We start from the raw sequence: 72,089 nt of genomic DNA, 5'->3' as shown, positions 1-72,089 counted from the left end.
ATGGTATCTACCATACTCAGGGATACCTATCAATTGATAGATATGTTTGAAAATTTTTCTGTTAATTGGAAAATAGACACCTGTCTTTTAGTTACACTAGATGTAAAAAACTTATTCACATCAATCCCTAATGAATATGGCATAGAGGCCATTAGGGACTTATTGAATCACAATGTTAGCTTCAAGCAGGATCAACAGATACTTATATGTGCCTTACTCGACATGGTTTTAGCTAATAATGTCTTTATGTTTAGGGACAAGTTATACTTGCAAAAATGGGGTGTCGCCATGGGCACCCCATGCGCAAATACGTATGCTAACCTGGTAGTTTACTACTGGGAAAAGAACCACCTCTTTAATAGTAAATATTATGATAAAGTCCTGCTTTACAGAAGGTTTGTGGACGATATCCTTATTTTTTGGAAAGGAACTATAGATGAATTAAAGGATTTCATCTTCTATTTAGAGTCCACTACCAGCTTTTTGAGATTCACGATGGATTGTTCTAGTGAAGTCATTAGTTTTCTAGATATCAACATCAGCATAGATAGACATGGTAAGGTTCTAACTTCTTTATACAGGAAACCATGCTGGAAAAACACTCTGCTTCAGTTCAGTAGCATGCATCCCCGCCATATATTCCCTAACATAGTCAGGAGTCAGTTTATGAGACTCACTAGGCTATGTAAAGTGAGCCACGAATTAGAGAAACAGGCTGATATAATGGAATGCCTCTTCGTTGAGAGAGGCTATGATAGAGGCATGGTGAAAAATATTAGAAATTCGATATTAAATAAAAATAAAAATAAAAATAATAATAATAATAACACTAACATAGGTAAAGGGTACATTGGCTCTAATAGTCTTACATCAGCTACAAAGGAGATGAATGATAAGAGATTAACTTTCACCACTAGATTCACTAACGACAATAAAGAAATAAAGATCATAAGAAAAAATTGGCATATTTTAACAATAGATTTATCTATTGCGGATATTGTGGGTATAACACCTCGTTTTACTTATAGAAATAGTAAAAACCTGAAGCGGCTACTTTGTATTGAACATGAGCAGAATTTAGAAAAACAATGTTCAGATAAGTTGAGAATGGGCACATATCCTTGTAAGAAGTGTAATATGTGTGGTTTGATTACTGATACACAAGTATTTATGCATCCGGATATTGATTATGTTTTTGAACCCAGATTTTTTGCTTCTTGTAATAGCATCAATCTCATATATTTAGCTACATGCTTACAATGTGAAGCATTCTGTGTTGGTTTAACAAAGAGAAGGCTTAAGGATAGGATGTATAATCATGCTTATGAAATCAAAAAGTCTAACCAACAGAATGCTTTAGCTAGACATGTTACGTTAAATGAGGGACATAACTTCAGATTTAGAGTGTTGCAACTAGTAACCCCTAGAAGAAGAGGGGATAGTAACATGAACTATTTGGAGACTCTAGAGCTACAATGGATTTTTAAACTGAGAGCACACTTATCATCTGGTCTTAATCAGTCTATAAATATAAAGCCCATACTTGAAGCACGTAGCAATAAATGAAGGTTTTTATACTTCATATAAATATATTTATTTGTAATCATAATAGCATTAGTATTTGTTTTACCAATAAGTACAATGTAGGGTTTCATTGAATATGGGCATTTTGTCACATATTTATTTATTTATTTATTCATTTATTATTGGACATATTTATTTAGTTATATGTATTTATATATTTATATATATTTTTATACATTTCATATGTTTACGTTTATCATTTGTATTTATAGTATAATAGACACTATTTCATGCTAAATTAATCAATAATGAATTTTGTACATGAATTAATATAGTATATAAGGTAGTTTTATTCTTTTCATATTTTTTCTTATGTTATACATATATAGATATATATATTAATTTTTTATTTATATGTATATGTGTTTTTTATATATCATATATTTTTGGAAAATATGTGCTAGAAGTGATGAGCATTTGGTGTTTAAACTTTGTTATTTCATCATTTATCTGCATCATTTATATTATTTAATCCCATTATTCTGTGGAACATGCAGTTACCTGGAGTGACAGGATTTTTAGGCATGTTTTATTCTTTTTGTGCTTTCTGATCGTAGAGTTCACTGAGATATTAGGCAGCTAGTATACTTCCATTGTATTGCACTAATTATTCAATTGTTAAATTGATAGATTGATTAATTGATCATTCTTGAGCATGAGCTTTTGTATAAAAGTGTTTTTTAAAAATCTAGATGTTAAGATCTGAAGAAGCGTACTGGTTGGTACGCGAAAGCGCTCATCTGTTCTTTTCATTTGCATTTGTTTTAATAAATCAGTTGGACTTTTATACAGCAGTATTTTCTCGTGGTGGCTTCACTCGTGTATGATTTTCAGATACATCCAAATCAACAAAAGAATGGCTTCACCAGAAGAAAATTAAAGTTTTGGAATGGCCCAGACAGAGCCCAAAGCTAAATCCAATAGAAAACCTGTGGGGTGACCTGAAGAGGGTTGTGCACAAGAGAAGCCCTCACAATCTGACAGATTTGGAGTGCTTTTGCAAGGAAGAGTGGGCAAATATTGCCAAATGATGCTCTGCCATGCTGATAGACTCCTACCCAAGAAGCCTGAATGCTGTAATTAAATCAAAAGGTGCTTCAGCAAAGTATTAGTTTAAGGATGTGCACACTTATTCAACTAACCAGTCAGGGACTTAGGGACACACATAGATAGTAAGCTAGCCTTTGACCATGACATGTCTACAGTAGTGAGGAAAGCATTCTATGTTGCGCAGTTTACAATCAAAGGTATGGCATCTAAGTCTAAAGAAGTCATTATTCCACTGTATTCGGCATTCATTAGACCTATGCCCCCTTTAGTATGTACCTAACCAGGCATATCGAACAATTGGAATGTCCACAGAGGTCCCTCACTAAAAGAATACAGGGTGTAAATAAAATGTCCTATGCAGACTGCCTCAAGGCCCTATCCCTGTATTCTGTCTCCTATAGGCTTTTGAGGGGAGATCTATGCCTGGCATAAAGAGCATTGTCAGACCACACTCTGATGGACCTCCTGTATATCCACAAAACAAAGAGCACCAGAATTACCCATTCTGAAGACTTAAACCTTGTCTGTGATATAAATAGGTCCTGTTGGAGAGACAGGTATGTATCCCAGAGACTACCCCGTCTATGGAACAGGCTCCCATTCCATGTGAAGCAGAGCTCCTCCCTAACCCAATTCAAGTGCAACTTGGAGAATTGGATAGGGAACTGGAAATTCATCCCTCGTTTGCCACCTATGTCTCTAATGGACACAGGCAATCTGTAAATGGTTCATCTCCCAGGTCCCTGCTTATCAAGGGTATCAAAACTTGTCAGAGATTTGGGATGCATGGCTAGGCTTAAAAAGGCCCTTTTGGTCATTAGCCTAGTAAACACCTATGAACCTGTTAACTTATAAATCAATCAAACCTGTTTAAATCAAAACAAAAATAAAATATTTTTATAAAATTTCTTCAAGACCAAATTCACATGTTTAAAAACATCTTTCCTAAAATGCTAGTGTGCTAGCTATAGTCACCTTGTCATTAATTGCTGGCATTTGGGTGGTGGTTAATAAAAGTTGCTAGCATAATTCGCTGTACTCTAAGGAGGCCAACATCCCCCTTTTTTCATCAGGTACAGTCTTCTCCACTTCATTAAAATATTTTCCAGTTGGCAATTCCTTTGGGTTCACTTTCTTGTTTTCTGGTCATTTTGTGTTGTGGAGAGGAGGTGCAGAGTTCACCTACACCTTTCATATACCTGGAACTGGTTAGCTTAGCTAAATTAACCATCCAGGCAACATAACAGAATAAGGAGAGACTGACAGCTCTGACTTTTATGGCTCTCTAGCCATGCAGCATGCTCATTTTGTTCCAGTAATAAAATGCTGTACAGCAGCGAACTACACAATTAAGTTAAAAAATGAAGAAAAGTTGAAAACATTCATGTCTTTGCTGCATATGATGAGGGTGCTATAACATAAACCAGCAACCCCAAAGCACAGCAATTCCTGGGGTATCAGCTATCTGTTTGGATAATGGCAAGTAAATGCATACCAAATTATTCTAAAGTTTGACAGTTGATGTGTTGACTGAGATCTTTTGGGATTATCAGAAATATGCTAATGTTAACTTCCTATTAAGATGCTTTTAGTTATCAAGTGTATCCAGAGATTGGTAAATATAAATAGTAAAACATTCAAATCGTTATTCATTAATGTCAATTATTATACAAAAAAATCATTCTTGCTGCAATAATTTTTATATGATTTAAAAAGAGATATGTACATAGCATTTGAAATCACACCTTAATCAAAAACTGATATCTGTATTTGTGACATTTAATGGCATATCAGCCAGTGGGAGTTCCTTTCTTCACAGATTAGTCATTTGCAGAGATTGCCATACCTAAGACTGATAAATGATGTTTGGAACAGACTATTTTGAAACGAGACATCTTTAAGGGGAAGGAAGGGTGCAGCTGAGCAGTTAAGGAAGGTGGGGTTAAGAAGGCTGGGTAGGAAAGGCAGGCTTTGTAGGGAGAGTGGGTAAGAAAGGGTTAATCAGTGGACGGAGAAGGGAGAAAGTGAAGTATGGAAAGGGGAGGGTCTTCAGGGCTTTTGAGGTGGAGATTTGCCTGCTGGGATCCACATTTTGGAGTGATTTTGTTGCTGACAGGATCATGTCCAAGATGACCTGAGGTGTGTGGCGATAATGTAGGCCTTGGATGTTTGTTGGAGGACAGAGGTGAGTATTATAATGATGGTGATGCTTTATTTGGGCACCTCTTTTTGCATCCCACTGTCAGCTATGGCTGTTGTGGTACCCTGTTCTGGTAGGTGCCAATCTTGTCAGGGTTTGTCTCCCCTTTGAGTACTTAAAAGTAGGGCATATAATAGTATCGTTGGCATTCCTTGCACCATGTCTCCTTTAGTTTGAGGAACCTGGTGATTCCAAGCTGATGTTAAAATGGTAAGAAAAGGTACTTACAAATAATGAAATGCATGGTGGTGTACAATAGTAGACATTGGACTCTTTGTGCCCATTCATGGGATCTCCGTCCTTGCCATAGTGCAATGGCATTCATTTTGCATTTTCAGCAGCTTGATAAGCTGGTGACAGCAGTCAGTGCTTTCTGGTCCTTTCTGTGCAGCTGAGCTTGCCACGTCACCCTTTCAGATCAGGGAAGGCCGGGGTCCACTGATTCCTCTGGTCCAGTCAACCTGGTGTTAGTGTTTTTCACGGGCAGTGATGCCTGCGTGTACCAGATGTTGCCGCGCAGGCATGGTGTTGTACTTGGGAGAAATAATATAAAAAAAAAACACTCAGCACACATCACTCTTTCTGGAAGGGGAGAGGTATGGGTAAGTATCGAGGGAAGATGGGGATCCCCGGCAGTCCCTTTTGGTCTTGTTTGCCTGGTGGTAGTGGTTTTCATGCACAGCATGACCCTCATGTAGCAGACATTGCCGTGCATGCATGGTGGTTATTTCTTGAATGCAGTGATCAGGAAGTTTGATTCCTTCCTTATGGATTCCCTGCTCTCAGTATCAGCCTCATAGTCTGCAGACGTACCTTCTCTCTTTATTTGCACCAAGAATGTATTACTATGTTGCACACTAAGGCTGTTCAAGCTAAGCAAATAAAAACCATGTGAGTCATCATGTAACTTTTTCCTTAAAAAAAAATTGTATGTAAAGAGTAATCCTTAATCTGTTAACACAGGATTTTGGGACATGTGTCTTCTTCTTCTTCTTTCAGCTGCTCCCGTTAGGGGTCGCCACAGCAGATCAACTGTTTCCATTTCGTCCTGTCCTCTGCATCTTGCATCTGCATCTGTCACACCAACCACATGCATGTCCTCTCTCACCACATCCATAAACCTTATCTTAGGCCTCCCTCTTTTCCTGTTACCTGGCAGCTTCATCCTTAGCATCTTTTTCCCAGTATACTCTGCATCCCTCCTCAGCACATGTCCAAACCAACATAATCTTGCCTCTCTGGCTTTGTCTCCAAACCTTCCAACCTGGGCTGACCCTCTAATATACTTATTCCTAATCCTGTCCATCTTCGTCATACCCAGTGCAAATCTTATCATCTTCACCTCTGCACTTCAAGCTCTGACTCCTGCCTTTTTGTCAATGCCACTGTCTCCAACCCATATAACATAGCTGGTCACACTACCCTCTTGTAGACCTTCCCTTTCACTCTTACTGGTACTCGTCTGTCACAAATCACTCCTGACACTCTTCTCCACCCACTCCATCCTGCCTGTACTCTCTTCTTCACCTCTCTTTCACACTCACCATTACTCTGAACTGTTGATACCAAGTACTTAAACTCATCCACCTTCCCCACCTCTACTCCCTGCATGTGTACTTGTTCTTATTTATTTATGTTCCAAGTCTACCACATGCGATTCCTTGTTCTTGATTATTATTTGCACTTCAGCAGTTTGTTGCCCAGGAAAAAAAAAAAAAAAAAAAGGCCAGTGCCTTTGCATATGAAGGTGAGGGTAGTTCCTATATGTATGTGGTTTTGATGTGTTCATGTCAAATGTTTTTGTTAAAGCAAAGCTATTACAAAAATTATACGTTGAAAGTATACATGAAGTTTAGATTTTAATTCGTAAAGTGATTTATATTTTAGATGTTTTATTATAAGCGATAATATATTGTGTTACATGTCATCTGACCAATTTATTTACATAAAACAGGTCCAGCATCATCTGGGCTAACTCAGAGGGGATTGGGTGGACCAGATACAGGGTTGAAAGGGGACATGGCAGGGGTACTTTTTGTGGCCAGAGAGGGGGGTCCTTTTGTGGGACAAAAGGGCGGCTTGGGGGCACATTCATCTTTTAAGGTGCATGTCCTGTGGGACATGCTGCTGTGGTATCTGCAGCAAGCAGTGGCGTGGGACTTGATTGAGGGTTTTTCGAAGAGGTTTCCAATTAAGTCAAGCTTGGTGGGGAATGGCAAGGTGGGAAAAAATTTGAGGTCAGTGCAAGAGAGGCAGGATATTTTGGAGGCTTTGTTCGAGAAAGAGCATCAGGCAGGAAGGTTGCTGGGTCCGTTTGATAGCCCCTATTTATCCATTTTAAGGTGTTGCCCCTGGGATTGGTCCACAAAAAGAAACCAGATTAATTTCATTTGATCACCATCTATCTTACCCTGAAGGGAAGTCTGTCAATGATTTCATCCCAGTGGAAGAGGCTAAGGTGAGTTATGCATAGTTGGATGAAGCGGTCCGCATCATCACAGGTTTTGAGGAGCCATGGTTAGTGAAAGTGGACATTGAGTCTGCCTTTCATCTTTTGCCGGTACGTGAGGAGGATTGGCCATTGTTGGGCATGGTAGTTGGGGATAAGTTTTATTTTGACACAGCCATACCGATGGGATGTGTAGTGGCTTGCTCCACTTTTGAAAAGTTTAGCATGGCTTTACATTGGATATGGCAACAGTGGGTGAAGAAACAGAGGGCGGTGCATTTTTTGGACATTTTTTTGCTAGTGGGTGAAGGGAAAGAGGGAGTCGTATTGGCTATGCAGGACTTTTTGAGCATGTGCATGGAGTTGGGGGTGCCATTGGCTGCTCACAAGTTGGAGGGCCCAGTGACAGCATTAGATTTTTTGGGGTTGACCATGGATGTGGGGCTAGGATTATTTCACCTACTGGGAGAGAAGGTAGCTAGACTAAATGAGATGATAGCTTGGATGCAGGCTAGCGATAAGGTGTGGGTGAAGGATGTCATGGAACTTTTGGGGTTATTGAATTTCACCTGTCAGGCAGTTCATCTGGGGTGGACATTTTGTAGGTCGGGGCAAGAGTAAGCACCACTGGGTGAGAGTTGGCAAATTAGTGCGTGATTATTTTACTTTGTGGCAGAGTTTTTACAGCAATTTAATGGCGTCCCGTTTTGGCAGTCAGATTGGGTGGATCAAGGGGATTTACAACTGTTCATTGATGCAGCAGGGGGTCTTGGCATGGGGGTGTATTTTGTGGGGCAGTGGTTTTCGGTGCCATGGCCACCTGACTGCCCAGAGGACTGGAAGCAGGATGTTACCTTTTTGGAACTGATGCCAATCTGGGCAGCATCAGTGGTGTGCTAGGAATGTTTGAGAGTCAGGAAGGTTGTCTTTAATTCTGATAATATTGCAGTTCTGTGACTTTTACAGGCTAAGATGGCTAAGTTTGAATGTTTACTGTTGGTATTGTGAAAACTAGTTCTCTAAAGTTTGTTGATTCATTTTTCTTTCACAGGTACATGTGCCAGGGGTGAAGAACAAGATTGCTGACAGCTTGTCTCATTTTTAGTTGTCCAGGTTTCAGCAGGTGGCCCTGATGGCAACAGAGGACCCCATGGTGGTGCCAGACGAGGTATGGCGGATTGGGCAGCAGTGCTCGACAGGTTGGTTCAGCAGTCCTGGGCAGTGTCCACCAAGAAGGTTTACTGTAGAGCATTGCATGATTTTGACAGGTTTGTTAAGGAGCTACCAGAGGAGGCATGTGTGTGGTTGGAAGAGTTGCTGTTGCTATATTTAGCTGGGGCTAAAGCGCAGGATAGGGCAGTGAAATCAGTGAGAATGGATTTGGCGACAACTGTTGTGTTTGCTCAGATAGCAAGACTGAAGGATTTTACTTAATCCTGGACAGTTGGGTGAGTGTTGAAAGGACGGGACAGGGAAGAAGGTTTGAACAGAGATAGGCATTGGTCAGTGATAAAGGGGATTTTAAAGGTGTTGCTATGAGGTTTGGATAGGATATTTGGGGACTTGGAGGATTATGTATTGTGGGGAACACTGAGTGTATGGATGTATTTTGGAGCATTTAGGGTGTCAGAGCTGCTGGGGTCGTTGGTGTGGAATGATGTTATGTTGCTGCCTGGCACAGTTCATATTAGGTTAAGGTCATCTAAGACAGATCCAGCAGGAAAGGGGATGCCAATAGTTTTGGGGGAAGACAGGTTGGAGCAGATGTGCCCGGTAGTTTGGGCAATGAGATTGTTTGCCACCCATAAAGGTAGACCACAGGAGTCAGTTTTTCAGTCAGTAGGTGGTAGGGCATTAACGGGGGGACAGTTGATTTTTGTCATGTGAAGGGCTTTGTGTAGTTGGGCCTAGATGGAGAGAAATTTTCCACTCATTCTTTCAGAATAGGCAGGGCATTGGATTTGTCAATGGGGGGTAGCTTGAACGAAGTCATTAAAAGGGTGGGGCGATGGTCTTCCAAAGCCTTTTGGCTTTTATTAGATAAGTGAGGGTGTTTTGTTATTCTATTAGTAAAACCTTTTCCCTTTCTTTTTTTTTTTTTTTTGGTAAAAGGATTTTCATCATAGGCCATTTGTACGTGTATTGGGCAGCGAGAAGGGCTGCAGTCGGAGTAATGGTTCCGATTTGGGGTTACACCGTTTTGGTTAGAAAGTCAGATGGCATGGCATTAAACAGCTTAAGTGGAGTCAGCTGTTTCAGGTATTTGCAAGGATTCAGACTCAAGTGGAGCTTCCTCAAATTTTGCTGGTAATGATTTGTGTGATGCCAAAGCATCAGTTGTTGTATCAGATAAGGGAGGATCTTTTAGCATTAAGGAAGTTGTATCCAACATTATGTTCAGTATGGTTGGAGATTATTCCTCGTTTGACTTGGAGGGATGCTAGGAAGTATTCTGCAGGTGATAGGACAAGGAAGTTTGTAAATTTTAGGTTGTCAAAGTAGTTGGGGGTGATGGGAGTGAGTACCATACAGTATGATGAGTTTGCTGATAGGGATCCTATGTGGTTCAGGGAAGATGGGGTCCATCTTAGTGATTTTGATCTGGACTTATTTAATTTAAATCTGGGATTGTTTTTGGAAGGATTGATCAGTGATTGGAGGGAGTGAGGGGGAACAGCCTGAGTTAGGCTGGTGGGTAGAGAAAAGGGACAGGCTTGCCCTTCTTCTGTTCCCCCTCTGGTGTACAATTGGAGGAAGGAAGTTTGGAGTGGTGGAAGCGAGTGTGTGGGCACTGCTTGCACCTGGTGGTTTGGATGAAATGAAGGTGAGCAGTTGAACGCTGCCTGAGGGGTGAGAATAAGCAAGCAGATGGAGTATGCAGCTTATTCCGCAAGGGTGAGTAAGCAGATGGAGTATGCAGCTTATTCCGCAAAGCTGAGTAAGCAGATGGAGTATGCAGCTTATTCCGCAAGGGTGAGTAAGCAGATGGAGTATGCAGCTTATTCCGCAAGGCTGAGTAAGCAGATGGAGTATGCAGCTTATTCCGCAAGGGTGAGTAAGCAGATGGAGTATGCAGCTTATTCCGCAAGGGTGAGTAAGCAGATGGAGTATGCAGCTTATTCCGCAAGGGTGAGTAAGCAGATGGAGTATGCAGCTTATTCCAAGGGTGAGTAAGCAGATGGAGTATGCAGCTTATTCCGCAAGGGTGAGTAAGCAGATGGAGTATGCAGCTTATTCCGCAAGGGTGAGTAAGCAGATGGAGTATGCAGCTTATTCCGCAAGGGTGAGTAAGCAGATGGAGTATGCAGCTTATTCCGCAAGGGTGAGTAAGCAGATGGAGTATGCAGCTTATTCCGCAAGGGTGAGTAAGCAGATGGAGTATGCAGCTTATTCCGCAAGGGTGAGTAAGCAGATGGAGTATGCAGCTTATTCCGCAAGGGTGAGTAAGCAGATGGAGTATGCAGCTTATTCCGCAAGGGTGAGTAAGCAGATGGAGTATGCAGCTTATTCCGCAAGGGTGAGTAAGCAGATGGAGTATGCAGCTTATTCCGCAAGGGTGAGTAAGCAGATGGAGTATGCAGCTTATTCCGCAAGGGTCAGTAGTATTATGCTGCCATTATGGATGGTCATTTAATGTTGGTCAATGTGCAATGAAAGAAAGTTATGTTTAATAAAGTGTGCTGCATTTACTTATGTTTAAGCAATAAAGGTTGTCAAAGGTCTTTATTAAAGTGGAACGTGACAACTGAAAAGTTTCATAAGTGAGTTCTAACGGATACAGACAGAGATAAAGAAGAAAAGCTAAAGAAATATCAGATATAACAGCAAAATATTATTCAATATTTATACACTATACATTTCAATAATGAAACTCAGCCAGAAGTAAATTCATGGCTTCATTTATTAGAATTGACCTGAAAATAAATATATAGATTAAGGCTTACCTAGAGAAATTACATTGCAGCTGTTGATATAGTTTCATGGTAAATGTACTTATTTATTTATCATTTGTTAACTGGGAAAATCCGACTTGGAACAAAGCCAATTTTCAGCAGAGGCCCGGGGAGAAATGTTCCAGATGTATGTCTTTGTAATGTGCGAGGAAGCTGGAGCACCCAGAAAAAACCCACATGAACACAGGGAGGACATACAGACTCCACACAGAAGGCACCCCAGCCAAGAATCGAACCAGAGAACCTCTTACTGTGAGGCAACAATGCTACTGCTGCACCATAAATAAATAAATAAAAATAAATAAATATTGAATTTAAATACCATGACGAGAAACAATTTTTATCTCCTCTTGACCATTTTAGCAGTGGCAAGAAAATGTTTATCTAAAAAATGGAAATCATCGGCACCACTGACCTTTGAAGAGTTTCTATTATTATTGGAAGAATCAGCATCCATAGAAATAAAAGTCAAGGAAACAAGAACTTACCCCTGGAAATGGACTGATAATCCTTGGATCAAAGTTCTTGGTTTAATAGGATCTCTTAAAACATCACATTCTCTATAATCTTCACTGAATTTTTTTTAAATACTTTGAATGTATATTGGTAAATGAAAAGTTTTATTATTTCTTTCTTGTGAAATATTTCTCATGTTAGGCCAAGTGTAAATATTGTATATAGTTAACTAATCAAAATTTACATTAGAATGTCTGTAATATTCTCATGTGTTTAAATTTAATAAAAACATTTGAACAAAAAATTTGAGCTTGTCTATTTTAATAATCATGTTTCCATTATTTATCAAGTACATAACAAAGTGAACACAAAAATAAAAGCCCAATGCCTCCGTGTACCCATATAACATATGTATAGCACACATATATTTATAAAAAACACACACGCACACACACATAATATATATATATATATACTGATATAGATTAGATAGCTTTGTGTGTGTGTGTGTGTGTGTGTGTGTGTGTGTGTGTGTGTGTATGTATGTGTGTGTGTGTGTGTGTGTGTGTGTGTGTGTGTGTGTGTGTGTGTGTGTGTGTGTGTGTGTGTGTGGTTTTAGTGTTATTTATTGAAATATCACAATATCGAACAGAAAAACGTCTGTCATAATTCAGAGAAGAATCATACTTTTGAACATTTAAACCATCAAACATAGTACAGATCACACACAAAAGCAATTTCCTTGTACGATCTTTATATTAAAACTCCTCTATAACATTAAGGTGGGCAAGGTGAGCTTATATTATGCTAACACTAACCATGCTCCTAACCTTAATCTTACATCTTACCATAAATAAACTTTCCATAACACTACCACTAAACATGTCAGACACACACACACACACACACACACACACACACACAGACACACACACACACACACACACACACACACACACACACACACACACACACACACACACACACACACACACACACACACACACACCCCTAAGATAAATATAAAACACACTTACCTATTATAAGAAGGAAGACATCCAACAAAACATTCAATAAACCAAATGTTTGAACAAATGACCCTGAGATTCATATACACGTATAGGTGTATATATATATATATATATATATATATATATATATATATGAAAAAAGTATGTATGTATTTTATACATATAAATATGAAACCAAAAAATGTCCAAGGGTAGGTGGGAAGAAAACGTCAGAGGCTAAACCAGTGTTTTTAGCACTCTCATTCTTTAATGGTAGTAGAACTTCATCAGAAATGTAAGAAAATACAACCAGAGTGCAATTTATTACATTAACACAGTCATAAATACCCAGATCTACCTATCACCTGTAGTAACTCAAAAAACAATAAGATAGTAGCCTAGGAGAAACTAACAAAAGGGACTAGGAGGAGTGGTGTCACCTGTACCATCGTAAGGCACACTTGATATTGTAATTTTCATTCATACCTGGGGCAACTTCGGCATTTAAGAGAAGCTGCCACTTAAGCTTTCTGACTTCCAGTAGGGAGTCACTGTCACCATAAAACACATCTAATGATTCCAGTACAATAAATTTAAAACAAGTAAACCCAGTGCATAAAGAGCTGTGTTTCCCCATGTCATTGCTGTAATCATTATGCCATATAGCTGCAATGTGTTCTTTGATGTGGACTGACAATTTCCTGCAGGTTTTACCAATTTAAAAAAAAAACTGCAGTTATCACAGATGCCTGCATAAACAATGTTGACACTATCGCAATCATAATATCTGTTAAAGCGAACTATGTAATTGCAATGCTTGAATACTGTTTCCTGTGCGAATGAACTTACAAACAAAACACCCACCACATGGAAACATCCCTGAAGGTTTATCTGCTCTGTTAAAATTATGAATCAACAGTGGCAGATCAATTTTCTCAAAAACCTCTGTAAAGTTCTTTTATAAGCAAAACACAGACTTTCTCCTAGGGTGGTACCAACTTCTCGATGGCTAGTAATAATTTCCCAGTTTTTATTAATAATAGATCTAATGGCATGCATATCCCTGCTTATTGGTAATGGAAAGATCAAGGAATGGTCAATTTTCAAAGAATTCTTTAACTTAGGTTGAAACCCAAACCTTAGAATAGGTTTGAATTTAGTGTAGTCAGCAGCAGCCACTTCTAAGGAAATAGTTTCGACCAAAGCTTTAGGGTAGTTTCTATGCATGACCAGCTGTTGTAAAAAGGTGGACTCATTCACTTAAGTGTCATCATCACTAACAATACAAGAAAGTCTAATGAACTGCCCATGCGCCACCTTCTTCCTCATAAAAAGTGGGTGTTGACTCATGTAGTCCAAAAAAATTTTCCTATAAGTATCTTTTAAAAACATTAGAGTGCAAAACACCAGTCACACAATCATAAGAAATAATAGTATCCAAAAAAGAAACAGAAGATCCACAATCTGAAATAACAAACTGCAAAAAAAAAAATTACTGTCTGATAGAGACTGTACAAATAGGTCCAAATTTTGCTTGGTACCAACCCGCAATGGATCTATATTACCTTATCGAACAATAAAATGAGTGAATGCTCTTTCATCGATCCGATAAGGTAGAAATTACTATAATGCGAAGACATGGAACAGTGTTTTTTTCCCAGGGAAAAAAAATCGCTACTCCGCAAAAAAAAAAAAAAAAAGTTTAAACACAAAATGAAGTGGGAACTTTGCCCACCACACACCTCCCCTACTTAAATATACCAACTCTGAGATTGCATCATAGTGGAGGAAATGGCAAAGTCCAGAAGACGGCCCACCAATTATTTTCCCTGGGAAAAAAATCGATGGTCTGTGTTTTCACTCTTTAGTGGTTTCGACCTTGTCAGTTCGATGAAAGAGCGTTCACTCTTTTCATCATTCAACAAGGTAATATAGAGCCCCCCCCCCCCAATAAAAACATATTGTCAATATAACGATGGTATAAAATGGTATTCTGGAACCCCGGCAAATGTATGAGAGTTTCCATTTCCCATGTGCTTAGCACCAAGTTAGCTTACCAAGGCCATCTTATAGACCATAGCCACTCCCTTCACCTGCTGGTAAATTTTCCTATTGAAATTAAAGAAATTATTGCACAACACTGCCAAAATCAAGTCACATATGGTGGCCACTTTGGTTTGAGCAAACCCTGCATATTTGGCAAGGAACAGCTGAATATTATTTAGACCCTCTTGTTGAGGAATGTTAGTGTACAAAGAGACTATATCTAAAGTGACCAACATAAAGTCTGAAGCTCTAATATCTGCTAGAAACAGTTCCTTAAGAAAGGCCCATGAATCCCTTAAATAAAATGGAGATGACTGCACTATGGGATTAAGCACAGAATCCACAAATTCAGCTATAGTTTCAGTTTTAGTTCTTCTATTTGAAATAATATCTCTGAAAGGTGGATTTTGAGCATCCTTATGTATTTTTGGGATGCCGGATAATTTGCCGAGACTCGGGTTTGGCACAGACATAAATAAATATTCATCAAGTGACAAACAATGGTTTTGTTCTAGTCTCCGTAGTAAACATCTGTGCCAGCAAACTGTTTATCTAGAAATGTAATATCCACCTGCTTGGAGAATTCATTATCCACCAAAGCAGCTTCAATTTTAGTGACATACTTTCCTTGTTCCATAAGGACAATTCCCATGTCCATGTCAGCCTTCATGATGCGTAACTGCTTATACTGGCAAAGATTTCTTAATGCACAAAACTCCCTTGGGTCAAGGTTAAAGCATTTCGCACAATGTCTTATATTAAGGTGGTCTAAGAAGAAGTAGGATAAGTGACCGGCAGTAAGTAAGGGGATGAGTAAGGACAGGATTTCTGGACAACATGACAATTACAATTAATTGCTTTCAAGGCACATGGAATGCTCAGGCATTAAAATGTCTCAATTTCCTAAGCAAAAGCTGACATCTTGGTGGTGTTTTATTCAAATAATAGGAATTCATCAGTGGAATCAGTGGTCTGTGGTCAGTCTGGAGGTAGAAATTCACTAGAGAACATCTTAGACAGGCACACATTTGTAAGATACCATTTTTCCCTTTATGAATATCTCTGTTCAGCATCAGTTAACATTCTGGAGGGATGGGCAATAGATCTTACAACTTATCAACCCATCAAGAGTAAAGCCCCACCTTGGCCATAACTACTGTTAACAGCAGCCACCAGTGCGGGTTTCATGACATTGTAGTAGGCAAACGCAGAAGCAGCCATCAGCCATTGTTTAAACACAAAATGAAGTGGGAACTTTGCCCACCACACACCTCCCCTACTTAAATATACCAACTCTGAGATCGCATCATAGTGGAGGAAATGGCAAAGTCCAGAAGACGGCCCACCAATTATTTTCCCTGGGAAAAAAATCGATGGTCTGTGTTTTCACTCTTTAGTGGTTTCGACCTTGTCAGTTCGATGAAAGAGCGTTCACTCTTTTCATCATTCAACAAGGTAATATAGAGCCCCCCCCCCCCCAATAAAAACATATTGTCAATATAACGATGGTATAAAATGGTATTCTGGAACCCCGGCAAATGTATGAGAGTTTCCATTTCCCATGTGCTTAGCACCAAGTTAGCTTACCAAGGGGCCATCTTATAGCCCATAGCCACTCCCTTCACCTGCTGGTAAATTTTCCTATTGAAATTAAAGAAATTATTGCACAACACTGCCAAAATCAAGTCACATATGGTGGCCACTTTGGTTTGAGCAAACCCTGCATATTTGGCAAGGAACAGCTGAATATTATTTAGACCCTCTTGTTGAGGAATGTTAGTGTACAAAGAGACTATATCTAAAGTGACCAACATAAAGTCTGAAGCTCGAATATCTGCTAGAAACAGTTCCTTAAGAAAGGCCCATGAATCCCTTAAATAAAATGGAGATGACTGCACTATGGGATTAAGCACAGAATCCACAAATTCAGCTATAGTTTCAGTTTTAGTTCTTCTATTTGAAATAATATCTCTGAAAGGTGGATTTTGAGCATCCTTATGTATTTTTGGGATGCCGGATAATTTGCCGAGACTCGGGTTTGGCACAGACATAAATAAATATTCATCAAGTGACAAACAATGGTTTTGTTCTAGTCTCCGTAGTAAACATCTGTGCCAGCAAACTGTTTATCTAGAAATGTAATATCCACCTGCTTGGAGAATTCATTATCCACCAAAGCAGCTTCAATTTTAGTGACATACTTTCCTTGTTCCATAAGGACAATTCCCATGTCCATGTCAGCCTTCATGATGCAACTGCTTATACTGGCAAAGATTTCTTAATGCACAAAACTCCCTTGGGTCAAGGTTAAAGCATTTCGCACAATGTCTTATATTAAGGTGGTCTAAGAAGAAGTAGGATAAGTGACCGGCAGTAAGTAAGGGGATGAGTAAGGACAGGATTTCTGGACAACATGACAATTACAATTAATTGCTTTCAAGGCACATGGAATGCTCAGGCATTAAAATGTCTCAATTTCCTAAGCAAAAGCTGACATCTTGGTGGTGTTTTATTCAAATAATAGGAATTCATCAGTGGAATCAGTGGTCTGTGGTCAGTCTGGAGGTAGAAATTCACTAGAGAACATCTTAGACAGGCACACATTTGTAAGATACCATTTTTCCCTTTATGAATATCTCTGTTCAGCATCAGTTAACATTCTGGAGGGATGGGCAATAGATCTTACAACTTATCAACCCATCAAGAGTAAAGCCCCACCTTGGCCATAACTACTGTTAACAGCAGCCACCAGTGCGGGTTTCATGACATTGTAGTAGGCAAACGCAGAAGCAGCCATCAGCATTTGTTTACACTGGCTGAAAAGCCTGGACTTACAATTTTTAGTGAATCTGTCAGTGGACATAGACTTATAAACAAAACTGGTTCAAATGTGCACAAGAAATTTATCATACCTAGAGACTGATGTAGATGGCTAGAAAGACTGGAGTTTTTAGCTCTGTTATGGCTTTGACCTTTATTAAATGTGGTCTGATTCCATTTGCACTTACGATATAAGTGAAATAAAAGATTTCAGACTTACTAGAACTCTGTGCTGTATTGTGTATGTTCAATGTTTTGGTTTAGTGATTGTGAAGTGTTGTTGTTGTGATGGTTTCGCTTTATACTGTAAAATGCTGAAATTGATATTTCAGCATTTGGGTAATATGAAGTGAAATATATATATATATATATATATATATATATATATATATATATATATATATATAGTGATATAGATTAGATAGCTTTGTGTGTGGATGTGTGTGTGTGTGTGCGTGTGTGTGTGTGTGTGTGTGTGTGAGTATGTGTATGCGTGGATGTATGTTTGTGTGTGTTGGCTGTGTGTGATTGTTTTTTTCTGAGATCGCACAAATAGTAAAGAAAAAAACAATCACACACAGCCAACACACACAATCATACATCCACCTCCCTACCCTAACCGATTCGTACAAGTTAGTAAAACACTCACGCACACTCACTCACCTTGTGTGTGTGCGTGTGTGCTTGTGTGTGTTGTGTGTGTGTGGTTTTAGTGTTATTTATTGAAATATCACAATATCGAACAGAAAAACGTCTGTGATAATTCAGAGAAGAATCATACTATTGAAGATTTAAACCATCAAACATAGTACAGATCACACACAAAAGCAATTTCCTTGTACGATCTTTATATTAAAACTCCTCTATAACATTAAGGTGGGCAGGGGGAGCTTATATTATGCTAACACCAACCATGTTCCTAACCTTAATCCTACATCTTACCATAAAATAAACTTTCCATAACACTACCATGGCGCACACACAGACACACACACAGACACACACACACACAGACACACAGACACACACACACACACACACACACACACACACACACACACACACACACACACACACACACACACACACACACACACACACCCCTAAGATAAATATAAAACACACTTACCTATTATAAGAAGGAAGACATCCAACAAAACATTCAATAAACCAAATGTTTGAACAAATGACCCTGAGATTCGATTCATATACACATATAGGTGTGTATATATATATATATATATATATATATATATATATATATATATGAAAAAAGTATGTATGTATTTTATACATATAAATATGAAACCAAAAAAGTCGAAGGGTAGGTGGAAAGAAAACGTCAGAGGCTAAACCAGTGTTTTTATCAGTCTCATTCTTTAATGGTAGTAGGACTTCATCAGAAATGTAAGAAAATACAACCAGAGTGCAATTTGTTACATGAACACAGTCATAAATACCCAGATCTACCTATCACCTGTAGTAACTCAACAAACAATAAGACAGTAGCCTCGGAGAAACTAACAAAAGGGACTAGGAGGAGTGGTGTCACCTGTACCATTGTAAGGCACACTTGATATTGTAATTTTCATTGATACCTGGGGCAACTTCGGCATTTAAGAGAAGCTGCCACTTAAGCTTTCTGACTTCCAGTAGGGAGTCACTGTCACCATAAAACACATCTAATGATTCCAGTACAATAAATATAAAGCAAGTAAACCCAGTGCATAAAGAGCTGTGTTTCCCCATGGCATTGCTGTAATCATTATGCCATATAGCTGCAATGTGTTCTTTGATGTGGACTGACAATTTCCTGCAGGTTTTACCAGTTTAAAAAAAAAAATGCAGTTATCACAGATGCCTGCATAAACAATGTTGACACTATCGCAATCATAATATCTGTTAAAGCGAACTATGTAATTGCAATGCTTGAATACTGTTTCCTGTGCGAATGTACTTACAAACAAAACACCCACCACATGGAAACATCCCTGAAGGTTTATCTGCTCTGTTAAAATTATGAATCAACAGTGGCAGATCAATTTTCTCAAAAACCTCTGTAAAGTTCTTTTATAAGCAAAACACAGACTTTCTCCTAGGGTGGAACCAACTTCTCGATGGCTAGTAATAATGTCCCAGTTTTTATTAATAGTAGACCTAATGGCATGCATATCCCTGCTTATCGGTAATAGGAAGCTCAGGGAATGGTCAATTTTCAAAGAATTCTTTAACTTACGTTGAAACCCAAACCTTAGAATAGGTTTGAATTTAGTGTAGTCAGCAGCAGCCACTTCTGAGGAAATAGTTTTGACCAAAGCTTTAGGGTAGTTTCTATGCATGACCAGCTGTTGTAAAAAGGTGGACTCATTCACTTAAGTGTCATCATCACTAACAATACAAGAAAGTCTAATGAATTGCCCATGCGCCACCTTCTTCCTCATAAAAAGTGGGTGTTGGCTCATGTAGTCCAAAAAATGTTTCCTATAAGTATCTTTTAAAACATTAGAGTGCAAAACACCAGTCACACAATCATAAGAAATAATAGTATCCAAAAAAGAAACAGACGATCCACAATCTGAAATAACAAACTGCAAAAGAAACAATACTGTCTGATAGAGACTGTAAAAATAGGTCCAAATTTTGCTTTGTACCAACCCGCAATGGATCTATATTACTTTATCGAACAATAAAATGAGTGAATGTTCTTTCATCGATCCGATAAGGTAGAAATTACTATAATGCGAAGACATGGAACAGTGTTTTTTTCCCAGGGAAAAAAATCGATACTCTGCCAAAAAAAAAAAAAAAAAAAAAAAAAAGAAAGAAAGTTTAAACACAAAATGAAGTGGGGACTTTGCTCACCCCCCCCCCCTACTTAAATATACCAACTCTGAGATCGCATCATAGTGGAAGAAATGTCAAAGTCCAGAAGATGGCCCACCGATTATTTTCCCTGGGAAAAAAATCGATGGTCTGTGTTTTCACTCTTTAGTGGTTTCGACCTTGTCAGTTCGATGAAAGAGCGTTCACTCTTTTCATCATTCAACAAGGTAATATAGAGCCCCCCCCACAATAAAAACATATTGTCAATATAACGATGGTATAAAATGGTATTTTGGAACCCCAGCAAATGTATGAGTTTCCATTTCCCACGTGCTTAACACCAAGTTAGCTTACCAAGGGGCCATCGTATAGCCCAGAGCCACTCCCTTCACCTGCAGGTAAATTTTCCCATTGAAATTAAAGAAATTATTGCACAACACTGCCAAAATCAAGTCACATATTGTGGCCACTTTGGTTTGAGCAAACCCTGCATATTTGGCAAGGAACAGCTGAATATTATTTAGACCCTCTTGTTGAGGAATGTTAGTGTACAAAGAGACTATATCTAAAGTGACCAACATAAAGTCTGAAGCTCGAATATCAGCTAGAAACAGTTTTTTTAAGAAAGGCCCATGAATCCCTTAAATAAAACGGAGATGACTGCACTATGGGATTAAGCACAGAATCCACAAATTCAGCAATAGTTTCAGTTTTAGTTCTTCTATTTGAAATAATATCTCTGAAAGGTGGATTTTGAGCATCCTTATGTATTTTTGGGATGCCGAATAATTTGCCGAGACTCTGTTTTGGCACATACATAAATAAATATTCATCAAGTGACAAACGATGGTTTTGTTCTAGTCTCCATAGTAAACATCTGTGCCAGCAAACTGTTTATCTAGAAATGTAATATTCACCTGTTTGGAGAATTCATTATCCACCAAAGCAGCTTCAATTTTATTGGCATACTTTCCTTGTTCCATAAGGACAATTCCCATGCCCATGTCAGCCTTCATGATGTGCAACTGCTATCCTGGCAAAGATTTCTTAATGCACAAAACTCCCTTGGGTCAAGGTTAAACCATTTTGCACAATGTCTTATATTAAGGTGGTCTCTAAAGAGAAGAAGAAGTAGGATAAGTGACCGGCAGTAAGTAAGGGGATGAGTAAGGACAGGATTTCTGGACAACATGACAATTACAACTAATTGCTTTCAAGGCGCATGGATTGCTCAGGCATTAAAATGTGTCGATTTCCTAAGCAAAAGCTGACATCTTGGTGGTGTTTTATTCAAATAATAGGAATTCATCAGTGGAATCAGTGGTCTGTGGTCAATCTGGAGGTAGAAATTCACTAGAGAACATCTTAGACAGGCACACATTTGTAAGATACCATTTTGCCCTTTATGAATATCTCTGTTCAGCATCAGTTAACATTCTGGAGGGATGGGCAATAGATCTTACAACTTATTAACCCATTAAGAGTAAAGCCCCACCTTGGCCATAACTACTGTTAACAGCAGCCACCAGTGCAGGTTTCATGACATCGTAGTAGGCAAACGCAGAAGCAGCCATCAGCATTTGTTTACATTGGCTGAAAAGCCTGGACTTACAATTTTTAGTGAATCTGTCAGTGGACATAGACTTATAAACAAAACTGGTTCAAATGTGCCCAAGAAATTTATCATACCTAGAGACTGATGTAGATGGCTAGAAAGACTGGAGTTTTTAGCTCTGTTATGGCTTTGACCTTTATTAAATGTGGTCTGATTCCATTTGCACTTACGATATAAGTGAAATAAAAGATTTCAGACTTACTAGAACTCTGTTTGTCTCTCTTCAGCTTTAAACTTGAGTTTTTAATGCTTTGGAGGACTGCCTCCAATTTCAAGTCGTCTGTCTCATTATCAGGGATAGGCAGGAAATGAGCATATCTTCAAAAGAAAAAAAGTTTCCAGCCCTTTCAACAGATTGTATATTTGTATACTGCATATTTATTTTTCTGAAGTTATATCAGATATCAGTCTTTTGAAATAAATCCTTCCAATTGGAGTATTAGATTTTAGCTGTGTTTCTCCAATGGTATCTGCCAAACCCAGCTTGAACCATCTAATATGGAGAATACGTGTTACCAACAAACTTAGGTGCAATATTCTCAAGGATAGGAAGCATGAACCTCTCTCTCATGACTGCATCATTTAACATATATGTTTTTTGATAATAGGAACCATAGTTACACACCATTCGGTAAGTTCGGTTAAACTTTCAGTCACACGATGTGCTTGCATTCATTTGAGTTGTGTGTCTGTTTTAAACAGTACTAGAAATGACACCCTTCTGGGTATGTTCAAGGCATAAGGGACAGTGTCGGGCTTTAAATGTATCTTTAAAGGCTCATATTTAAGCAGAGACACTTCACTACATACATCTATATTCATTTTGTTCATTCTGGCAATCAGTCACAACTCACATGCTACAGTTCTACTGAACAGATTATGTATGAACCTGCAGGCACATAAACTCAGGGTTCATGCTTCCCACCTTCCACTTAATTATTGCAGGAATCTTGTTATGCACATGCATGTGTCTGTAGGGCTATGTATTTCTGTATCTGATTCATGCAACTGCATATGCTTCAAGTTTCTTTTTTAGTTTCTCCAAGTCTTTTGGGCTTCTAATACCATGATGGGAATGGACCCCATTCCTAAGTCAAGGTATGATTAAAGTTCATGAAATTAATATTGTTTCAATCTTTGATGTTAGCCAGAAGTGCTCTTCGCAGCACCCACAATGTACCCAGTAATGACTCCTTTTGTAATTTATATGGAGTTACACTTATCAGTAACATGTTTAAGTACGAATGTAAATTCTTTTTTATAAGACCCATTGTTCCTACTACTACTGGAACTGTTTGGGTATCCTTTTTCCACATTGCCCTTGTTTCTGCCTGCAAATTCTGGTATTTTATAACTTTGTGTCTCTCTGTACGTAAGACACTGTAGTCACTGGCTGTAGCGATTTCAATGATCAATGCTACTTTTGTCTTCTTCTCATGGACTGCTATATCTGTTTTTCTAGCATCTATTATTTGAACTGTTGGTAATGGGTGATCCCATGCGATATATAACTTCATCATTTTCTATAATGCTTTGTGGCTCATGTTTCCAATGTTTTTCAGCTACTTCAATATTATAATGTTTGCACAATTCCCAGTGTAATAGTCTTGCCACATTATTATGCCTCTCAGTATACAGTCCTTCTGTCATTAGTATATCACAACCAGCAATACGATGTGCGACTGTTTCCAATTCAGTTTTACAAAACCTACATTTGTCTGTTTCACCCACATGTTCAGTGGACTTTGTAAATGAATGTGTATGTAGTCCACTGTCTTGGGCTACCAATATTAACCTTTTGTCTTTTGGTTTAAATTCACCTCTCCTTAACCATTCATGCATTCAGTCCTGATCAAAATGAGGTTGTTCCAATAATTTTCTGTACTTTCAACTTTATTTATGGATTTTCCTCATTTCTTGCCTTCTCATCTGATTGTTCACCGTATATTCTTTCTTTTGTTTTTTGGCACATTCAGTTGCCGCCTGATTTTTTATCTACTTCTGGTTTGATTCCCATTCACGCTTAACGCCGATATGCTTCTGCTAAACTAATCAGAGAAGTCATCTTAGATTTATTCTCTTCATGTTTCAAATCTTTCACTATATTTGGATCTTCTGAGGTCAGTAGGTATGTATGCACTCTCACGAGTGCAGCTCTATGCATGCAATCAAATTTGAGGAGGCCTATACCTCCTTCAGAACGAGGAATATATAGTCTTGGATATATAGTGATTTTTTAAATTATTTAATGAGCATGAAGTATCCTTCCTGTTTTCCTATCTAATCTTTCAAACAACTTTTGGGGCAAGTCAATCACTCCAAAACTGTAAGTTATAACAGGAAGAGCAAATTGATTTATAGTTTGGACTTTGCTCCTAGATGTCAATGCTGTTTTCAATATTAATTTTAGTCTTCTAAAATATTTTTTACTAAGTTGTATTCACATTTGTTCATGTTTTATTGCTGACCCTTCATCAATTCCCAAATATTTATATACTCCCTCTTGCTCAAGTTCTTTTGCATCACATTCTTGTCCCAAACTGCTGTTTTCTTGGTTTTGCAGCTTTCCTGCGTTAAAAGTTGCTTTTGCACAGTTATCAAGACCAAATGACATTCTGATATATATTTTGAAAAAGTTTTGACCACTTGCAGTTGTGCTTTCAGTTCCTCATCTGATGAACTATGCAGTTTTAAGTAATCTACGAAAAGAAAATGAGAAGTCCTTACACTTTGTTGTTTTCTGGGAGCCAAATTGTAGCCATGACCTAATCTGTTAAGTAGACAACTTAATGGGTTAAGAGCAAGACAACTCAATTGCAAAGTGGTTTGCCACTGTTTCTTGGTCACTGTAATGTAATCAGTGCAGGGTGTATCTTGTACATTTTTAAGCACTCTTTTATCCATGAATGTGGGATACTGTCAAATTCTTTTTTGTAGTCTATCCATGCCATACTTAAATTCTACCCCTTTTTGCAGTTCATTATGACTTTATTTAACAACAAATGATCCTTTGTTCCACATGACTTTCTTTTATTACCCTTTTGCTCTATTACTACGATTGAGTTTTCTTCTAAATGACTGTAAAATCTGTTGGCATCAATTCCAGTGTATAGTTTACACATCGTCAGAAGGCAAGTTATTGGTCTGCAGTTTTTAGGATAGCTTGCAGGTTCCCTCTTAAGTAGGAGCAAGTTTCTTGTATAAGTAGCGTGTGATATAGTAAGATCAGCTCCTGTATCTGTTTTAAAGCTGTATCTATTTTAAGGGGTGTGGCCAAGATGGCAGAGTGAAAGCAGCAACTAAAAGAAGCTCTGCAAATTAAATCATATATTCTGACTTCTAACTTAAAATGAACAACTATTTTGAAGAATTAAGAACATTAATCAAATTTCGAAAAAATAAGGAGATACTACTTATACTTGCTTTCTTCAAATATATTTTTCCAGTCAGAATTTTATTTTTCATTTCAGAAGTATCTGCCAAAAAAACTGTAAAATGTTCATCCAAAGAACAGCAATCAGGATGCAGTCTCTATAATGTCTATTATACCATGACCCCCCATTAATATTCCAAAACGAGCACGCTGATTGGCCAGCATGCACATTGTAAATCGACTTATACTAATGGAAAAAGGTCCGGTCGCCCGGACTTTTTCCATTAGTATAAGTCTCTTTTAAAACACTGTCTCGCTATGTTAAAAGAGTTTAACATAGCGACACAGGTTTAAAAAAAGCAACGGAGATCTCCGTTGCTTTTTTTAAAGCTGTCTCGCTATGTTAAACTCCTTTAACATAGCGACACAGTAAAAGCAACGGAGATCTTGTTTTCTCCGTTGCTTTTTTTTTAAACCTGTCTTGCTATGTTAAATGGGTTTAACATAGCGAGACAGCTTTAAAATAAGCAACGGACATCTCCGTTGCTTATTTTAAAGCTGTCTCGCTATGTTAAACCCATTTAACATAGCGAAACAGTAAAAAAGCAATGGAGATCTTGCTTTCTCCGTTGCTTTTGGCCACAGCTCTGATGTACTGCGTAGGCATGCGCAGTACATCAGAACTGCCGCGGATACCAGACAGCTGCGGAAGGGCAGCAAAGAGGCATTATACAATGCCATTATTTAAGAAAAGTAATTATTTATTTTCTTAAATCATGTCATCGTATAATAGCAATAACCCACTTCTGGGTGTGGGTAATGCGGGATTTACCCAGGCGTGGGTTATTGCTATGATATGCAATATCTTCTAAGTAAAATCGATAAACCGGATTTAAAAATAAACACTTCTAAAGAAGAAAATAACAGCAGTGACAAGCTGCGTAGCCTTGCAAAGAGGCAGAGTGAACATTTAACAAGTGTAGAAGAAGCCTTGAACGATCACAAAGGAAGAATAGCTGAACATGAAACACAGACTTTCTTTTAAAACAAAATAGCTGGCGTTTTGAAAAAGTGCATGACATGGAAAATCGATCTAGAAGAAACAATTTATGGAATAACTGAGAAATACAAAGGTGATGACATGATTACTTTTTTAACTACATGGCTATACATATCTTCAAACTTACCTGAGGTACTATCTTTTGTGATAGCGAGAGTTCATTGATCCTTAGTATCATAGTCACAAAGAGATAAAGTTCTTCCTTGTTCCATAATAGTGAAGTTTGTCATGAATGGATAAACATCAAATATTAAAAGCAGCTTTGCCCACTCCTCCTATTAGAATTGGAGAAAACATTATTCAGTTTGACAATGCCTACTCAACAAAGGTCATGAGTAAAAGGAAAGTTTGTTTACCACTTATTATAATCTTAAAGAAGAAAGGCATTACATGTAATCTTGTATTTCCAACAGAAATTAAAGTGCACCTACCTGAATGTCCAAAAATCTTTAGTACTTTAGGAGAATCCTCAGGCTTTGTGAAGAGAAATAACATCATTTCTGGTACTGCAGAGATGGAATGGAGTGTAGCATCCCTGAATAGGTAAACTGAAGTAAATTCCTGGAAAATGAAAACAAAGACAAAGTGACTTAAGACTACATTACAGTTTTGTTTATGTACTGAATATAATGCTTTAAGGTTTCTCAGATATATTTGCATTCCCATTTATGAGTTTCATCTTCTAGAGAAAGTAACATTCTTTAACTTACTTAAATAAGAAAATAAAATGTGTAAGTTTTAGCTTCTTCCTTATTAGTAGTTTAATATATATGTGTGTGTGTGTGTGTGTGTGTGTGCGCGCGCGCGTGTGCTAAATTAATCATTGAAAATTTATATTTAGAAGCTAGCAGACAGTTAATAAGATATACACAGAATTTGATAATAAGATTATTAGTTTTGATACTTATGAAAAAAATCGCCATTTTTAAAATAAGAACAAAACAACAGTATATGTTGTTGTATTTCGGCTTTTCCCGGTTAGGGGTTGCCACAGCGGAACTCTGGTCTGCTAATGATTGGCAGTAGATTTTCACGAATGCCGAGGTGCCAGCTTGACATCCAACCTTCAATGAAGGCACGCCCATTTACGCATGTCTTTCAAATGCCCATCTAACCACTGGGATATAACAATGAATAATAATATATAATTTGAATTGTTATATAGGTTTAATTGTAAACTGAAAATAGTTAGTGGGAATTATGGTTCCTTTATTATTTATATCCCCCACCCCCTTCCTTATTCTTGTTCTGGCTCTTAGTCTTCATCTTTTAAATGATTTCTTTGTTATTTGTGTCCACCACCCCCCAAAATATGTTGGCTAGTAATCTTCTGTCTTTTATGATACTTAGAAATGGTATAGGGTTGCTTGGTTTGAGAAAATGGGTTGTATCTTTGGTTAGCTTTGGAGTTAGGGTTGCTTGCACTGCATGATGCTCACTGTGGTTGTTTAGTACAGCATCTTAGAGATTAATAGGGACAGGCATCTCACGTGTTTTCATTGATTCCATGTATATGGTAATGGAATCATTAGAAAATGTGCTTGTGACTTTAACAGTGACTGAATTGAATTCCAATTACTACTTACATTACAATGTCCTTCTCTTCATTCTCTTCACTTGTAATATGTTCCAGCTTTTGTCATGTGCAGATTTAGTGAAAGAGTAAGCTTCTTTCTTGAAGCAATGACATCATCCTAAAGAGGAAGAAAAGGAGAGGAAGAAATACATGAATATAAAAAGGTTTTACATCTCTAATAAGTCGGGCCCCTTAGTACAGCTAGATAAAACTAATTGTAGCAGTGTTTGTTCTAAATACAGACAAGAATGCATGAGTAGGAAACGTGTTTTCCTCAGTATAGGACGTTATGTCAAAGGCAAGATAAAGGAAAGTAATATAAGTTCAGAGAAATTCTGACCGCCTAAGAAGTTCTGCTTTGTCTTCATATGCTGTCTTCCATTGCATTTGGGGCTGTCTGACCTTTCTTTTACATGCATATAATTTGCATTTCCTTGTGGATGTTTTGCATGCATGAGCTATGAGTAAGTTATTTGTCTCCTAGTTGAGAGATACACAGAGGATGAATGCATTACAATAATGGAAGTGTGCAGCATCCATTTTCTGAACACACACACAGACACACACAGACACACACACACACACACACACACACACACACACACACACACACACACACACACAATATGGCCAGATATGGCAGTTGGGATATGTTATATTGGACCAATGGGATTTTTCTAATAAGTTATAAAAAATTTAAATATGAAATGTGACAAAGAAGCAATAATAGTTATAAATTAAGACAGAGGAGTATGACTTAGGTGGATCCATAGGATATTGACATTATCCTAGCAGAAAAATATACCTGCCTACATTTTCCAAACAGTGGGGACATTTCCCAATTATAATGAACTAAGGACAGAGGTATATAATAACAATATAGCAGTAAGTGGTATAAAGTTACTTAATATTCCCATGTGGATTTCAGAGATTTTAAAAGATATAGAATTCCTCCATAATCAGAAACTCTTCAGACTGAACTGGCTGTCTTCAGAATGATATAAATACATTAAGAAGGGGATAATCAAACTCTGTTTGCATTTTATACAAATTATTTTAGTCAGAAGTACTTTCCTTATAGGCTGGAAAATAGAAAAAAGATTATTAAATAGAATCAAATTAAATAAGTTTATAGTCCAGGAATTAAAAAGAAGTTTACAGATTTAAAAGAAATTTTAGAGACTTTTAGAATTCATTTTTGTTCAATTAATCTGTTTAACCCAGTGGTAGAGTCGCAAGTCATAATACAAGTATTTATTAAAAGATATATCAAAAATAAATTATTAAAAGATTATTTATTTATTAAACATTTGTTTACCGGATAAGTCCGACTTGGAACAAAGCCAATTTTCAGCGGGGGTCTGGGGAGAAATGCTCCAGACGCATGTCTTTGTAACATGGGAGGAAACCAGAGCACAGAGAGGAAGCCAACATGAATGCACGGAGGACATGCAGACTCCACACAGAAGGAACCCCATCCGAGAATCGAACCAGAGAACCTCTTGCTGTGAGTTAACAATGCTACCACTGCACCACTGCACCATCCAGAGGAGTATGATTTATGTGGATCCACAGGGTATTAACATTATCCTAACAGATCAGATAAGATTAATAGATAAACCTATTTCAATGTCAGAACTTACATTTCAAATATATAAAATAAAATTAAATAAGACTCCTGGAAACAATGGCATTATTCCATAGTTATACAAGCTCCTGCCTAAAGAGGCTTTAGTACTATTTTTAAAAGTATATATATTAGTTAATAAATTAGAAAATGTTCCCCCATATTGGAAATATACATTAATTTTACCTATACTAAAATTAGATAAAGATGATAAAGAATGTTCCTCCTATAGACCAATTTCTTTATTAAATATTGATTATAAATGTTTATGGCAATATATTATATGCTAATAGAATTAAACAGTTTTTATCTTTACTGATAAATGAAGATCAAATAGGTTTCATTGTTCCGTCCCCCCTTAAATAACTACACTACACACAAAAAGACATTTGATGACCTTTATTAAAATGTATTATACAATGAACTATGTACACAAAAACCAACATTAATTAACTTCTTCAACAACAATCATCTCCGGGCAGCATCACCACTCACCCTGGATGAACTTTACCTCAAGGCAGCGTACCAACTCACCTTGATACCTTCTCCACCGGGGCAGCGTACCTACTCACCCACATAAAGAGGCAGCGTACCTACTCACCTCACACCACACCAAAACCATAAATCAATACACCTTTAGAGGGGGAACAGAATAGGACAATCCTGTCCCTCTTCTCTGCCTCAAATTGCCCACCTCCACCATTCATATATAAAAGAGGAGGGTGGGAGGGCCACCAACTTATGCCAAATGTGCCTACTTCCTCTAATCCCAAACCATTAGTAGTCAGAAGTCCCACCTACTCCTACCTCACTTCCTTTTACATCTCCCTCTCTCCTTAACCCTTTCACCACCACAAACCCACTATCCTAACTAACTGCAATCCTTACCTTCCTTTCTACCACTATACCCTCCCCACACCCTTTTACTCCCTTACTCGAAGGACCGAGACAATTTGTTCTAAAAATTTGTTTTATGTTTAAAATTATTATATATTTTAAACTTTAATAAAAAAAGATTTGAATCTGAAAATAAGTACTTTCCTTATGGTGATGTGTATGTGGAAGTAAATGCACACATACACTCATGAATACATACACACAAATAACCTAGCAATATAAAAGCACCAAGAATAACTGTGAAATAATAAAATAAACCCTGCAACTCATCAATGAAATGATTTGCTGAGAACCCAACTCCAAGTAAACTTGCAACTTAAATAATGTAATCTGTTTTTTTTGTATCTTATACACCCATCCCATTGAATATTGTACTCATCATGACACAATATTTTCAACAATGCAGTTGTTATACCTAGGTATTCAGAAAAATTCTATGTACTTTCCAAGTCATTGTATTTTGTAAAACTGATGCCAAACTGATCTAATGTTTGGTACTTAAATGTATTTTGTCTAAATTTACTTCCTGTTCGTTATAGATCACTCATTTAATTACAAAATGCCAAAAGTTCAAGAATATTGAAAAGTATCTAACTATGAGACTGTGATATGGAGATGAGGGATAGGAAATGTCCTACTGAAACCAATGGCATGGTTAATTTCATTAATTCATTAGGTACAGATAAAAATTCTTTTGCAATACCTTTCAAGAATTTAGCTTTTCTACTGGCATTTTCTATAAAAGCAATACAAATAGGAATAGGTAATTATATATTATTTTACTTGTTTGCTATGTAGGGTAAGATAGAGATATACATTTTCAGGTTGTGTTCATAATAATAGCAGTTGAAGAAAATAGCTTTTGTTCATGCAGTCATATAAAACATTGTTACAAAGACATTTGAGATAAATACATATCCGTATTAAGTAGTATTTGAGCATGAACATAGGACACAATGGTAGTCAGTGCTGTGATCATATATTTGATATGAAATATAACCTACAAACCAAGAGAAGCTTTTTTTTTACTTTTATATGTGCTCAAATACAGATAAATACACATACACTGCATTTGTAATTTTGTACACTTGCATACATCCTGACATGTGTGTGACTGTTTATGTATACATATAGTGATGCTGATTTATAATATTGGATCCCCCCATCAAATTATTGTATTGACTGGGCTGAAATCTGTTTGCCTTGCATAAGCTAAATACTGAAACAAATGATGAACTTTAAAAGTACTGCATTTAAGTCACCTAATAATATATTGACAATTGTTTAAGTGGTCATTTTTAACAGATGAATAGATTGATAGATAACATACATGTAACAGTGGATGCCAAACTATCTAATGTCAGTAGTATAAATAATATGGACAGTACATTTATCTATTGTCAACAGTACACAGAGCATATTTAATATATCCTTCGAATGTTAATATACACATAACATGGGCAGCACATTTGACTTCTGTCAGTAGCATTTATAACCGGAGAAATACATCTATCTATTGTTATTTTTCTTTTCATTACTAGTTTTGCCTTGTTTATACAAGGAGAAGTAAATCAATTGATGAGGTAAAATATGGTGCGCAAGGTCGTGTACTAAATGATAGGTTATGAACATCAAAATGTATATAGGTTTAAACAGTTACAGGGAAGAAAAGAATCAGAGTTTGGAGATGTTTGTTTTGCTTTTTCAGAGTAAGAAAGTCCATTCTTACCTAACTACAGTATCACTGTAAACATGCTATTCCTATTTTATAATTTAATGTTTTACTTGTTTCAAGTAGGCATATAGAAGTATATAACATTTAATATTAATTGAAACACTTAGCTTTTCATCAATACTGATATATTTAGTTCTTATTGTTTTCTTTCATTACTAAAATTAATTTCAGATAGTCTCCATAATTATAATTAATTTGAGTAATTGAATTTCAGGCATAAGTTACAGAAGTAAATTTTGAAATGAGATCAGAAATGGATTGTGGTCTTTGTTTAGGTAATGTGTCTAATATGTTAGTTGGTAGGGCTGTAAATAAGTTACAGTTAATTACTATTCAATTGTTTGAGTAGTCTTAGATTTTATTTCAATTTATTCTATTAAAATGGAAAGAAGAGACTTTTAAATATTTATAATTCATGATATAGACATACACAGTAGTGTAACATTATTAGCAACAATGGTATTCAAATATGAAATATAGCTTCAATGTATAAGTAGAATTCTAGTAATAAAACAATAGAACAACATTGTTTGTTTAAGAGTAATTTCTATTAGCGTAAATGGACTAAAGAGTAGCAATAAGAAAATAAATAATGAAATATTTTAAGGTCAGTAAAGGTGATATTATATTCCTTCAAGAAACACATTTGTTAGAAGATACCATAAGATTAAGTAATTCAAATTATGAAGTATTTGTTTCATCCTCATTCAACAAAAAAGAGAGAGAGAGAGAGAAGAGACACTGCTACCTTATGGAGAAATGGTTTGCTGATGCCAAAAATAATTAACAAATTTAATGATTCACACAGGAATGTGTTCAATAGTCATTATTCTTTATAATGAAAAAAATGTGCAGTTTAGCAAATTTTTATTAGATCCTGGGTCAAGGTTTAGAAGCTATGAAAAACAATTTGGAAATTTTGCAAGGCTTATGGAAAGATAGTCTTATTATTGCAGGAGCTTTTAATTGCATTCAAAATAAAAAAATATGCAAGTACTATTAAAATATTAAATTATCTCCTAGTGCTAAAGTCTTAAATGGATTAATAATAAAAATTTTTAAAAATGTAATAGATTGTAGAGAAAAAAACTCTCTCTTTATTTACCCATTATTCATATGCTCATGCTGTACTGCGGTGGTGGTGCTGTGGTAGCGTTGTCGCCTCACAGTAAAATGCTGACCTGTTCGATTCTCAGCTAGAGCATCTTCTGTGTGGAGACATGCGTGAATGGGCGTACCTTTGTTGAAGGTTGTGCATCAGGGCTGGCAACTCGGCACATAAAAATCTACTGCCAATCATTAGCAGACTGGAGTTCCACTGTGGTGACCCCTAACCGGGAAAAAGCCAAAAGACACAACAACATTCATATGCTCATGCTCCACAAACATGTATTGAAAAAAAATATATACTTCAATATATATAGTAAGTAAAATTTAAACCTTTAGAATTCTTCCTTGCCCATTAACTGAACACAATTCTTTATGTATGAATATAAACTTAGATCATTGATATTTTCAATTAATATATGAAATACCAGCGGCTATAAGAAAAAGTTAAAATATTTTAAAACTCTTGTTTTTAGAACAAATTGAAATGTGTTTTCAACTAAATTATAATGGAATGGTTAATAATATTATCTTATGAGGTACATTAAAATGTATATTAGAAAAATAATGGGTATGCAGAAAATAAAAGATAGGATAAAGACATTTTTGTAATAGACAAAAATTACACTATGCTAGATTAAATCAACAAAATCTAAAATTTAATAATTCAGAAATAATCAAGGATCAATCCTAAAGATATGAACCAATACTTAGTCTTAAAACTGAAGTTGCTTTAGAAAATGTTAACTTACTTAGTTATTCAATGTCTCCTAAAACTTCATTATTTATCAAACAGAAGTATACTAATGAGTAAAAAAGCACAATTTATATTTTAAACTCAATAAAACATTATACATCAGGCACAGAAGAAATACTATCACGCTTTAAAGGTAATTATGAAAAATAAATAAAAAGAATTGTATCATAACTGAATATATAGCAAGTAATAATTACTTAGAGAAAACATTTATAGTAAATTAAATGATCGTATTAAAAAGATAAATAAACATCTTGCTACGAAAGGGGATATTACCAGCCCAGCTATCTGGAATGTTGTAAATAATTATATGTCATTTGTGAATATCAAAATGATTGATATAGGCTGTTTGTGTTATAAATATATTAGAACTGTATGTCATATAAAATGGTTTATACAATCATGTGTGCTGAAGAGATATTTTGTAAAGTAGTCAGCTTAAATATATAACCATAGTGTACCCTACTGGAAAAGAACATAAATGTACCTGCAATATTGTAAGTGTTTAAATAAATATTTTAACAATGGAAAAATACAAGAGGTTAATTTTAGAAAAAATAGCTAAAATTAAATTATTTTATGGCAGCAAGGAGACACAATGTCTAAAACTAGAGGTTTACTGTATTGTCCTGGAAGTGTTTTACTGTTTTATGACTTCCACCATTTGCCAAAAGATCTGAGGTATATGTATTTTTACAGGTGGATGCAAAATACTGCTAGCTTTCAGCAGTGGGGGGGGTTTACCTGTGATAGAGTCAGATGACAAGAAATGATGTCATTCTGCAAGCTATCCCAGCAGTAATATTTGAGATATTAACTTAACAGGTCTCTTAGTGAGAAAGTGCAGTCTGTATTCTGTCTTGGACCTGGCAACACAAAGATCCATTCACCACACATCTCCCTTGCTCTACAGAAAGGAAGTTGTTAGAGTATAGTAATTCTCTTAGATAAAGTCAGGACTATAGCAAAGCTTAGCTTAGATGTTTTACTTTATTTATATGAGACTGCCCTGCAATGTTGTTTTAAATATTTCCTATGATTTTGAACTCTGATGTTACTATTATTATATACTGAGTATTTCCTTGTTCTTTTACTATTTATTATTAAATATATTTAATGTTTTCATTGTGGCTGATCTGTCTAGAGATGTTTAAACTCTGAGAGTACTTGCATATTTATTTGGTGGCACTGTGTAGGCCACTTTTAACAGCCTTGTTCTTGGTCAAATTACCATTTCTATTAATAGTAGCATTACACAATAAGATTGGATACCCTTTGTTAAGTGCCTTAAAGTAGTTGATAAAGAGTGGCTGATGGCAGTGAAAACTACCTCATAGTCTGGGCAAAAGGGGGCATAGCTAATAAACTTGTGCCAGCCTTTCCCAGGTGTGTGTGTGTGTGTGTGTGTGTGTGTGTGTGTGTGTGTGTAAATCAAACCTCAAAGAGCATGTGTGTCAGCTAGTTGGGCAGGGGTATGATGCACTGGTTGGACAGAGAGGGTGCTGGAGGTCTTGGCTTGTCCACTCAGCTGAGATCTCATCTCTATAGCTGTGCCAGTGGGGAGTCTTATTGGGGATCTGGAGAAAGAGGGAGAAACCAGTCCTGGACTGACTGTGGTCTCTGTGTGCCCTTATGGAAATTGCACTTGATGCAGAGAGCTGCATCTGGATATACTGGGTGTGTGCTTGCCATCCTCCCAATGTACATCTCCTGCTGGTGCTACTGGTGAGGCTTGAGGCTCCTTGACTACTGGTCTAGTGGTGGGGTGCCATACATCTTACTATAACTAAACTTAAAGATGTTATCAAATTAAGCAAAATAGGAAAAGCCCCAGCTATGGATAGCATAAATGCAGAAATATATAAATTGTTCCCAATACAATAATTATGTAGAGAAAACTGTAAGGAACCACCACGACACTGCATATAAAAGATTTAATAGAAACAAGCGCTTTCACGCACCTCTATGGCGCGCTTCATCAGGTTACAATAATCAGGTAAAAAAACATCCATTTTATACTAAAATACTGACAATTAAACAATTAAATCATTAAATAAACAAACTAATTAAATAGTTTAAAAAGACAGCTCAGAATATATACTAGACTTTTAATGAATACTTTATTACATTTCACGTATAAATATAATGTCACTAAATAGGTACAAAAGTAAGCTAACTACCTATATTATCTATGGAAAATGAATTATTATCAACACTGTAATAAAATTAGCATAGATTCCATGAAAATAACTAAAACTAATTTAATATGTGGCAACACAAAACAAAATAGAATCATGATGTTGCCTTCTTCTCTGATGGTACAACACATACCATTCTATTGGATATTATAGAGAAGTATCTTATGAAAAATAATAATGATAAAAATAATAAAACAATCAATTATGAACTAGGTATGAATGGGATATATGAAAATTAATAATAATTACAGTGTAATGCATCATTGCAAAAGATGGTAAATATAATACTGTCTTTTATCAATAATTATATACAAATTATGAAAATTATAAATAAACTATATTTATCTACCCCCTAATAAAGCTGGTCTAATGCTAAGTGCTTGGTTCAGACCTGGTTCAATATGTGACCTAAGATTAAAAATCCATTTCAATTCATGAAGTTTGAGGGACCCAGTGTTATTTCCTTCTCTCATGTTGTTATACACCATTTGGATAACCCTAAACTTAAAGTGGTGCTTAGGAAACTGATGGCAATGTTTAGCCAAAGCATTATTAAGATTCTCCTTCCTTATATCATAGACATGGTTATACATATGGTCCCTCAGCCTCCTTGATGTTATCCCTATGTAGTAGGCATCACATAACTCACAAGTGGCTAGGTAAATCACATTTTTTGAGTCACATGTCGCATAAAAGGTCAGTGTAAATGTTAAAGCCAGACCTGGTACTACAAATGACTGATTTTTAGATATAAACCTGCACATGTTACATTTAGTGCAAGAGTAGGTTCCCTTCTTATAAAATGCTCTAATATCCACCTTGGAGACCTCCATTTTATCATTGCATAATAGTCTTTTAAGGTTCAAACTGTTACTAAATCTAAACGTGGGTTTATTACCCACTATCTGTGCTATAATGGGATCAAGTAAAAGAATTTTCCAATTATTCTTAATAACATTGGTAACATGGTGTATGTCATTAGTATACTTGATGTTAAATGCTAGGCATGCATCTTTATAGTTTGTATTTTTTAAGCAACCACTTCTTTTATTGTTTGTAGGAGTCTCTAGTATTGATGATATTAAATCATTAACTAAACCAGATGGATAGCCTCTGTTGAAAAAACAAGTCCTTTGATATTCAATCTGGTTATGTAGATCATCTTCTTTATCACATAAGCGAGCTGTTCTAATTATCTGTCCCTTAACCACATTACGAAATATATATCGAGGATGCATGCTATCAAAATGGAGGATAGCATTCCTCCAGCAAGGCTTTCTATATATGGTTGTAGTGATGTTATTCATATCATCTTTATTTATAGTGATGTCCAAAAAACTAATGCTAGTACATGACTGCTCAAAAGTAAATTTTAAGAAAGAAGTAGTAGATTCCATGTAAGCGACAAACTCATGTAGGGAATCCAAATCATTATTCCAAAATAAAAGAATGTCGTCTACAAAACGTCTGTATAAAATAATATTTTTAAATCTATCATTATTGAGAATGAACCTATTCTCCCATTGATGCATGACTAAATTTGCATATGCATTGGCACAGGGGGTGCCCATGGCTACTCCCCATGTCTGTGCATATGTGTGGTCCTGAAACAGAAAAACATTATTGTTTAATACTACATCTAGGAGGCTGCAAATTAGCATCTGACTGGCATTGTCAAGTGTTCCATTACTATGTAGGAACTCCCTAATAGCTTCCAAGCCATAGTCATTCGGGATACTTGTAAATAGGTTCTTAATATCTAGTGTAACTAGTAGAGTGTTCCTGTGTATATTACTACTAATGGAGTCCAGTTTTAAATCATGCAATAATCCATAGGAATCTTTCAGTATAGTAGGTATTGCTTTAACCAGAGGATCCAATTTAGATTGTATATAAATGGATGCATTTTCCATTACCCATTGTGTAATTACTTTATTAAATGAAAAGTTTAATTTAATTCATAATACAAAATAATTCCTGATTCTTGCAACTATACATTGATATCACCAATACTTAGACAAGGAAAAGAGAAATAATTGGTCTCATACTATACACAAATGTAATTATTAAATGTTGATTATAAGGTATTTGCCTCAATCTTTTTAATAAGATTAAGAAAAACAATAGACACATTATAAATAAAGATCAAACAGGGTTTATTATATATAGATTAGCATATGATAATATAAAAAGGATAATCACAATATTGGGTGTAGCTAAAAAGAAGAAGAAAATAGACATTTAAAAAAACTTTGATTCAGTTGATTGGAATTTTTGTTTAAAACATTAATTATTAGATATCCAAATAAATTTGTTGAGTTAATTAAAACATGTATGCAACTTCTTGTGCATTTATTAAAATTGGAAGTTTTATATCAAAATCAATTAAGTTGAATAAAGGAACTGGGCAAGGATGTCCATTGCAACATTTATTATTTGCTTTGGTAATTGAATCATTTGCAAATTGTAGCAGAAATATTAAGAGAATACAAGGATTTGAAGTTAGGATTTTCAGTCTAAAGTACAGGTCTATCTGGCAGCAACTTGTTAGCATTAGGTGATATTAATATATCTTTTGATTAATTAAATAAAGAAATTAATTTATTTAAATATGTTTCATCTATGAAATATAATGACAGAAAATTTTAATTTTTTTCAGACCAACAAGTAAATAATCATTTAAAAGACAAATATAATTATAACTGGGGAAAGCAAAAGATTAATTACTTAGGAATCTGAATTTACTCAGACATTAGTCAAATTCTAAGCATGAAGTTATCCAAAGTTATTAATGAAGTTAATCCTCTTGCAGAACAACAGAATAAGTATTTTTTTTTACTTTTGAAAAAAGGCTAATGCTACTTAAAATCATAATTTTACCTAAAGTAATATATGAGTTGCATTCAACATCTCTCTTGCCTAAGGATAAATTATAAAAAATTGGAAAAATTATTGATATCATTCTTATGGTTGCCAATAAATCAAGAACAGCAGTAAAGAATCAGTTAAGAGTATGGAAATATGGAGGAATTAATTTTCCAGATTTAGAATCCTATGCTTTATCAGCTATGTTTAATATAATTATTCAGTGGTTAGGTCCAAATTATAATGGTCACTGGAAAAAACTTCATGAACAAATTATATTGAATTCGTTTAAATTAAAAGATTCGTATAAATTGAAAATAGTTAATTATTTTATTTGGATTTTGAAATATCTAGAGGATAAAGTCATACTAAAGCTAGAGTCTTCCTATTTAATCTTCAGTTACAAAACTATTTAGAATAAACACACACACACACACACATACACACACACACACACACATATATATATATATATATATATATATATATATATATATATATATATCTATATATATACACACACACACTTGTGTGTACACATACAGACACACACACACACACACACACACATATATATATATCTACATATATATATATATATATATATATATATATATATATATATATATATATATATGTGTGTGTGTGTGTGTGTATAAATCTCCACTACTTAAAAAATTTAAATTTTTAATATTTCTGTATTCAACTGTGGGACCTATAGACAGCTATTTGCATTCTGATATGATTCTATATAAAATAATAATTTTCATATATTGGTTTGACTATATTACCAAAGATAGTCTTCTATCTTTAGATGACATTTTGAAAAAAAATTTAGAAGCTTATTTAAAATTTTAACTTTCATAGATAAATTTCATACTCATATAAGTTTGCCAAAGAAAAATGAAAAAGTATACATTCCCAAAATTATATGAATAATTGATATCTATCATTCTTGGGGAAATTTCCGATCAAAAAGTAGTTTATCTAACTTATATAACATCCTAGTAAATAATAAAAAATGATTTACATAAAACGTTTTGGAATTTTATAGATTCTTTAGATATTAATGAACTTTTACAAGAAAAGAATAAATATTTAATATTAAAGTCTTTTAGAAAAACATCTGCAAGCGTACAACTGGAAAATCTTTATGTGAAAGTATATTCATAGAGTATTACACCTATTAAGTTGACTAAATGCAAAGAAGTAACAACTTCAACTTATTGGAGATGTAATAAAGTATTAAGAGCTGATTGGGTTCATATTTTCATTGTGAAAAACATATTGATTTTTGGAATGATATAAAAGAATTCTTTAAAACCTTATGAACTGACAAATGCATACTTACAAGATTTGTAATCCTAATGAATGCACCTGTTCCATTAGTTATACAATGTAATCAATATATAATATTTGGGGTTTACCTGCTATTGCAAGATAAGCTATAACTAAAAATGGAACTTAAATATGGAATCTTTGATGATTTATTTAAAGCGGCCACTTTTTTTGCAAAAGTGAAAAAAGATACTCTAAAATTGAGAAATGTGAAAAATCCTTTATTATCAAAATATAACATTGCTGTACATTGAAGCTGTAATGAAGACTTAATATGATTGTACTATTGTTGGTTTGATTAACTCTTAAGGAAATGTTCAATGTTTCTTTTCTTTCCTTGTTTTGTAAACAGTGTAAATATGTATAAAAAATAAAAATTAAAAGTGCATATATTTTAAAACTTAATATGACTGGGCTTATGTATTGGGAGTTTGACTTTCCAGTCTAATTCATTGTTTGGTATAGCAGTTACTGAACTCAAGAAAATACTTTCTGAACACATTCTTTACTTTTATTCTCAGTGGCTACTTCTTTTACTATATTAGTTTTATAAACAACAGCAAAATGAGCCCTCTTATTGCATTTGTTATATCTTCTGCCACATGCCACATACTATTCTGAGTCAGAATGTAAACAGTTGCATCTTATGTGTTTCCCAAGACTGCATTCCCTCTACTCTCCTGTACATGATTACATTGCTTGGTGTCATACTTTTTAATACATTTTCCATCTATACATTTTTGCCTCATAAGCGTCATTTGCTATATTCATATTACCACATCAACTTTTTACTAGTAATATGATTTGCCTTTTCCAAAGTTAAATTCACTTCCAGCTGTAACTTTTTAATATATTCAGAATCACTCAGCCCAATCAAAGTTATAGCTTTAATTTATTCATCTTTTGTCTGGTCAAATCCATAATTTTCAGACAGTTCATATAAGTGCCTAACAAAAGCTACAGCATACTCTGCTTTAGCTTAAAAGCATTTATGAAAGCATGCCCTTTCATGAAAAATATTTTTCATAAAATGTTCATTGAGCTTACATTTTACCAACTCATATGTAACATTCTGGCCATCAAAAATGCAAATGAACTGTAAATGGCTTCCGCTTCTGTGCTCACAGCATATATTATAATGTCTACCTGTATTTCTTCTCAATCTTTGTCAAGATTTGACACAATTTGGAAATGTTCAAATCTCTGCCTGCATGATGACCATGCAAATAGCTTCATGAAATTAAACTTGATTATTTTTAGTTCTGCCAGGCTTCAAGGCTGATAATCAGTAAAATTAATTTACATAGAAGTAAAACAGCTAATTTTCAGTATTAACAGCTTAGTCGCAGTTCTGTGATGTCTCCTCAGCAATTTGGCATGGTTTTCTTGGCTGAAAAGCATTTCCTGGTTGTTTTAAATTAATAAAAAGGACTGACATCATATCATGATGCACAATGATAATTACCCAGTTATTGTTGCTCTATAATACTAATTATGGCATTAGACACTGATTTTTGAGGATGCATTGTAACTTTAATAGCTCACAAAATGTCAACATAGTAAAAAGCATTTAACATCTCAAAAGCTTCTTCTCTACAGGCAATTTTAAAGGCACTAGTTATAAATTATATTTATACACAAACACACACACACACACACACACACACACACACACACACACACACACACACACACACACATATACATATACATGGGAGTACTGAATTTTGTAAAAACTTTGGTTGACATCTATTTAGTGAACAAAATCTGGTTAAAGCAGTTGGTCGACAAGTGTGTGAGTTTGCAAAATTCTTGGGATTGGGGAGTATGCACTTTCCCTATATTTTGTAATCTCATAGTATACTTAATTAGCATGAGGTCTGGAGGTGCAGGGGGGCATGACCCTTACAAAAAACATTTTTCATTTTTTTATTTTTAATTTTGCATGTTTAGAGGTTATTGCTTGGCTCATGCATAGTAGGGTGTTAACATTTGCTTTCTTGAGGTTTTGTGGAGGACTTTTTTTATGAAATCCAGTAGACTCTCTCTCTCCCTCTCTCTCTCTCCTCTATATATATATATATATATATATATATATATATATATATATATATATATATAGGTTTACATTCATATTGTCAGAAATGACAATATCGAGCATGCTTTTCTGCGAACCAAAAGCGTGAATTTTAAACTGCAAAAGTCTCCGTAGTTCGAAAATCAGAAAATCGAACAGCAGATTTATGGGCGGCGCAGTGGTGCAGCGGTTAACGTTGTCGCCTCACAGCAAGAGGTTCTCTGGTTCGATTCTCGGCTGGGGTGCCTTCTGTGTGGAGTTTGCATGTTCTCCCTGTGCTCGCGTGGGTTTCCTCCGGGTACTCCGGTTTCCTCCCACATTCCAAAGACATGCATCTGGAGCATTTCTCCCCGGGCCTCCGCTGAAAACAGGATCTGTGGAACCTAGTCGGACATTCCCGGTCAACAAATGTAAAATAAAAAAAATAAATAAGATTCGCTAATTTTTGAACTAAAATGTCAAAGACAGATCGTAATGCAGGGGGGGAGGCAAGCCCCTCTGCACCCCCCACCCCCCTACTTTAATATACTAACTCCGAGATTGCACTACAGTGGGGAAAGGGTTAATTTCCTGATCCCTGCTATAGTGCAATCCGCATCCGAAATGTCGAATCTGAAATGAGCAAATGCCAATGTGCATTCGCTCACTGCACATTTGGACATTTTTTTCGAGGTATTGCCAATTTGAGAATCTCCTTTCGTACATAGTGGATTTGCCCAAGTGCATAACGCACTTATGAAGGTAAACCATATATATATATATATATATATATATATATATATATATATATATATGTATATATATATCTATATATATATATATATATATATATATATATATGTATATATATATATATATATATATATATATATATATATATATATATATATATATGTATATATATATAGAGAGAGAGAGAGAGAGAGAAAGAGAGATGGATAAAAAAACAGATGGTAAAGGGTCCGTTTGCTATTAACAAAAAGAGAAAGGAAAAGAAACAATAATACCAATAACTGTCAAGAAATCTCTATTCAAGAAGGTTAGTACTTTCTTCCAAAAAACATCAAGTTTCAACTTCCTCAGTCTGAAGAAGTCATGATTGATATTTTAGAAGAAATGGTTAACCTGGCTGAATTAATTAAAGTTTTCCTGCCAGTCAGTGCTATTATTGTTTCTTTTTTATCATTTTCTCTGGATAGTTATATATCTATATACACATATGTACATATGCGTACATATACACACATGCACACACACATGCAGACGTGCGCACACGCACACACACATATGCATAATCCATGTTACTGTGTGTGTGTGTGTGTGTGTGTGTGTGTGTGTGTGTGTGTGTGTGTGTGTGTGTGTGTGTGTGTGTGTGTAAGTAAACAGCACATGCCTTTTACACAGTGCTGTGCTTTGCTGTCTGGGAAAGGTGTTCTGAACATGTGCAGACTGACTGACTGACCTCCTGTTAGGAGTGGGAGGTGTGATCCACTTTGTCCTTCACCCACCATCACAAGCTTCCCCTCCTTTACTACATTTATGCCTACATAAGCCTGTCTGTGCCAGAAACACCAGCCTCATTTAAACCGGTGTTGATTCAATGCACTGATGATAATGCAATTACAGTTACACCTACAATTAGGACCCTGCAAGTAATAATATTGAATATTATATATGATTTAAAACATATATAAACATTATACTGTAATTCTTCCAGAAGTGACATAGTAAAGCTACCTAAATCAGTGCTGTTCTACTCACAATAATAATCTTAAATATAACAAAGTACATAACTGAACAAAGTACATAGACATTTTGTTGTAAGGCTACCAGGCATATCATACTAACACTACTTAAATCAGTTGTTTTGCTACACCATATCCATCTTCTTTACAGCAAAATACAAACTGATGTATTAAATCCTGTGTTACACCAGCATGGTATCATTTTATTTCCTATTATAACCCATTTTCATATTAAACCAGTTGTTCCTAGCTCCATGGATGGAATTACACATTACAGACCTTTTTACAACCTCCAACCCTCATAAAATAACATACTTCACACTCCTATTGAAGATTAATGACACAAGCACCTGTGTGATGCCATTTGTACCAACAGAGTGTACCTTTTACAAAGGTTAATATCATAGGTAACCCAAATCCGACTCTATACTTACAAAATGTCTAGTAGGTTTGTATTTAACAGCTCTACTACTGATAATTGCTGGTCACATCCAACTGCCCCAAGACTCAATTATCATAATTGTTAACTAACATACTATTACACCCTCTTATCATACATATAACTTCACAACAACTAAAGATTCACTAAGACATGACTGAAAGAGGAATTGTGTACCTAAGACTATATATTGAAATATTCTTTTCTCTTTTTTGACAATAACGAACATGCATGCAGAGGATGAAGAGTCACATTCTAGTAAAATAAATAAATAAATAAACTCTTCAGTTCAGACTACTATAACTCAAATGAGTGACATCCAGCTTAGAACTGTTGCCAGTTAGTTGGTAAAGCAAATCATGAAAAGCAATGCCCTGAAATTTTAATTAGTTATATTTTATATACCTCCTTCCTTATACATATGGTCAATTGAATGCTTCCTTACTACATTCCAAAGGGAAAAAAAGCTAATATTCTGATCCAAACAATACTTGAAATTTATTGCAATTTAGTTTAAGGGCAATCACATACCCATTTATGTTTGAAAATTATACAGATCTCACACATCCTCCCAACATCCTACCCTTCCTGTCCGAGACATGACTCACATCCTCCCAACATCCTACCCTTCCTGTCCGAGACATGACTCATCTCCTCCTCTCTGAATTGTTCTTTTGTGCTGCTATCCTTTCCCACATCTCCTAATGTTGTCTATTCCTTTTGTTTATTAACTACTTTTTGCATATTATCTTTTCAGTCTCTTGCTATTACATTTTCAGTTTTACCCAATATGTTGACACTATTTTTGATTCTTACCTGTTGGTACACTAGTGTCTACACAGACTTTACCAACATTCTTGTCCACATCAGTAATTATCCCTTTCCATTTTATCCCTTTTTATTACACTAGTATTATATTTTTTCTAACAGATTTATGTTTTACCAAATGTTCTGTTTAAGTGTAACCTGGACGACTGGATGGGAAACTGTAAATTTCTGCCAAGGGTTGCCCCAGCTTCCCTCCTGGACATAGGTAGTCCTTGGGCATAGACAATATCTCTCATCTAGTATTACACTGGGAATTAACGGCCAGAATTGTAAAGACACTCGGGTCATTAGCCAAGTAACATCCTATGAATCTATGAACCTATAATATTGCACAGTTACTTGCTTGGTCTTTTCCTGTCTAATCATTTACTCGTCTCATCAAATGTATTTGATTTATTATCTTATAACCCAGTTTTTAAAGTATAAATCACCAACTGTTAACTAATGTATTGCTTCTTTTTCTTGTTATAGTATATTTGTGGTTACTTACACAGATATTTAACTGTACCATATTGAATTGTGCATGGTTTAATGGTGTAATGTTTTTACTGAACTAGTTTTATATACTATCTTTTGTTTATATTCTAATTGTATATATTTTTGTATGTCTGCATTATAACACAATGGGTTTGGATTCATAGTGTGTTAATGCAGTGTGCAAGTAGTGGCCATGTACAGGGTGTGGGCAATTCAAAGACACTGGCTGCATGACTTCACAAGGGCTGAAGTAGCACCATATGCAGTACATGCAAATGAGTGCATAATAACATGTAAATGAAGACTCGCTTGAAAATGAACCACATGAATATAAAAATTAAGGGATTCAAAATGGCGGAGTGATTCAGAGACATACAAAATTACAGTATTATGTAATCATGCATTACCTGTTTTGAACATTGATATTTGTGCTGTGTATGGCAGGAGCTGTGCTAGAAACTACGACAGCAGAAGCAGTACAGCAGCGTATGCTACTAGCCGCTGCCAGAGGCGATGCCCGCAGTGTTGTGAGTTGTGGCAAGCCGTGCAAATGGAGGAGGTACACAGAGCATCTGACTTACCACCACCTGATAGAAAGACAGTGGGTCATTTTTTACTGTGCAGTGATAGAGACAGAAACAAGAGAAATTCAACGTACACTTACAGCTGTGGACATGCAGGTGTGTGTAGCATTAACCATCTGAGCTACAGAGGCCATCCAGCAACCTACAAAATACACATTAAGGATGTCTTGTAAGTCAGCCATATGCATACTAAATCACATTCCCTTGTTGTTTTGCTACAATATCTAATAAAGCATATATGGTTCCCCAGAACATCAGAAGATAGAACCAATGCAATGTGTGTGCTAGTCCCTAGACATGGATGGGTGTGTACAAGGCATGCGAATGTAGGACTGTACTCTTGGGCATTGTATGATACTGCCCTAGGGGGTGTCGGTCTCTTCACTGCCCCCAAACATGAGTCAGTGTTAATCATGGGGACGCTAGTTGGGGTCAGCAGTCCAGGTGAATGAGGAGGCTCCCTTGGAGCAGCTACTGGTCAGCTGTGGGAAGCCAGAAAACTAGTTTTAATTCAGATGGACACATGAGCTAAGAATACAGCCCAGTTATTTGTCTCCTTTCATCTATGTACACCTGTCAAGCAGCCTGTTTCCAAAATGATATCTTGTACTGCCATTGTGCAGCCAAATGCCTTTGGCAATTTCAATCAACTGTCTTTGGAGCAAGAGAAATGTGACTTTCAGTGCTTTTTTCAATAATATGTCCACTGGAGAAAGATGCAGCATGGTCACTTGGACCAAGAGGTGTTGCTTGTATCTCCACTGTAGCAGTCAAGGCTCTTCTGGGACTTCAGTATCTCTGGATTTGGCCTTCTGAACCCTCCTTTTTTTAATTTCTCAGATTCCTGCCTTATTTTAAGGATCTGTACATATTGCTTGGAATTCTTCTATGCAGTTACTCACTGTAGTGTGCTTCATTAAGTAAGATATACCAGGTAGGTTAGTACCTAGCAAATCAGTTATCTCTGACAAGATCCCCATGTGGTGCATTGCCTACCCACTTGCTACTCTCTTATGCCCCCTCATCCAGTTTAGGCAAGCTGTTCTCTGCAAGCATTCCAAGTCCTTCCTGCAGTGTTCTTTTTTTCTTGTAGAAGCACTTTACCCACAATAATATGGGGGAGTCAGAACTTAGGCACAAGAGGTTGTACAGGTCCTACTAGTCCAGTGAATACTTGGGGTGAGGGAGTTGTTGAAGCTATAATCTTAAGAAGTCCTGTGATGGGATCTCAGGAAGGATGACACAGATAACGTCAGTGAACAGGGCTCCCACAAAGATCAACTGACAGGGTGAGGACTCACTTATGTGGTATTTTTGTGCCAGTAATTCTATGGCCTTTGCTAAGATACTCCTATAGTAAGAAGGTCCCTGGCCTGGAATAACAGAGCTGGCCATCGGGTACTTGATCCTAAACCAGTAGCTGTATAGGCTGCTACTTTAATTCTTAGCTATCAGAAATGCAGTCAGGGTTATAACTTCTGAGCCAGTGAGTCAGCAGAACAGAACACTTGATATTAGTAAAACAGTTCAGCAGAAATTATATGAATAAGTCAAGGAGCAAAAATGAAATGAAATTTCACGGGACACTGCCAGATTGTTGTCAGATTTAATTTCTGTCACCCTTAAAGCAATCCGAATAAAACTGCCTCAGAGCTAATAGGACCGTTATTGCATTATTCTTTTTAAGACGCTTTAGCCCACAGATGTTTGACAGTATCAGTCATCGTTTACGCATGTGACAAAACTGTAGTATTCGACTCAAGCCATCTCAGGTAATATCTCATTAAGCAGCTGAATTCAAGTTCTGGAGAAATGGCTCTGTGCCAAGAAAAATATTTGAGCTATAAAGAAGTAAATCAGCTTTTTCTATATGTATTTTGAATGTCACAACCATTGAACAAATTATTACATTTAGAAATCTTGTCACTGTCTCTGATTCCTAAGTGTTGTTTGAAACATATGCCTTCCAACCTTCCTGAAAAATGGCCAAAGACCAGGCTTACTTGATATCACCTTCCCCATTTCCACTACAAGATGGAATATCAGATCTGCTATTGTTTCTACAGGGTTCTGCTTTCATCTATCTTCTGTTATCAATAATGCTTGTTTTAGGGACTACTGCAGGTCCATACAGACAGCACTAATAGAAATTATTCACTGGGCTTCTCTAACTTCACCAGACCAGGTTTTTTATGAACACCCTGAGTTCTAATCTAAATAGAAGGTTTTCTTCTATTATCAGTCTCTGCAGACCCCACCTTCATCCAACCCACACATGAAGTTCCCTATTGATGTTCAAGTTTCTTGTTCACTCATAATGTACCTTGAAAATGATTTAGCTGTTTCCTACAGGTTTGTTTCCTGATTGCTAGTAATCAGAGGTCCTAAGTTTTGAAAAGAGAGACCATTAAATGCTGGGTGTCATCATCCAGTAAGGCTTATCTAAAGCTGATCAACTGGTTATAAAACTACCTTGTTTTTAAATAATTGCAGTCTTAAAGGATTGGTTATCACTCAGAGTTTTCCCTTCATATTAACCCCTTCCCTACCCAAGTCCATAAGACCTGAGACTTTAGGAGTTATACTGTTTATAGTGTATTCTGACATGCAATACATTTCATTAACTTCAATAACAGGTGCTGCAAATCCAGCCCCTCACTACCTTGCCTTTGAATAATAATTCTAAGATCCAATGAAATTCAGCTTAGTAAATAATGTTTTTTTCTGCTCGTTTCCACTTTCAGATTAAAGTAGTACATGTTCAGAACAGATGGATGCAGTTGCATTTATCTAGGCTTTTAGTGCCAGTAGCACTCTTGGTATGCTGGCGTTCTCAGCTGCTACAGATGGTAAGGCTGTGAGTTGTAGTTCCCGCGGAATAGGGTTTGATTCCCTCACCTCTCATTTGCCTGTGGTGTGACCTTGAGCAAATCACCTAACCACACATGGCTCCTGGATTGCCCCTGAAAAGGGAATTTGTGCCTAATGGACCTAGTTGGTTAACAAATATGTATCATTGTTGTTATTATTATTATTATTATGTCATACAGAATGTATAGCTGGCACCCATTATGGTGGGGGCAGGGTATTTGACCATACTGTCAATATCATGAGTTTGATTAGGGCCCTGAGTTTTAGAGGGGCTGGATGGAAGAAAAGGAAGGAATGAGCAGGTAATTGTTGCCTCCTCCATGTCATGGGTAGGGTGGGGGAACTAAATGCTGTAACAACTCCCATTAGTGCAGTCTATGGGTGATAAAAATCATAGTGAAATGCCCACAGACACTGGCCATGTAGCTCTCAATTGTTAGAGAAGTGAAGGAATGAGTAATAATGCCCAGGGTCTAGGTATCTCATAGGAGCACAGGAAAATGGAGAAAATACTACGCAAGTGATCACAGGCACTCTAAGATGCCTCGCCTTATAGAACTTTAAGTAGACACACTTAAAAGTTGTTGTTTCCTTTTATGAGTACTTAATAGTGCCTACCTTCAAAATCAGGCAGGGCCATACATGACCACCCTGGTGTAAACTTATGTCTACCCCTCCAGTCATCAAGACTAGCCTTGAAGGCAGACAAAATAGTAATTTGCTTGACCTGTAGTGGTAACTTATTCCATAGGCTGGAAATAAATTGAGTTAAAAACTTATCCCTCCAGTGAGTCTTGTTTATTTTTTTAAACAAGAAACATCTTTATTGAATCATCTTTTATGACATAGGCAATCATACATTTATATAAATGAAAATAAAACCATTTTGACATATTTTCAGTTGAAAACATTATACATCACTTAGAATCTATCCAGCCACTGTCAGTCAAACATTACATGGCTCATTCAGATCCTGCCTTCCCTTAAACCTCATTCCTCCCCCAAAACATTATTCTGAATGATTTGTTCCCAAAATTCCATTTTTTCTATGTAATCTGCTCCTACCTTTTGCTAAAGATCTCACTAACAATTGTTTTATCTACTTTTAGTACACTCGGTTTAAATTTTGATTTCCATTTTATAATAATTGTTTTTTGACAGCCACAAATTTGCTCACCCAGTATTTCTGATAGAGTAGTCTGCAGGGAATTTTTAAAGTCTACCAACTCATTGCATTCCAAAAAATAATTTCCCAGTTACCTCTTTCTTCCCTATCACACCTCCAACATTTGCAAAATACATGATGAAAAATTCTTTGGAGTCTGCTTGTGGTATAAAAATACCCATGCAAACACTTTCATGCAAAGATCCTAAATCTTCTAGACTTTGTTGCATATTTGGGAACCATACATATATTGCCCCATTGTTTCGTTACGAATTGCTTATCCAATCTCTTTTCCCAATACTTTCTAACCTTCTGAGATTTATTCCTACAGTTATCAAGCAATAGTTTATATGCCATATTAATTATCCTTTTTTAACAGCAGTTTCTGCTCTAGATTCTACTAAAAAATGTACCAGTGCTGGGCTTTCACTTAGGATCCTCTTATTTTTTTTCTCTTTGCCTATACTCAGATATCAGTCCTTAATAGAGAAGGCTGCAGTCCAAATGAATTCTTGCCATCATCCCATTCTATTACCTTTCCCTCTGTAATTATTTGCACCAAATAGATTGTTTTCATTGCCAGTTTTCTCCATTAAATTCCAGCCCCTTCTTGTCTATTCTCTGCACCCCTGATTGCAGTTATCTCTATCGGCAGAATCTCCTTTTTCCATTCCCATGTAGGCCTGGTTCTTTGAATACTTTCTGCTACTTTATGAATATAATATTCTGTATGATTATTGTTATTCTCCTTAAGGATCTGCATCCAAAATCCCAGTCTCTCCTTATTTCTTGAGCTTCCCCCTTGTTTCATCATCATCCCTTTCCACTTTGAATTATAGCTTTCTGCTTGTGCTCTCTCTCTCTCTCTCTCTCTCTCTCTATATATATATATATATATATATAGGATCCATAACTGTATATCTCTAAAATACCCCTTCAAATCAAGCAATCACAAATCGCCTTTTTTATTGGAAGGATTAACTTATCCCACTTGACTCTTGCCGTCTGCCCCTCCTACATAAAATCTTTCAACTCTTCATTATTTGCTATCCGCATCTTCTCCTCTGGTTGATAAAAATATGCCTGACTTGTGTATAAATCTAAAGGGACTAAAGAGACTAAACACATTTTAACTGTTTGTATCTTGTTATCCATATCCGTAAAACAGACCTCCCAATTTCTCAATTTTTGTATTATCTTTTGTTTCGTTTCTTCCCACATATCCTTAGCTGCCGTAATAAAATCCTTTTTAATCCAAACTCTTAAGTACTTAATTTTATAAAACCCCCGTAAATATGGGTGTCTTCATTTGTTGGTATAAATTTATGTCCCTAGTATGAGTGTTTCCAGAGCCACTGTTTTTTTGCTAAAAAAGAAGGTCAAATAAAATTGTGTCTGTCATGGCTTGAAAAGTAAGACAGGTCACTTCAGAGCAGCTGGTAAGCTACTGAGTGTAAGGTGAGTTGTGCCAATCTGCCAGGATGTAAGACCTTTACCTTTTGGTTATTTTTTTTTTTCAGTTGAGAGATAGGGCCTGAACTTAACCTCAACATAAATAGAACATGCTGTAGACACTGATATGTTTCTCAAAGGATTCCTGCGCTATGGAATAAGGTTCCCATCTACATAAAGCAGAGTTCATTCCTGACTCTATTCAAATGACATCTTGACCATATGATGGAAAATCTCACATTCACCTCTGTCTGGCCCCATTTCTCTGATCAACAGAGGTCAGCAGTAAGTAAATTAATCCCTAACTAATATGCCCCTCCCACATAACCCTTAGCTACTGCATTAATAACATACCCCACCATATAGGCATATGAGGTACTTAGGGACAAAACTTGGATGAGCTGCATGGCTAGGCTTGGGGGTTGTTAGCTTAGTACAAGCCTATAAACCTATGATATGGTTGGATTTGTACATACCAAAGGAGGCATTTTATTTGATGATAGGGCTGATAAGAAAAGAAGACAGCAAAATGAATTTTATGAATCTTGAGGATATTCCCTTGGAAATTAACTGGCCTAGAGAGAGAAGGGTTTCCTGACTATGGTGACTGAATGAGAGAGAATTATCAACATAAGTGCCCAGGTCTCTTATGACCATATCTGTTTGAAGAGGAGTACCGTGTATAACATATGAAGTGGGAATGGCTTTTTATGCCAAATACTACTATGCTGCACTTTTTTGTAATTATCTTGAGACTGCTGCAAGTGCACCAGGTATGAGCATATTTCAGCACATTTTGGAGCAGTTTAGTATCCATGGATGAGCAGATAACAGTGTCCAGCTTGCAGTTATCAGCACTCTTGGTTAACCACATGTCAAGAATATTGATTTTGATGTCTCCAAAATAAATGCCAAACAGGAGTTCTTGCAGTATCCCACTAGTTACAATTTTACATCTAGGGAGGGCATCAGCAACTCCCAGTACTTGGGATCTGTTGGGTAGTCACTTTGCAATCAAGTGGAAAACGTATGCGTTTATACTAAGTTTAAGTTTCCAGTAATACCAGCATGGGGAATAGTGTCACAAGCCTTCGCCAAGTCAAGATAAGCAGCATGCGGAGAGTGACCACTGTCCATAGCCTCTGTAATCATTTCAAAAGTTTGCCTTCACCATACCAAACTCTGTGGGCCTAGAAGCTGCCTGCATAACTGAGTTCTGCTAAGATTTGTTCCATGGCTTTGCAGATACGGATAATGAAGCTGAAGGGGGGCCTATAATTACCTAGGTCTGTACAGGGGCCACCCTTGTGAACAGGAGTCACAGTGGCTGTTCTGTAGGCATCAGGGACAAACCCTGTGGATTGGCAAAGCTTTAACATTCCATGCAGATGCTTGGATCGTGCATACTTTTCACTGATAAGAATGTAGCCTGGTATGATAACTGGTCCCATAGAAACATTATTTTTAGCCTTTGACAGGAGTTCTGAGTCTTGTTCTAAGTTGATTACAGGGGAAACTAAATTTTTAGGGACAGCAATACCTGGGAAATTACAGCCCCATAAGCCTGATCAGCCTCATCTGTTAAGCTATGGAAAGGAACATTATGGAACCAATAAACAGAGAAGGAGACCTACAGATTCATGACCCAAACCAGTTCAGAGCTGTCAAGGGAAGGTCTTGCCTACTTAATGTGGTTGACATCTTCAAAAAAGTCAGTAAGGCAACGGACAAAGGCAAATCAGTGCAGACTGCCTATGTGGACCCTTTTAAAGACATTTAACACCGTCCCACACTCTGACATCATATACAAACTCACCCAGCTAAATGCTAATCCCTATATACTCGATGGGTAGCAAACTGACTCACAAATACAACATAGAAACCGACTCTAAAACACTCGTCACTAATACACTAACCCCAGGGTTCAGTCCTTGAGCCACTTCTCTTTGGCATTTATTTTTCAGAGGTCAAAGCTAATGTTAAGGGATTACAGCTGACCAAGTTTTTAGATAAAGGCAAACTTGGTCCCACCATAAACTCCCAGAGGATACTATGATCCTACAAGAGAGCTTATCCCAAATAAATAATTGGTGCCAAAACTATGGACAACAATTAAATGCCAAGAAATGTATAATCATAGCCTTTAGCAAGCAGGACTTCCTTTGCAACTATCACATTGACAATACCCACCTCCGAAAGCTGATCCTTTAGTTTGGGATCTAGGTACCTATGTTGACAATGAAATGTCCTTTGATCACCATATGTTCACATTTGAATGGAAATCCTTTTTCATTGCCCAGCTTATATCAAAGGATATGGCATCAGATCCAGGGGCATAACTGTTCCTCCATACTCAACACACATTAGGCCAGTCATTAAGTATAATGCCCCTTTCTGTATATACCTGTAAAAACATTAGTCACAACTGGAATGACTGCAATGCTTCCTCACTAAAAAAAAATGAAGGGACTAAACCATAAAAGTAGGCACTCAACCTCATAGCCTTGTCTTTCCTCTCAGTATTATATAGACTACTGACAGGCAACCTCTGCCTCAGGTATAAAGAATGAACCTACCCTGTTCTGTCAGAACTATTACACATTCAGAAATTCTGTGGTATCAGAAACACATTCTCAGGGGAGTTCAGTCTCTTTTATAATATTAACAGAACATGGTTGAGAAGTAGATATGTACGTCAGGGAATAGCACGTTTAGGGAACTGGTTTCCCCCTCCATGTGAAGCGGAGTAATTCTTGTACTGTATTTGAATGTTAGAAGAATAGGTGGGTAGCTGCAAATTCCTTTATTTTACCACAAACAGCAGTCATGAATAGAGGAAACATACAAGTATAACACATACAGGTTCATTGGTTCATTGGTTATTACTTGGCTAATGACCCTAAAGGGTCCTTTTAAGCATAGCCATGCTTCTCAAATATATATGATAGTTCTGATACCCCTCATTTTATTGGGGTATAGCTTGGGGATGGGTAATCAAGTATTTACAAGCATCCTATTCCCCATCCACTGATTCAAATTGTGCTTGAATAAGTGTAGGGAGGAACTCTGCTTCACATGAGCATGAAGCCTGTTCCAGAAAAAGGGTAGCCCCTGAGACACATACCTGCCCCTTCAACATGTGTTATTTATGTTGCAGATGAGGTTTAGGTCCTTAGGGCAGGTGTTTTTGATACCAATTGTTTTTGCAGATATGTAACAGAGCCATAAGGCTTGGATCACAGGATGTACTGATGTCCAAGAATAGATCGCCTGTCAGTAGTCTTTTTTTTTTAATCCTGGCACGGGCAGACAACCTTATATATAATGGTGACACCATCTGCAGGGCAGATGGAATGCCTGCTGAGGATCTTTAATTTCACTTCCTGAATCATCCCTGATTTTTGCAGGCAGTCACTGCTATTGCTTCATATTTTTATCCTGTCCCTTCTGATAAATCGCTAGGGATTATAGTCAGTCCATAATGCTATGCCTTAGAGTTTCATATTTCTTATTATAGCTCAGGAAACACATGATGATGCAAAGCCTGTTGTTCTGTTATCATTCCAAGTGAATTAGAACAACATTTAAAAATTGCCCCTGATTTTCGTGATTTGCTAAGTTGAAAGCCATGAATATCCTTTAGATTGTGTCATAGTTTTGGTTTGTCCTTCATATAGTTTGGGTATTTTTTGGTCAATTGTTGAGGGTTTTAAAGTACTAATGACAGATAATTATGTCTCTATGAATTATATGCAAACCTGTTTATTTTACCAACTTTCCAAGTATGTAAGAGCAATATTTAAAATCAATCATCAGAGGTGTGCATGGAATTCACTATACCTTGTGTGGGGTCGAGGAAAGTGTGGTGATTATTTCTTTAACTTCCACCCAAATCTCAGAGGTGTGCACAGAAGGTCATTACAGTTTGTCTAGGGTCATGTACTGTTTAGGCGTGCGAGTTGGAAAACATTAACGTGAGTGTTATTATTTTCACTTTTCCGACAATCAAACATCAGACACATTTATACATGTGGTTATTTTTTTGGTGGGCAGGGGTAAGAAGGCATGCTAATTTATACATCTGACAGCAGCAGCAACAAACCATGTTACTATGTTCAGTTTTTTTTTGGCTTTCAGTTTTGCCCCAGTCTGACATCAGAGTGGTACACAACAAGTTACAGTCTTTGGGGGGTAGGGGTGAAGGGGCATACTGTATATAAGCTTAAAAGCAAACACTTGAAATACATGACAGTGGCAGGTTGTGCCTTCACCCCAATTTAACTTCAGGAAGGATACAAAGAAGGTGACTATCTTTTTGGTGGTACTTAGGCAAGCACAAGTTTCTGATATGATGTATGTACCCCACAAGCATTTTATTGGGAAATTATGGTTTGTTCCTTGAAAGAAAAAAATGAATTTCTTTTTTTTTTGCTCATGTTTTTGTTCAAGCAATTACTGGATCAAAAGGTTGGCAATATCTCTAAGCAGCACCCCAGAGCATCTATAACCAATGTAATTATTTATTCCACAGTTATTACTGTACGCTGTAGACAGCTGTGGTGTGTAAAGATACAAGAAAAAATAAAGGTGAGTAATACTACAGTTCTTTCTGTGCTCTTGTTTTTTGTTCATACATATATTTGATTGGATCAAAAGGTAGGACATATCTCTAAATACACCTTACAGCATGTCTAATCTTGTGTCTTCTGGGGGACCGCTAGTTTAATCAGATTATTTATTTCACAGTTATTACACTGCACTTTTGTCCAGTTTGTTTGTGTCAAAAGGATGCAATGAGAAAGCAAAGCTGAAAAATATCTTTCTTCACTTGTATTTTTTGTTCATTCCATAACTGAATCAAAAGGTTAGAGCACAGCTTAAAATGCAGCTCATAACATCTATAACCCCATGGCCTGACAGCCCCATACCCATGGCTTAACTTTATTATTTATTCCACAGTTATTACAATGCACTCCAGGTCAGGTAAGGCATGTTGAAAGGATGTAGGAAAACCTAAAGTTGAAGAGTAAGACTGAGTTTCTTTCCTTAATCAAGATTTTCAGATTAAAGTAGTAAAATGCAACTCAGGACATCTAAGACCAGCCCCATGTTTTCTCCACAGTTTTTTATACTGACACCTGCCCCATTAAGGTGAATTGAAAGGATGCAAAATAAAAAAAAAAAATAAAAAGTAATATGTGAAAATAAAAAATAAAAAAAGTTCTTTGGATAATCTGAGGAGGCAATGGTGGAGGGGTGAATAAGGAGGTAGAAGCACTGATGGATTTGTGATTGGGAGATATGGAGTCCTTTGACCATTTCACCCAAGGCCAGCCCTGATTTTACCTTTGCTGAAATGGTAGACATTTAAGTTTAAAAAGGTATGAAAAAAGAAAGTAACATGAATGCAGCATCACCTGAATCCCTTGCTGTGATAGTTACTTTATTCTGGTGGTTTCAGGGGAATAAGGAGATGTCCTTTGACTGCTCACCTCTCTCAGGCAGCATGGGTTGGGACTGCTCACTTCTTTCAGGGGGCATGGGTTGGGACTGCTCACCTCTTTCAGGGGGCATGGTTTGGGACTGCCCACCTCTTTCAGGGGGCATGGGTTGGGACTGCTCACCTCTTTCAGGGGGCATGGGTTGGGACTGCTCACCTCTTTCAGGGGGCATGGGTTGGGACTGCTCACCTCTTTCAGGGGGCATGGGTTGGGACTGCTCACCTCTTTCAGGGGGCATGGGTTGGGACTGCTCACTTCTTTCAGGGGGCATGAGTTGGGACTGCTCACCTCTCTGGGGTCATGGTTTGGGACTGCTCACCTCTTTCAGGGGGCATGGGTTGGGACTGCTCACCTCTTTCAGGGGGCATGGGTTGGGACTGCTCACCTCTTTCAGTGGTCATGGGTTGGGACTGCTCACTTCACTCAGGTGGCATGGGTTGGGACTGCTCACCTCTCTCAGGCGGCATGGGTTGGGACTGCAGACTTCTCTCAGGGGGCATGGGTTGGGACTGCTCACCTCTCTCAGGGGGCATGGGTTGGGACTGCTCACTTCTCCCAGGGGGCATGGGTTGGGACTGCTCACCTCTCTCAGGTGGCATGGGTTGGGACTGCTCACCTATCTCAGACAGCGTGGGTTGGGACTGCTCATCTCTCGCAGGGGGCATGGGTTGGGACTGCTCACCTCTTTCAGGGTGCATGGGTTGGGACTGCTCACCTCTCTCAGGGGGCATGGGTTGGGACTGCTCACCTCTCTCAGCCGGCATGGGTTGGGACTGCTCACCTCTCTCAGGGGGCATGGGTTGGGACTGCTCACCTCTCTCAGCCGGCATGGGTTGGGACTGCTCACCTCTCTCAAGCAGCATGGGTTGGGACTGCTCACCTCTCTTCAGAGGGCAGGGGTTGGGACTGTTCACCTTTCTCAGGCGGCATGGGTTTGGACTGCAGACCTCTTTCAGGGGGCATGGGTTGGGACTGCTCACCTCTCTCAGGGGGCATGGGTTGGGACTGCTCACCTCTCTCAGGGGGCATGGGTTGGGACTGCTCACCTCTCCCAGGGGACTGCTCAACTCTCTCAGGTGGCATGGGTTGGATAGCCAAGCCCATGGTGTTTGCTTCATGTCAAGCATGGGTTGGATAGCCAAGCCCATATTGTTTGCTTCATGTCAAATCCATGCAGAAGATCAGAGAACTCTTGTTATGGGTGGGTGGAAGGATCTTCGAGAGTTACGTCATTAACAGAAGGTGGTGATACCCCTAACAATGGCCCACTGCATATCCACCCCTTGCACCCTTGGACATTTACAAGCCTAAAGGAGGAAAACATACAGCAATAAAGCAAAAAATAAATAAAAAACTTCAACATAGATGATGGCAGTACGAACACCATGGTCAGCCCTTGCCTCTAGGGCAATGGACTCTTGTGGTTTCCTGCCTCCAGCAAGACATTCAAGGATAATTGCATTAATTCCTTGAATTCTTCTACAGAAAACACTGATGGAAGTCAGTGTGTGTGATATACACAGATCGTGAAGAATTATTCTTTTTATAGTCTGAGTTGTTTGTGTATGTGTGAGTCAGATTTAGCTGCATACACTATCAGGTTTAGCTGCTCATTGCACCTTACTACCTTACCCTTAATGTTGTATGTTTTGTCATATGTAATGTTTATATAGGCTCTTATGCAATTGATTTAACAGCAAACGTACATGGGACTAGTAGTTTCTTTGTAAGACGTATAAATCTAGCAGTTGTAAATTAGAAGGCTTGATTTTGTAACCTAAGCATTGCCTAAATTCCTTCAAAACACTCCAGTGGGTTTCAAGAAAACTTCAAGATACACTGAGGTCAACTACAAATACAGATGGCTTATGTTTCTTGGTTATGCAATTCATTTGTTTCAAATCTCACAAGTGCCTACAGTATACTGTTAAAAATTTCATATAGAATGCAAATAAATGGAGAAACAAGGTGTGCTTATGCTAGTTAAGGAGATTAACAAGAACTTTCCACTTATTTATACTTCCCAGTTATTTAAGTGTTGACCGCTTATGAGAGTAACCTTTGCATTGCTCTAATGAGTACCTACAGAACACTAGTTGTATAAAAGGGTTTTGAACAGAAGGCCCTTTTCCACCACATCAAAAATACCTTTCCAGGACCTAAACTTAACAGGAGAGAAGGGTAGTCATCTGTTTATGTGTTAATATGATTAAATACGTGGACTTGTTAATGTTATACTATGTTTCTCTACCAGAAAATACAATATTTGTCACCATCTACTACATACTCAATAAATAAAAAAATAATAAAAAAATGGTACTAAATGGATTATAGGCTGGGTTTAATACAGAGATTGAAGAATATAAAATATAATGAGGAACTCTTTTTTTTTTCCTGGGGTTTTAAAGTAAATGATACAGGTGATTCTTTCCAAGAACTACTGAACTTTGACTCTAGAATTCTTTGACTCCTAACTTCTGGTTGAATGGGAGAAAATACTTCTTCATGGCTCATATACAGTCCAGACACAAAGGCATTAGGGCCTGATACCATCTTCTTTTTCATAGACTTCAAGATGTTCTGCGGTAATTTTGTTATACCTGACAGTACAAATATCCGGCCTTCATTTCCCACAGTCCAGCAGGGTAAGGGTTAGTAAGTAGGGTAACATGCAAATGTATACATAATCCCCATTATCTGAGGGGATGCCTAGCTTTGAATAAATTCCTTTTTACTTTCTCTCTCTTCCCGGTTTGGTGGCAAATACTTAGAGGTTGTGGGGCCTCCAAACAGTTGTGTTCAGGAGTTGCCAAACTATATTCTATTTAAACATTAAGGGTCTCCTGTACCTGCATATTCATTAGCTGAATCAGAAGATATAACTTCTTTGCGTGTGTGTGTGTGTGTGTGTGTGTGGCATATATATTTATTTATGGCTGCTGCAAACGCATTATACAATCCTGAAAGCAGTTAAGATTCATGTTTCTTTCCTTCATCAGGCTGGTGCTCCATTCCTTTGCCCCCCCCCCATTTTAACCCAGCTTTGACAGTGTCCCATTAGTGACTCAGTGATAATAACTTCATATTGTATCTGTTCTTTTGTTTTTTTAGGGTGCCTAAAGAGTCTGAAAAACAACTACCTAACTTTATGTAACTTTCCCTTCCGAAAGAGCTCCTACCACTGAGTCATCATCTTATAGCTGTATGGGCAACTTTACAAACATCCATATATAATGCAAATGTTTGTGTGTGTGCACATGCTACAGAGTGTATAACTTGTGAAGGTATAAAAATAAGGATACTGATGGTTTAAACTAGATATGTAGTGTTTTCTGTGCATTTGGGAATTTAACCTTTCAGGGGATGTTCTGAATTTTCATCCAGATGAAATATGTTCTTTAAAAACTCTGAATAATTTCAATATGTTCTTTGATGCAGATAAAGTTATGTTGTGGGATACAAAACAAAATCACAAAGGTAAATATTTATAATGTCAATGCTAGACCACCGATGACCCTGTCATTTCTGCTTTAACTTCCTGTGTACAAAAGGCATTTTTTTTGTTTTTTGTGCATGTGTGTGATCACAACAGCAATTCCTCTGCATTATACAAACTAGAGAAGGAAGTTGTTGTGGGAGAGTTCCCGTGTTTTTCAACTTACTTATGTTCGAACTGACTAGTTAAGCATATTTCCATGTAAGCATATATATTACAAGTCTATTTTCTTATTTGCCTTTCATCTCCCTGTTGACTATTACACAGTCCATATAAGTTATCAGAAATCAGCATTAGTTTAACAACCATTTAAAAAGATTTCAGGTTGCTGCTTATTATAAAGTAATTATTTCTTTCCTTATATTTGGTGCTCATTATAAAGTAGTCACTATTCTGAGGGTTCTAAGGATGTGGATCCTGTGACCCTGTCAAACAATAAACCATAAGTGCAATATTATTTTGTTTCCATTTGTAAATCTGCTTTGGTAAATTAGAGCTAAATTCCAAACTAGAATAGCATTGATCATTCCTAACAAAAACATATATCTAAAACAGCACGCGGTTTCTTGGGCATATCTGAACAGTTGCAAGAAGAGCTTGAACATGCACGCCATTTTTAAATGAGGAGGCTGAGTGACTCAAATGGAAGGAAAACATTCAGTTAAATGTCTCTTTTGGGGAATTTTAACATACTCAACCTGGAGTGGACAAGTCCTCATATGGCATTACTAGTGTAGTGGCCATACTTCTCAACTGTCCAGATTTTTGCCCCAATTTTTTTTGTCTCTTCTTCTTAAAATGTGTGGTTTTCTGGTCATAGGCACCAGAAGCTGTTGAAGACTGGGGGACAGTGGCTGAGAGGGGCACTTAGTGATCTAAAAAGGGCAATTTTTTATAACTATTTAGTACCACAACATAGGTTCACTTGGAGGACATTTTAAGCTTAGCCAATTCCCTTTTGGTGCTTGAATTAACATTTTCTGATTGGTCTTACCTATCCCATGGCTGATAATTATATATTAGCCATAGTGTGAATAACTTTGATCATGAAAATAAATATTCCAGCCACAGGATGCAAACAAATACTAAAAAACTTGTTTAATAGCACAACAGACTTAGCATTTTCACCTTACATATAACAGGCTTCTTCAGAGTCAATTACAATGCACCTAGCACTCTCCTTAAGTAACCCCGTGTAAAATATGCATCCAATTAAATACTTCATCTCATTTAAAGACATGCAACACAATTCAATACATTTAAATGTTCATTTGCATATAACAAACCAAAATATTTTTACAAGAAATTCATATATAAAACATGTTGTTTTTAAATTGTTGCTGTACATATTCAACATGTGCAAATAAACAAACTAGGCAATACTTATTTTCTTTTTTCTATACAACCAGAGCCCTTTGTTTTAATATTGGTATCAGTGAAATAGCATCTTTAAGTCCTGGAGCTACTGTGGCATTTAAACTCAATGCATGTAACACTGTGAAGATAGAGGGCATTGTGCACATCTTTGTTTTTAATGGCTCTAAGGTGCTCACGTATTCTATCCCTGAGCCTACATGTGGTTTTGCCTATATAAAATCCAGGGCAGGAGGTACAGATTGCTAGATAAACCACGTTGGTAGAATTGCAGTTACATTTACCAGGACATTTTAAGGTCAAACTTGAACTAGTTACTGATACATAAGGGCCATCATTGATGAACTTGCAAAACCTACAAGTCCCACATTTAAACATTAGTGACCTATGTTGCTTTATTTTATCTTGATTTCTGTGCCCTACCAAGATATTCTTTAAATTTCTATCCCTGCTATAAGCCACCAAGGGCTTGTGCCCAAGTTTCACCTTTTTGTCTTGTTCGAAACACAAGTCCCAACTTTTATAAATGATGTTAACTATAGTCGGGGTCAAGTTGTTGTACCGCAGCACAATGGGATCCCCTCCCCTTCTTTTGTAGGTAACTTCTTGTAGTCCCCCACCCTTTTGTAATATTGGTGGGTATAATGCATGCCTCTTTTCTTTTATTTCATGTTTCACTTTAGTTAAAATCTTTAGTGGGTACCCCCTCTCCATAAACAAACTTATCAAAATGTATAGTTCCTTGTCGAGAGTTCTCTCATCACTAATGCGCCGAGAATACCTCACCATCTATCCATTTATTATACTTCTTCTTTGATGCTGGGGGTGACAGCTGTTGTAATGACGTAAAGTATTAGAAAAGGTTTCTTTCCTAAAAATAGTACTATGAAGCTTGTCATCCTCTTCATTAACCCAAAGATGTATATCCAGTTAGTCTATTTCTTTAGAACCCCATCTACTAGTAAACTTCAAAAATGAAGTCGTGGAATTCAAGTACTCAACAAATTCTATGGGTTCCTTTTCATTCCCTTGATATAAAATTAGGATATTGTTCAAAAATCTGTTATAAGTTTTGATTTTTCCCATATAGGGGATGTCAAAAATGTGTTTTCTCTCCCATTCCAGTAATACCAGGTTGGCAAATACGGGGTGCATTTCGCCCCCATAGCCACACCTGATATCTGGTGGAATAACTTCCCCTCAAAGCAAGGAAATTGTTTCTCAGTACAATTTCTATGATTTCCACCCAAAAATTGACTTTGGTCTTGTCAGCCTTCTCACTTTTCAATAAACTCTCCTGAAACATATCAAGCCCACTATCACGTGGAATAACAGAATAAGTTCATGACATCTTTTGTCAAAAATGAAAAGTCTAATTCCCTGCTTGATTTCAGTCTTTCAAGACAATGCCAGGAGTCCTTAACAATATGTTCAGTATCCCTCACCACTGGCCCTACTGTCCTATCCGACCAAGCTGCCAAAGGTTCAGTTTTTGATCCCTTTGCTGGTACTACAGGTCTAAAGGGTGGGTTTTTAGGGTTTTTGTTGATTTTAGGGTTGTGGAAAATGTTAGGTGTTATAGGTTTCTCTACTGTAAGAAATTTCAAGTCATTTTGATCAATGACCCCTCGAAAAAGTGCATTGGACAGGAAAAAATCAATTCCCATATAAGCCCTGTTAACTTTGTTTCTAGAGGCCCTAGCATATGTGGTGGGGTCATTAAATATCTCAAACATCTTAGATACATAATCTATTTGGGGTATAATAACTAACCCCCCACCTTTGTCCGGTTTCATAATCCAGAGGTTGTCATCCCTCGCTAGGGCTCTAAGAAGTTATTTTTCCTTTTCCGATAACTTTCCCCGTCTTTCATTTCTTACTTTTGTCACTTTCCTCGTCTCTTTTTCAACCATTTTTTCAAACAAGGCTGTTTCGGAATTATGGGCTGGGGTAAACACACTTTTCCTTCAAAAATTCCTGGGTCCCCCCTCTATAGTGGAAGTAGACTGCCCCTGAAAAAACAGTCTCAGATTTAGCTGTCTTACATACAATTTGAAATTAATTAAATTATCGGCTATATCTGACTTAAATTCAGTGAAAAAGGAGAGGCCCTTTTTCAGTAATTCAAAGTGTATTTCATCCATTTTTAAATAACTAAAGTTATAAATCGTGAAACCTTGACTTTTAATAATTTCACATTCTAACAATGCATCAGAATTTGTTACTTCGCTAGTCTGAAGATCATTGCTGTTGTCACAATTATTAAACAAATCGACCATGTCTTTAAAAACATCACCAATTTCCCAGTCATCACAACTGTCATAGTTTTTGTAACACTCGGTAATATTTGTTTTGGCTTCATGTTCTTCAATGTCATGTTGTCCTGCTACAAAAGGGGTTGATTCCATCTCCTTCTCCCCCACCCCTCTTCCTCCTGTTGTACGAGTAGTTCTGCTGATTCCTGGAGTTCATATTTGCTTGTTTTTTCAAGCATTCTGATCTCCTGGGTTGTACTTTTTGTTCTAAAAAACCTTCCTCATCATCACATTCTTCACCAAACATTTCACCTTCATTCCTTGAACTATTTTGTAAGTTATAATCATTCCATTTCACCTTCAGTCCTTGAACTATTTTGTAAGTTATAATCATTCCATTTCACCTTCATTCCTTGAACTATTTTGTAAGTTATAATCATTCCATTTCACCTTCATTCCTTGAACTATTTTGTAAGTTATAATCATTCCATTTCACCTTCATTCCTTGAACTATTTTGTAAGTTATAATCATTCCATTTTACCTTCATTCCTTGAACAATTTTGTAAGTTATAATCATTCCCTTTCACCTTCATTCCCTGAACAATTTTGTAAGTTATAATCATTCCTTTTCCCATTATAGTGCCCAGGTTTATTAACATTTATAGTTGCTCCATCAGTGGGATATGCTCTATTGTTTTCATAGTCAGCTTTGTCTTTAGCTACTTTATGCTGTTTAGTATTTATATTTGGGGGATTCAGTAATCCTCCGTGTAGGATGAACGAAGTCCTACTAGGAGATGGCCGTCTAAGAGTATGACATCAGTGCGTCATGCATATGCATGAGGGTGCGCTGACTTAACTCCCTGGCTAACATGGAGCATGTAGGAGTGCAGGGGGCGTGTCAGACTGCCGAGCAGTCCAAATATCCACGCCCCCCTGCAAGTGCCTAAATCTGCAAATGTCAGCAGATATGAGCGAGTCCGCTCAAATGTGTATAGCCCCAACACTACACTCCCCCACATTCAAAAGCCCTGTACAAATGAAATAAAATGTAAAACAATTTTTTTTTTTTAGTATTCACGACATAGCTTCCCGTATTTGCGCGTGTGTGCCCGGGTGTCCCATTGCTTTGCTACAGTTAGCAGTTTAGACATCGAAGAGGATAATAAACCACTTATATGCAAATTAAGCCAAATAGCAATAGTGTAGTGGTAGAGCCTTCGCACAAAGAGGAGGCATTCCCGGTTCAAGTCCCACCACTCCCCTTTCCATTTTCTTTATTAAATCTGTACATAAAAATAGTTCCTGACATTTACCTTTTAAATCTTATTAAAATGCATCAAAATGGCCTATGTAGTAGTGACCGATATTTTAAATATATATAAGAAAGTGAAAAGGTCATGCATACTAATGAATGCATAGGTAACCTATGTTAAGCAATGTGAAGCACTGCTAAGCAGTGTTTACCAATAGTAAGCACATTTAAGAATAATTGCCCATAGCTAAGCACTGGTTTAACTAGCGCAATAGCTTTGCATAGAGCTGCGCAATGCGCCAACCAGCGAAAACCAAACATGTTTGTGTGGAGGTGCGCACCACACTAACTTGCGCAACGTCGGGCAATGTTGGGCGCCGGTAAACGTAGAGCAACGTTGGGCAAAGTTGAGCAAAGTCAGCTAAACCCAGCCACATCCCCTACTGGTCAGGCCAGTAGTAAAATAAAAAAGCAATAACAGGTCTCAAACCCAGGATAGTGTGCACCATAATCACAGTACTAATCCACTAAGCCATGACAGCATTTGATGTTCATGGACTGTCAACACACATAAACATATGAATCAAAGTTTACCCAGTGCTAAGCAGGTGTGCACTCAGTTGAGAACTTTCAAATCTGGCCAATCCCAAAAAATGCGGGAAATGAGGCATATTTAAGCTCCATAGGCAGGAATACTCGCCATAACTGGTTGCAGCTCCCATCTGCAGGCAGCAATGGCCGGTGTCGAAAAGGGCTCTCACTTCTGAGCACAACAGTGGGGCATTGAGGAGTCAAAACTGATGGTTTGGCTCCTCGTCCATTGTCATGATGCTAGACTCCTGCAGGGCCAGTTCCAGGGCACGGAATACAAAGCGGAGGCCTGGAACCATCTCGCACATGAACTCACCAGTGCCACAGGCATCTCTCGGACTGGTGAGCAGGTTAGACATCACCATGCATACCTGAAGATACGCAAGCAGGACCTACTGAACCAATGGATACAGGAGGCCCGTGGGATGCAAATTGCCCCACTACTGAGTAGGTAGCCATGGACTGAAGTATGTTAAAATATAACTGATAATGTCATCTGAACACGTCCAGATATGTAGACATAGAATATAAATGAAATATATAATATGTAGCAGTAACATCTGCATCCTGGACAGTTTGTATAACAGATCCAGGTCAGGTACATAAGGAACTAGCAAAACACAACCCACAACATAATGGACATTGCCTAGTGTAATACTACATGTAGGGGATATATACCTGCAGTCAATAGGAATGTAGTGTAAACTATAAGTTCATATAAGCTGTTAATGGAGGTATCTTTTTACATCCCACTGTATGTGCATAAACAATACAATTCCACACCTCAATGGGTATGTGTAATCTCAAAACATTTGTTGGGACATATGTCCTAATGGTTTATAAATATCTGCATAACTTTGATGCATGTGCCCTATTCAAACACCACAATCTTGGTGGCCTGTTGCCACCATTCATTCCTGCATGCTGTTGGAATGTCCACTGTCATTCAATATATGCATGTGTTATGCTTGCTGTTCAACTGTTGGAACTCTGGTGTGTTGGGTTAATAGGAATATTACTGCATGCTGTTACAACTAATTTGGAATGTCGTTGGCTATATTGTCATTAAATTCACCTAAACACAGAACATATGGGAAAGCCGGTCCCAGCGGACCCACCTGTCCCACCTCAGCTGGCGATGGCACCTGACACCAGCAGGTCCGGTGTCCAGCCCGGGACCTCCTCCTCTGTTGGCCCTGTGCCACCTTTGGGTGGAAGCGCTGCAGGGGATGGGGCTCATCCCCCCCATGCAAGCATGGCCGGAGGGAGGGCCACCTGTCACCCTCTGAACGGTCCAGGCTGTGGTTCATAGGGAGATCCAGCGTTCAGTCGCTGATCCCCTATGCCAGCTCGAGGCAAGAGTGGCACAACTCATGGGTGAGCCTGCCCCTCCTACACAGCCCCAGCACAACCACCTTCTGGGCTGTGAAGGTGCAGTTGTGATTGCCCATGGGTGGGGATCTCAGTTCCACTGTTACCATCTGTGGGCTCATGGACTTGCGATTTCCCCATCAATTGTGTTCACCCACCCCATGTGTCATATTTCACCCCTGTATGCGTCTTGCTTGTCTTGTCTGTTTACCTCCCCAACCTACCTCCCGAAACATACCTACTTCCCCTACCACACATTCCACTCTCACCTGAAAAAAAAAATGGGCAATCTGCTCCCACAAAAATATTACGCCCCATACATAGCTGCCCATTTCGCACAGATGTCCGCTGGACACAGAAACTGAAATTCAATTGGCAGTACAACATACTTTGTTGTCCTTACCCCTCTCTCAGGGGTGGAAGGTTTCAGAATTCCCTCCAAATTAATAGTATATGCAAAGCTGTTGCTGTTAAAGAAATGGGCAGCTACGGACCTTCCCTACACCCATCCTGCACATCCCGAGCTGTTTTCCCTACTGTCTTTCCCTCTTTGTGCCCCTTTTTCACCACTTTCCTATCTCCCCATTTTCTTTTCTTTCAAAGAAATGAGCGTGGGGGTTAGCAGGAGTAAGCACTTTTAAGCAGCAGTAAGTGGGTTTGAGTGAGTGTGCGCATGTGTGCGCTTAGCTAAGTATTGCTAAGCATCGCACAAACCCACGCAAACCCGCTTACAACTGCTTAAAAGTGCCTTAGTCACCCTGCATATGAGGGGCCTTGTTCTGCTCAGCAGCAAAATAAAACACCACTGTCAGTCTCGAACCCCAGACCTTGGACACACTAGACTGCATGAAGTACCACTAGGCCACAGTAGATATACAGCAGGATGTTGCTGAAATATATATATATATATATCATGCATCAGAATGTGTGAATGTAAAGGAAAGATAGGAATGCCATAACACAAAACCTGTTCTGTGGAACTTTACCAGCAATTGTTGTGGAATTGCTTTACATGACTGTGATAACAGAACCAGACATTCTAGCAGTAAATACTGTTACAGCAGCACTTCACAACCCCCACACAGTATCATAGCAGGACAATCCCCACCCAAATGTACAAAATACCAGTGTGTTCAAGGTACAGCAAGGATGTATGTAGGCATACTCAGTATTGGAACTGTCCAGTTTCATGAGCATCCTGTGATAATGTCAACAAAATAAAAAGCACAAACAGTGCAGAAGTGAGTACATTCATATCCACAGTATAGCTGTTCCCAAACAGTTCATGTGCCAAATGAAAACATCTCAATAACTACATATGTATGGCAGCTAATTGTGGATGCTGTAAAGGAACTCCATACTCCCATGTATCTTGTGTTAGCATTTCTAGGGGTGAGTACAATTCTACACTGTCAACTGTGTACTGGAAGAGGCAACATTCAGGTCTGAGTACAACATACAAATAACTGGCTACACCCTTAGCAACAGTTAGAAGAAGTATACCAACCTTCTGAGTTACACAACGGTGTCCACAGCAAACAAGCATGGTCCCTACTCTGGAATTCTGAAAGGGCTACGCCTACCTGACCTAGCAATTTATAGCACTGGGTTGCTATGACAGTGAGTACTGCAAGTACCACACAGCAGGCTGCATGCAATTGCCAAATGGTGGGCACCAATTGGTGCAGAGGCCATCACATGCACATGTGCAGATACCTATAAAAGCAGTCTGCACTTGCTGTCCACACATGCAATCATTCCATTGCATGTACGGAGGGAGGGAGAGAGAGAAAGAGAGAGGGAGAAAAAAAAAAGAAAAGAAAAAGGGAGGTAAAGTAAAGAAATATAACAAAAAGAATATATTGAAAAAAACAGTATACCGACAAAAGAAATTATATTGAAAAAAATATATTGAAAAGAAAATATATTGAAAAATATCATTGAAATAAAATATATTGAAAAATAAATTGAAAGATAAATATATAGAAAAAAAACTGAACAAAAACTATATTGAAAAAAAATTGAAAACCAATATATTCTGAAATATAAATCTATAAAAAAAATCTTGAACAGTAAAAGAGATATTGACAGCAAAATGTATATTGCTAAAAGAAGTATACCAGGATATACAGCAACATATATGAACATATACAAAGGAAAGGTATGTAACAGCTATGTATTTACTGGAATGTAGTAGATGTTTATGAAGGGTACTCTATATAGTTTGAATCATCCATATATGGCAGCAGTATGTATCGATGCACAGATGCCCTGCATAACCACTGGCATGGGGAAATGAGTGTGTTGCTGTGTGCAGTGGGATGTGACGGTGACATATGTAGTTCAGCATTAAATGTCAAACATCTGCTCCATGTTATCTGTGTTCTGTACAGTAGTGTGTACAATGTCTGTTTGGGGTAGTAGCCCATACGGTTATGCAAACATGGATGTGACAGAGTAACAAATGCATGATAGTCATATTAATGTGTAGCTTAGCATTGGCAACAGCTGTACCTTGCTAGTATGCTAATTCAGCATTAGCAGCTATGTATACACCCTCTAATATTACTGTGTGCTCACATGTGACACTTGTTCATGTTGCAGCAAGGCCTAACAGGTCAGCCGTGAGGTACATGTACTTACAACAGTGTGGTCCTTGTGTGTGTATGGCACACACATACGGAGGGAACTGTCCGTGTCAGATATATTAGCATCTGTACATGTACATTGAGCAAGGGACATACTGCAACTGTTTGTGAAAGGTGGATATATATATATATATATATATATATATATATATATATATATATATATATATATATATATATATATATATATATATATGTTGTTGAAGGTTATGTGCATATTTCTATGTAGGTTGTAGTGTGTGGCAGACCAGACAGCATACAGTGCTGGTATATGACATGTGGTGGTTAAACGCTGTGGGTATGGTTCATCAGGTTTGCAGTGTTGCAGCCAGTGAGGCCTGCTAAAGCTACATGGGCTGAGAACACCTTCAACACATTCTGCACAACACTGTGCAATGTTATGACATAACTGTATATGTCACACCCTTCCCATACTTGATATACCCACCATGACAGGTGGACTGTATAAGTGTCTATATGCATATCTATATGTACAGCAATGGATGTTCATATGTATGTGTTTATATATATATATATATATATATAGAGAGAGAGAGAGAGAGAGACAGGGTCATAATTACTGCAACAGATGCCTGGTGACAAAGCCATGGACTCAAGCTCAATGTTGACACTGTATTGGCATCCCTCCTTGCAAAGACTCAGTACCCATGAACTAACACATAGGTGGTAGTCTACCTAACACTGAAGGTGTGATAAGAGACCATGGGATACAGGTGGACAGTAGTCTCCCCTTCGATAGTCACAGTGCCACACTAGTCATGTAATCCATTTACGTGGTACACGTCATCACAAAAGGTGTGTCATCCATGGAAAAATAGGTCAGTGTTCCCCTCTACTCCACACACATAAAACCCAGTATAGAGTACAATGCCCCATGTGGTATGTACCCCACAAGACATCTACAGCAAGTGGAAAGGACACAGACATACCTCACAAAGAGTGATACCGGCGTCAAACAGATGCCCTATGCAGACCGTCCCACAAACCCACAACTAGACTGTGTCACATACCGCCTACCCAGAGGTGACCTCTGCCTGACATACTAAGCTATGTCAAACCCAGATCTGTTGGACATGCTCCACGTAAACAGATCACAATCTGTACGAGCTACATGCTCTAGGGACCCAAACCCTCTGACCACAATAAACAGCACATGCTGGAGGGCTAGATTCCTATCTCAGAGACATCCCATACTCTGGAACTAACCAACTATCCATAGCAAACAAAACTCCTAATTAGCAGTCGTCATAAATAATCCTGGAGATTGTATGGGAGATAGTGAATACACCCAGGCAATCACCTCAGTGTCTCTACTTGACTGGTCCACGTGTAATTTAAATATCTGTGTGTCAGAGGCCAGGGTAGCCTATGGCTAGAGTTCTATAGGCCCTAGGGCCAA

At 37.3% G+C, this 72,089-nt stretch overlaps 1 protein-coding gene across 1 annotated transcript; it reads right to left on the bottom strand.

Moving 5' to 3' along the window:
* Window positions 1-15,259: 15,259 nt before the first annotated feature.
* Window positions 15,260-58,782, bottom strand: LOC122814154 (basic salivary proline-rich protein 3-like). The gene is given in 4 exon segments (XM_044086767.1): window positions 15,260-15,516; window positions 57,736-57,932; window positions 57,991-58,494; window positions 58,622-58,782. Coding segments are annotated over 4 exon segments (1,119 nt in total).
* Window positions 58,783-72,089: the final 13,307 nt, after the last annotated feature.

This window comes from Protopterus annectens, chromosome 10.part0, assembly GCF_019279795.1.
Source record: "Protopterus annectens isolate FY-2018-M chromosome 10.part0, PAN1.0, whole genome shotgun sequence".
Taxonomy (NCBI): Eukaryota; Metazoa; Chordata; order Ceratodontiformes; family Protopteridae; genus Protopterus; species Protopterus annectens.
The sequence above is the reverse complement of the archived record's forward strand: the minus strand, read 5'-3'. Positions and strand labels throughout refer to the sequence as shown.